The 57,013-nt window shown below is 40.6% G+C and overlaps 2 protein-coding genes across 2 annotated transcripts; both read left to right on the forward strand.

Moving 5' to 3' along the window:
• Positions 1–5,205: 5,205 nt before the first annotated feature.
• Positions 5,206–26,654, forward strand: LOC145440817 (uncharacterized). Its single transcript, XM_080318570.1, has 22 exons — positions 5,206–5,476; positions 5,956–6,104; positions 8,100–8,200; positions 8,896–9,017; positions 9,083–9,208; positions 10,130–10,243; positions 11,124–11,240; positions 11,304–11,384; positions 11,447–11,491; positions 11,556–11,601; positions 14,684–14,841; positions 15,350–15,480; positions 16,050–16,120; positions 16,239–16,321; positions 16,853–16,956; positions 17,026–17,141; positions 17,412–17,504; positions 22,154–22,220; positions 22,557–22,627; positions 22,696–22,838; positions 24,698–24,816; positions 24,880–26,654. The coding sequence occupies exons 1-21, from the start codon at positions 5,422–5,424 to the stop codon at positions 24,808–24,810; spliced, it is 2,106 nt and encodes a 701-aa protein (XP_080174696.1). The 5' UTR covers positions 5,206–5,421; the 3' UTR covers positions 24,811–24,816; positions 24,880–26,654.
• A 260-nt stretch (positions 26,655–26,914) lies between these two features.
• On the forward strand, positions 26,915–56,168 carry LOC145440816 (uncharacterized). Its single transcript, XM_080318568.1, has 20 exons — positions 26,915–27,069; positions 32,055–32,212; positions 32,279–32,379; positions 33,796–33,917; positions 33,981–34,106; positions 34,185–34,298; positions 34,367–34,483; positions 34,547–34,633; positions 34,820–34,925; positions 40,366–40,526; positions 40,583–40,710; positions 41,195–41,283; positions 49,909–49,964; positions 50,123–50,232; positions 50,416–50,543; positions 50,619–50,678; positions 52,500–52,614; positions 52,681–52,766; positions 54,689–54,831; positions 55,085–56,168. Exons 1-20 carry the CDS (start codon positions 27,042–27,044, stop codon positions 55,195–55,197), a joined length of 2,148 nt encoding a protein of 715 aa, XP_080174694.1. The 5' UTR covers positions 26,915–27,041; the 3' UTR covers positions 55,198–56,168.
• The last annotated feature ends 845 nt before the right edge of the window (positions 56,169–57,013 follow it).

Consider the following 57,013-nt stretch of genomic DNA (forward strand, 5'->3'; position numbering starts at 1 on the left):
TAATATATAATACTACAAATCTGAGAGGCTGAATTCTAGCAACACCTCTATTCGAAAAAATGGATTAGGCAAATATATAGGCTAATCATTGGTCCATTGAATATAGATTCAACTGTCAACGCGGACTCTTCGAATTTGGGTTTCCAGGGATTATTCTGGGTCGTGACATAAAAAGTTATTGAACCGCCGCACTATAAAGCAATTGATAGATTCACAATTTTATTTTTCCGCACCCGACCTAGAATTAATGTTATAACGGAATACATTCATTACGCTATGTTGTGAATCAGTGCCGCCGCATGTTACAAAAAGGATCGTAAACGTAGGCATATCGTCAGTCGTCACGCATTCTCAAAAAACACCAGATTGCTTCATGCTTTGCGTGAGAAAGTATTATTAACTACTGTCGGGCTGCTGCATTGGATAATGGATAATGGATATACACGCGCCTGTAGTTGTTCGTGGTATTCATGGTGTTTGTCGACTACAATGGTCTTTTACACCATGCCGATTTCGTTTATTTTCGATTCCGTAGTTGCCAACTAGTAGCACGGCCCATTTCTAGGCTTTTTAAGACACAGTTAAGAGGATGATACGGCGAGGTGAAGTTTAGAAAAACTATAACACTTATTGAGGAATTCTGTCGGACTTGAACCCGCAACCCATTATTATTGTTGTAGCTATGGATTATACCACAACGATATCTCACCATATATGCGCGTGTTATGAAATTCATGATATACATTGATAGAGATTCGAAATTATAACTGGTTCAATAAAGACAGCATTCCGCTTGGACGGCAACAACAAACGTCGTCGTATCGTGATCTCTGTGTCTACAAGACAGGCTGTGACATGTTACGCCAAAGTAATATACATGAAAGAGGTCAGGTCCGTCGGAAAAACGATACGCAGCGAATACGCAACACAACCTACTGGAGTCAGATTACACAATGAAACACATTCATAACATCATTTAAACATTCGTTACGCGTTATAAATGTGCACATTTGACGGACACAATAGACAGGCCGTGTTAGTTTTGGCATTTCAGGAGCCAGATGTCAAAACTGCCAAAAATAAAAATTAGAAAATGCCAAAAATAACACGGCCTGCCAAATAGTGTATTTCGTTCATGGTGTTGTGTCAGCAGGACCGCGTTACAAGCGAGAAGAGCGTTTGTGAAAGGAAGGTTTCTTAATCTGGGTCCAGCCCACCCATTAGGGGTGAAAGCATGGTGTCCTAAATGGTGTAGGCACAGCGAGATTGAACGGCTGACTGCATTTGGTTTACTTCATACTTTCCATTTGTCCAAAGGCAATTTTACAACCATTTTTGACCGGCTTGTCGAGCACTAAATTTGATAAAACGGGTATCAATGCCGCAGTACTGATTATTAAAATCTAAATTATATTCTGCTCATGGAACTGGAACCCCAAAATCAACCACGATTTTTGCATTGTGATCGAGTTGAAAACTGTGACGCAACAAACTGTCTGGTTATTTCTGCATAGTCTCGTTTTGCCAGACAGTCTTGTTGCGTCAATGTTCTTAAACAAGCTAACCTTCCCAGGACTCTTCCATGCGAGTTGGTAATATTAAAGCCACCTGAAGTGACAAAAGTCCTCCGAAAATATATCGGTAGACTGAAGGAGAAATGATAGTCGGGCTACTAAATAGAACGTGTTGAGAGACAACACAGGAAACTCCTGGAAAAGGATGGGGAAGAAAATTCTTTCCGCGATGAGATCGATGGCACTGGCGAAGTGATCTCTTTTCATGATGCATGTAAGCCGGTTCGGCCCTCCAAAGACTTTGAAGCTCTGAAAACCTTTTGTGGATGACTGGCAACATTCCTTCCCTCAACTGCTACTGTTGAAGCCGATATTTCCTAGATTCGCTGGGCGAGAAATGAATTTAGGAGAAACTTAGCTGACCTGAGTTTGGAAGCACTGTTACATTTCAAACGATTTAAATCTATTCAACAGCTGTACCAATCAGCTGTTGAGTGTGTTTGTTAGGCTTTTCTTTCTTTTTTTTTGCTTATTGGCACCGATTCCGATGGATACTGCACATTTTGTGGTTTCGTTTTATATTATTAACCTATGAAATCGTTAGGTTTTTTTTCTTATTATTGTTTGTTGGCACTGATTATACGTGGATGCTGCACATTTTGTGGTGTCTTTTGACAAACTATCCCAAATAAAGCGTTTTTGTGACTAATTCGAGGCTGAAACTATCTATTTAGAGGACGATGCCAAAACTGCCAAAAATAAAAATCGAAAAATGCCAAAATAAGTTATTTTTGGCAGTTTTGGCATATGCCAAAAATAACACGGCCTGCCAATAGACCAAATGGCTTGGTAAGGCCTGAAGCCATTTCAGTCAGATGCTATAGACGTGCCCCCCTTTGAAGGTTCACACTTTCATTACTTTTTTTGTGTGTAATTACCTATACTTTAATTTGCGCTCTTTACTCCTGTACTATCTTATGATTTTATTCTCATCTTCGTAATATAGTATTAAGAAATGACTCCAAAACAAAAAAGGTCGCAACTACTCCTTCGGGTCGTATGCATTACCAGTATTTGCTACAGAAAAGGAGAGGCTAATACGCCCGACCTATATTTTTACCACTCCTGACGACGTGAGCTGCTATGGTAGAGTTGCTTTGGACTGAGTCATATTTTTGATACATTATTACTATCCTCTGCTTTCATACATATATATATATATACAATTGAATATGTAGGGGCTGGTATGACTCCTTTGACGAAACTGATTCCCAACCCTTAACATATAATACGACGATAATGCCCATCTTGGCTCGGTAACGAATATGGTCATGATTACTCAAAATGACGAAATGTCTCCCTAAGTGTCCAAAGTCCACTAAAGTGGTCTATTAGATATTGCAAAAATTGTCAAAAAATTAGGGCGACCGCAGTTGGCGGACATTTCATGTATATTCTAAACGCTGCGATATAAACCGCTAATTTCCAGTGACCACGCGCGGAATCCATATGTCAAAACTAATCTAGAGATTTTGAGCCGTCTAGCTTGTCTCCTTCTGTTGGCGCGTATTGTCGCCCAACTGCTTCGAAAACAGGACTGTCCACCAAAGTAGTCTAATAGGTAAATATATATTAATAGAAGTATACCTATCGTTTCGACTAATACATACATAATAACAACCGAAACCACACAATCCATTTACTTCCGTGGGTAGGGGCAATCCCACCAATGACGTCCTACGGGGACGTGATCTAGTAGTAAAGCATTGGGATTCTTACCTAACCAAATTATGTTTTAATATATTTGACCATAAGAATTCCAAATGGATCCACTACAGGAATCATATACTGCGCCTTAAAATGCGCAGTTTATTTTCTGTTTCGCTGCCTTCGGCAGTTCAACATTGCATTATATTCTTCAAAGGTGTAGCATTCACGTCTACGTCTCTGTGAAAAAGTACCTATGTTGGTACATATTTCCTGAAAACTCTTTTACTGAGTGTGTTACGAACTTATTACTAATGGCAGAATTGCCGTCCGACGAATACAATATGACATATCAGCATGTCCGACATATGCTGTCTTGGAAGATTGGTTAGATTGTCCGATGAGGGGGGGGGGCATGACGTTGTGTTAATGCCGCTGCAGAGATTGTTTACGTGGAAGTTGAATTGAAAATGCCAACTTTTCATAGAAAAGTGCTGGAAAATACAAGCATTTTCCGAGTTACTAAGCTTTGCTTCGCGGGCCGGATGAAATCGTCACCCTGACGCCCCTGCTATATAGTAATGCAGGATTAACTTGATTTTTTTTAAATTATCGTTGATCTCGACCACTGCAAAAGTATATGAGCCGCTTGCGATCTGGCTCAGGAACCGACTACAGGTTGTCGACCACAGCTTGCCGATCAGTGTCCTAAACCGCACGAAACACGTACATTTTCACGACAAACGTGCAGTGCGATTAAAATCCGATTTTGGTAAAATTTGAGGCTAGTCGCCCGTAACATTACCCCCGGAAACGAAATCTGCGGACCCTCTATTCTCTGGATACGCTGGTGCACGCGTATAGGCTACGGAGCACGTAGAAATATGAGACATTGTGTGCTCAGAATAACCGTGATTCTAGATCAGTGGTTCTTAACCTTGTCTCCAGCGCCTCCCAGGGAGTGATTTGGATTTTAAAGGGGGCGGAAACGCCAAGGGGGTGAAATGGAGGGTGCTAGGCTCAGGGGGGCGGTATGGGGGCGCTGAAGAAAGATGGCGTCGCAGAAGATGATGTATAGTAGAGGCTTAGGATTATATAGTAGAACGACATCTCTATATATCCCCAATTTCTCATTACAAATTAACAGTTCACAAAATCTTTCAAATCTCGAAACCTTTCGTCGCGCTCCGCGCGACATTTAGACACCCAATGTTTCCATGAATTCAGTGGTTTATTTTATTTCACGTAAAATGAATTGCGCGTACTTCTTGATCACCAATTCCCGTTAAAACACTCCCGTCACGCTAGCTCGGGATATATTTTCCACAAAATTATTTCGAGCTAGGTATTGTATCCTGCTGTGCATATCGTGTCGAAATCGAAAAGGTACTGCTGTACCACCTATGAGAGTGATGCCCTTTGTACATTAAAGAGGCTTTGAATCTTTCCGGTCAAAATGATTACCGAAATATAATTGTATTCAAGAGCTAAAAAATTGATTCGTCAGAATATTTCTTCATCGTATCCTAAAGGATGATACTGTTTAGCTTTGTGATCCACACGCACATGAACGTTATATGATATGGTTTACTTTGTTCGGAATACATTCTTTTAAAGTTAAGAACTGGGTGCAGTATTAAATTCTAAAATGAGCAAAGATCCCTGCCACATTCTCAGTTGATTTAATGCTAACACAAAACAATATAACAAATACCAATACAATTAACTTTCCCGTATTGCCAACCGCAGAGGCGAATTCGGGACGTAAACATTTGGCTCGAGCCAGACGGTATGAGCTGGTAGGCCTACCCGATGGTTGTTATAAATAACAACCTTGATCCCAAATATCGCACATATACAAGTATTATATAGTTAATTACTCGAGGGATCCTAGGGCGCGATTCAAGCGCGAAACATTTCCAATAGTAAAGTCTCAACCCGAAAAGACCTACCATGCAGACCCAGGCAATTTTTGAAAAGGGGCGTGGAGGAAAAAGGGTTAAGAACCACTGTTCTAGATAAACGAATGAAATGACTGCAGTATACGACATAGATCCATAGCCGTGGAGCAAACAATTCCTATATTTGACCCGGATACCGACACTCGAACGATAATTGCTAAATACTCGTTGAGAGGCACTCGTAGCTAAATTGAATGACATCACAAAATAATCTGAGTTTCCAGATGTAATTTAACAAGATGCGTTGTTTGAGTCAAACTGTAGCAATGATGCCGTTGATTTTACTACTTTTAGGTGAGATATTTTAGTAGAACTTCGTCCTATTCAATATGGTCGCGATAAAGTGATCACCTACAGGGACAGGTCTAATGCATTGGGTATCACAGGTAGCATGCACTTGTACATTGTACAGAGATACAGGAGTCTAGTGTGGCATTCAAGTGACATCTGTGATATTTTGGAGGAATATGCGATGGCGATCGCACGATGTATAGGAATATCATATAGCATCTGTCACATCAGCATGACCTATTGTGAGAGCGGTAGGGTGGTAGAAAAGATACCAATATTTCTACCGGGCGTATATCGGCGCGGTATATTGGTTATATAGGCTCTATTATAGGCCTACATTCTAACACTTTCTTCAAACGAATTAGCTGATACTGTATCATCCAGATATTTCTAATCAAGTAGGCCGTTATGATTATACTGGGAACGCCTATACAATTCCCAGTGAATTTATTATTCCAAAAGCTAATAATTATATGTTGCAGCTCTGAATTGGCCGGCGAAGACTCTGGGACAGGGCTGTAACCACGAATCCTACGATCCTACAGGGACATATGAGACCCCCGGATATCCCGATCCGTACCCCAACGGTGTTGATTGTTCCTTCAAGTTTTTTACCGATAAAATGATAGATGTGAGTTGAAACAATTATGATAAATTGAGACGTATACCATACAGTCATGTAGATTAACCTGTTATTGGTAGTCGATTAGATTTGGGCAATTCCTCGTAAACGCTATCTTCCATACCATGACCGTAAATACTACATGGCACGGCACGTATGTGTAGGACACAAATGAAGCTCGGGGGCAAAAACCCATAATGCCCAAAAGAAATTATATTGTTTACAATAACATCAAACTGTATTATGTAACAGATAAACTGACTAATACACACATATCTATCAATTTCATACAAAGCGGACATGTGATACCGGAAAAATTAGCAACATCCCCTGAGTCTTCGATATTTCAAAATTGTTGCTTTACTATTTTCTTAAATTTCGTCACACAATTCGGGAATCCGGCTACGCCCATGCATTCCTTCATCGACTACTATGATTTGGCAATTTGTCCACACCAATAGAAACATATATAGCCATTAATGTACTTGGGCCTTCATAGCAATAGCAAAATATTTGCAACTGTAGGTTACATAATCCATAACTGATTTTGTCGTAACCATGGTTTCATGATGAAGTGTAGCTTTGGACCGAAAAAGTTATTGAATTCACGAATTCTGGTCCATAATTTTATTGGAACTTTCATGTCGCGCGAATAGTCAACTTCACTATTCATGTTTTGCGGCGAGTTGATGGTTTAGAAATGCAAGTAATGGCGATCCCTCTTTTTGTGGCCAAGGGAGCGACATGATTTGGGCTATCATTTTATTCACGGGTATGAAGTCGGGTCATGCATTTCGACATTGTGCTAACAAAACATCCGTCACGATATCTTTGTCAAATACTGTCGATATCGGAATAGGGTCAATTCACATTTATTTCAAATGCTATGAAGACGAGATGTTTATTTTGGACGATTTGACAGTATAGGATACCTTTTACCTACCAAGTGGTGGCACTACTTCCGGAGGGGTGTTAAATTGCTCTAGCTGGGGACGCGCCCAATCTTGGGGGCGTGAATGCGTCTGAAGGGGGTGCGAAGCGGTCTACTGAACCTTTTTGCGCGCTGCGCGCGACATACCCCAGTTCAAAGTTACTTCCCTGTGTATAGTCCGAATTTCATATTTGAGAATTATCTCATCAACAGTCATGACCTTCCACGCCATCAAGCTATCCGTTGGGATTGCTAGCATTCTTATTGCATGCTGTGCCTTGCCGAAGAAGGGGAGCTAGAAATTTCTCACTATCATAAAGGGGGGGGGTCTAAAAAAGTTTGAGAATCATTCTAGCTCCTGAGCCTTCTTTTGTCATACATTGTTAAATTATTTAAAAAAAGTGAACCAGTCAGCTCATGACTTCATATTGAAGATGTATGGCATGTAGCGTGAAATAATAGAATAGCGATACAACTGCTGCAGGCTAAATAAACCCACACTAATCTGGAAAGCTATCGGCTGACATTAGAAATGACCCAGCACACCACGTCAAGGTTTCAGCCAGGCGCTGGATTAGGTCATGTCTATTTTTACATGGTTGCAAGGATAGACTACATCAAAACTTAGTACCTCTACCGCATGCAGGGACTTGATGATTATCGGGATATGGGACATTTTTAACAAATGCAGAGATTTGATGATTGACCTAAGAGGGGGCTTCGACCATGGCCCCCGCGTGACCGATAACTACCTCGCCCACCCAAAAGCCACCACTGTACCTGCCCGTAAATTATCGTCGCAGCCGCAGTTCTCAAAATCTTTCAAGGATTTGCCAAGATTTATAATGTTATTTCGGCACGGTCACTGATCGTGATCTTAGTGCTAAATGTCCTTGCTAAGCAACAACCGCGAGATTTATGCTAAAGGGTTTTGTTGTTGTTGCTTCTGTCTGATATTCATCGACCTTCGACATCTTGGTCATTTTACACCCGTCCGATAATGATTGGTTCCTGGCCTGCCTGATAGTGCGGCCCTTTACTATAAGATGGATATATCGTTTTGTCTGATACAGGTGCGCTTCGAATCATTTGCTCTTGAAGAATCGGCTGATTGTACCTATGATTACCTCAACGTCATATTTGACGCCCTATCGCAAAATGCAAAACCTGAAAGGTAGTTATTTTAAAGAGTGTGTTTACAAATACATTTATAGCCTTGATTTTAACCATAGTACATTTCTTCTCTACAAGGCTCGAAGGCTGCAAGACGCTTAATTCTCAGAAATTTATCTGACACAAACTGTTTATTTCCATACCGAGTTTACGCCTTGAATTTCGCAAATAGTCAAGCTGTTCCTGATCATGACACCAATTATAGTATATATAATATACAATTAAATAGTATATTCATATTGAAATGAACCCGAATATATGAATATACTATTTAATTGTATATTGAAGTTCTGTACCTCCAAGAAGCTCTTCATATATATAATATGATGCATATAATTATATATATCGTGTGCACAGTGTTATTCATTAGGTAAATATCTATAATCTATTCAAGATATACTAATCGAAGATGTGTACACGAACGTCCGATTTCAAAAAGGACGGGTTATTATTCCCCCCGTCTTTCGAAAACATTTTAGTGATCTTAAGTCTGAGAAAATCGATCGCTTTTCGTTTCTCTCATGAAGATGCTTTGATTTTTTTTTCTTTCGGAATATCGCCGCTATACTGACTTATCTCATATCTTATACCACTATTGACGATGGGCTTGATTGGGACCAAGGATACAATTCACACTAGTCCACCATATTTATCTGCTAATGCAACTTCGTGAATTTTATTCGGGTATATTTACAGATATTGCGGCGACGGCTTGCAAAACGTGAATGATGGACATCTGAGAGGCGTGGGACCGTTGGTTATGATGTTTCGCAGTGACGACGGAACCGCTCTGGGGGGTTTCAAATTCACTTATCAGTGTTAGTGAATTATGTATATTAACGGGATATTTATTCGGTAAGAAACACGTGACTCCTGTTTTCAGTTGAGCTTTTTGGAGAAGATCCATGTTTGTCGGATCCGTGCCAGAATGAGGGCACATGCGAAAGATTAACGAACGATTATCGGTGTCTTTGTGAAGATGGGTACGCTGGAGATCATTGTGAAATAGGTGATTTGTACCTAATATAGGACATGATCTCAAATGAAAGTTGGTAGTGTCACTGTAATTTGAGACCACATCATAGTTGGAACATAAAGCCCCCTTTATTTACCGATATTGCGCTGCCAGACAGCCGCCATGTAGGTTTATAGCACTGATGCTGTAATGCCAAATGCCAAACATTGACGAGCAAATCCATTCCAGGGCCGGCTCTAGTGACAACGGTCAATTATTCTTACTTCAAAGCAATCGCTTCCAAATTAAGCATCTTGTAGGTGTTAAAGTGCGTAGCGGGAGGGCCATTGTTCTGCTCTTATCTATAATGTTTTCTATGCTGCGGACACGGTGTAAAATTTCTAAGAAGGCAACCAACCACAAAACAAACGAATTTTGGTATACTTTCGAAAGTACAGTTCACAGAGATGAAGCTCTTGCTTTTTCCGACCCCGAAACTCCGAATTCATACGAAGTGGAATAACGTGAACCTTATAATATACGCATCATCCTCACAGTGGAGGACTCACATTTCTAGCCACTTCATTAATGGTGAGACTGTAATATACTCGATCCAAGATCGTACCACCATAACTGCACTGCAAATCATCATATCCCCTAGTATGATGATAAGAATGTGTCGAAAGTGATCGTCTTACATAGTATAAGCGTCCAGAGCTGACGACATATTTTCACTATAGAGGACTTAAATATTTATGTTATGTTATGTTATCGTTTCACGTTTAGAACCATATATGGTGATGTGTCACATTGATTAGATTAGTTCGAACCTTATTGTACTGGGAGTCTGGGACTGCCCCATTATATCAAATTTTGCCGAAGTCGTGCGTCACGCTGTTTAGTCAGCAAGTTTCATTGGTTTTTTGTTTGTATTTTTTGAACACTATTCGAAATTTATTCTTCACTCTTCTACAGAGATAGACGAATGCGCGTCACACCCCTGCAGGAACGGTGGGGTGTGCCAGGACGAGCACCTTGGATTCACGTGCGAATGCGTAGATGATTTCACGGGGGACACGTGCGAGACAGGTGGAAGAATAAGCCCAAAAATAATGTTTATCAATATTTATAAATAAGCATATAGCCCATGTAAGCGATATATATATCACACCACCTTTAATATCTTATTGCTTTCAGCAGCAGGATTTATTGCCAGCTTCTTCTGATTAACGTGTTCACTGTACGCAGCTTATATCGGCGAATCATGGAATTAAAATTACCAATAAACGGCTGATATACCGTACAAGCTTAGAATGAGGTTTTCAAAATGTCGGCATAGGCCAACCTTCAATACTAAGCGATATTACTACGACCACGACCCCCTCTTATAATATCATCGCACAAATAACTTTGTTGAGTCAATAGCATCCGAACAATTTTGGTCTAGCCTTTTCACATGCCACTATGTATCATAGATTTTAAAAGTGAGCATCGCACGAGTTGTGAAGATGGTAACACGTTCTTTGTTATTAGCTGGATCCGTTTTCAAAAAATGATTTTACTTATGTGCCGTCACGAGTTCTATACGCTGAACATTTGTCGTGCTTCGATATTCAGTCCTGCGATTGGAGCGCAGCTTTTCTGTCGAAACCAAGATGAATTGTCAGATACGATGATATCGCAGTTTAAGACTTGGACTGCATATCGCTGCACGATCGCGCGAAAAGCATGAAAGTAGTTCTCATGGTGTTAATTCATTTAATTCTATTATAGCCAATCTATATGGCCTATAGGCCAATCGCTAATGTATAGATTCAATGCATAACACACACAATTATGTCCCCGGCGATGCTTTTCTTACGACGCTATTAGTTCGTTTGGTGGATGTAAAAAGGCTAATACAGCACTTCGTGATCTAATTTGCAACCTGATTAAAGATTAATCTTCATCGTGGCATTTTCGTCTACAGCTCCGAGTAGATGCGAATCGAATCCGTGTCTCAACGATGGAATATGCGTGAACAGGATAACGGACTTTGTGTGTTCTTGTCCATTAACTCATTACGGGGATTTCTGCGAGATAGAAGGTATATAAAAAGGAAAACATCGCAAAATCATATATATTAGGCATAATGTCTTGTGTAATGCAGTGACCACAACGCCCGCGCCCACCACGACGACCACCACCATAGCAACAACATTACCAGATGCTACCAGCGATCCAAAAACGGGTTAAGTGCATTGGGTGAAGTTAATTGCAGTTATACGCAACATTCATTTCTTGTTTATATAGACAGCAATGACGACAACGGAGAATCAGGACAAACAAGGAATGGAGGTGACTTATTCAACCGCTTTTCATTATTTTTTACTTTCAATATCATGCAACTATTCTTGTTCAGATCCCAAAAGCAAAGTAGACATGGGAGATGCTCCGGACAATTCCGCGTAAATATATGTTCAGGCTCTTTCATATATTTTCTGGAGGTCATGTTCAAAACGTGATACGAGGTATAGCAAGAAACCGTATTATTGCGATTGCTTGCCAGAATTCACCGATATAGTACCGGCGATTGTCAGTAACGAAGTAGGCCTACTCCTGCTTTTTCGGAGTACTCAAGTAGGTTTTGACTGCTTGTACTAGCTGCTCAAGTAGATTCTACCTACTTGCACTAATGACCGAATTTTCAGATCACTCGTACTTCGCAGTTAATCAGTTAAAAATGGTCGCGAAGATGCACCTTGCAATGCCAAAAATAGTTAACCCGCGACCAAAATTACTTTTTGAAACTCATTACCTGACTACTTTACAGACTTTTATTTTCTGCTTCCATTTGAAGTAATTTTAACATGTTTCGGATATTGCTGCTAGTGCTGGTAATTGAGTAGACATTAGGGCGTTACTTCTACTTCGTTACCAATGGATAGTATAGTGATGCTCATCCCCAATGTTTGCAATCTACATTATAGATCAGGGGTCTCAAACACGCGGCCCGCGAAAACGTTTTGTGCGGCCCGCGTCGGTTATTTGGATTTACAAATATTTGTCTATATTTAGGTGCCACGCATCTTTTTGTATATTTGAAAACTTGAAATTAACTCTGAAACTGCTCCAAAACCCCGAAACTACTCCTCAAATTTCACTATCACGCCACTTACAAACGGTACCATGTGCTATTACGTCACATTACGTATTCATGACCCGTATAGATGTGATTGTTGTTTGTGGTATTCATGGTGATTCTCGACTACAATGGCCCTTATTTTTGATTCTGTATCCGCCGACTTGCAGCATGGCTCACTTCTAGGCTTTTTGTGGGTCACCGCTTCCGCTGATGAAATGGCGTGGAGGAGCCTAGATAAACCTCCAACGCTTAGGTAGGAATTCGGGAGTCGACCTCGGTCGGACTCAAACCCATAACCCATTGGTGTTGTAGCTCTGGATTATGCCACTACGTTATCTCATGGTTATGGGAATGCACTGTGATTTGAGAGCTCTACTTTTTGCTGTATTGATCTCTCATTCACAATTTCATTCAATTTCCAAGTTTTTGCGAATTCATTAATTCTAATTCTATAATCTAATTACGAAATACAAACTGTGTAATAGCTCTAATTCTAATTCTAATCTAATTTGGAAAAAGCTATGTAGCTGTAATTCTAATCTAATTTGAAAAATCACGATGTATATTATATCTGATGTATATCTGATTTTTTTCGTGCCAGTCGTGAATTGCTACAATAGTAGGCTATATCACATTTTCACAATGTGAGTGGAATGTCAGTCTGCGAGGTCCCGTCAAATAAGGCCTACTTTGAAATCCCCCTATTTATTGATGATTGCTACTGCTACGGCGTCATCAAAAACTAGGTAATTGACCCGCGAGCACATTTGAGTTTGATACCCCTGTTTATATAGACCAGTGGTTCTTAACCTTTTTTCTTCCAGCGCCCCCTTTCAAAAATCATCGTGCTCCAGCGCCCCCCAACTTCATATTGTAAGGAATGTAATAAAGACAATGAGTAAGATGGAGGGCCGTAACAGCACTTCGTTAACCCCCCTAAAAACGATTGCCTTGCGCACCCATAGCGTGATAAACCGAACTTCTAAGGGCTTCGCCCCCACGAACCCCATATCGTGATTTTGATGGTCAGCAAAGTTTGTGTGGCCTGGTCGCCCTAAGTGCCAAAATTTTCCATAATGCATGAATGAATAGGTGGTAATTACATATATAAGTCACTATATAAACTTTTTATCCTCTCTGCCCACGTAATCAGATTTACCAGTAGCACTGAGTGAGCTGTTGTATAGGAAAATAAAGGGCACGTAATTAATAATTAAACATATTCGGGCGTGCCCGCAGGTACAATTATTCCTTACCAGGGCCGTAACAGCACTTCGTCAGCCCCACCCCCACGAACTAAAAACTTTGGTCCTGGGCCCCCATCGGGTGATAAACCAAACTTCCGGGGGACTTCACTCTCAGACCCCCATTAGGCTGTCCGCTATTTGCTGATAGCCTATTAGGTATCTACATTGGGTATCCATTTACTGAGGCAGCTATTCTCACCTATTCGCGCGAAGTGCGAAAGAATTCACAAATTAATGATTGAATTGGTCAATATCATCGGGAATTGCATGTAAATTGAGATAAATTTTTATCCTCTCTCTGCTCACGTAAACACATTTAACGGTAGAGCTGAGTGAGGTGCAATGTTCCCTCTAAGCTGCGCACGTGCGCAGTACTGACACGGTCTCTGCACACAGAAAATCTACGTTGCGCACAACAAATCCGGAGTTATTACCTTTTTTAGTCGTTACGCACTGTTGTCCAAGGGTCAGCGCAGTGAGTTGTTGAGTGTGCGCAGACTAATCAAAACTTAAAGCGAACATTGTGAGGTTTCTTGGAAACTGTAGGGCCCGTTACTAATAATCAAACATACTCGGGCGGGCGAACCCGTTGGTATGACTTCGTTGCATGATGTTATTTCGTGACCCCCTGTCTGCAATATCAAAAAATATAGACTCGCTCAACGGGGATATCGCCCAACAGGAATATCCCTGTCGCCCAATCGTACTAAACTAAAAGACGCACACGATTTCAGGTTGATATTTCTTTACTGACGTATAATTTTCCCTGCCAGATGGAATTCGTCTTCTGGGGTTCTGATTGCCAAGACAGGAACATTCGGTGTCAGTCATTTAGGCGACCATGGACAATTAAACCTATATGTATTTTGAAGGCTATATGTAACGACGTTTTCGGTGTTAATTTGCTCTGAATAGTCATTAAGGATATGTCCTATCACCACATCTACTGCGAATCCATTTTTCTCCAGCGCCCCCCATACCGCCCCCCTGAGCCCAGCGCCCCCCATATCGCCCCCTGAGCGTTTCCGCCCCCCTTCAAGATCGCCAGCGCTCCCTGGGGGGCGCTGGTGGCAAGGTTAAAAACCACTGATATAGACGATACTTTTGTTGCATTTTGCTCGCATGCCAATACCATTACGTTCATATCGTGCTATATAGTGGGTCATCTGGCGGAGCTGTCGGAGTGGTCATCATAATTCTGGTGTCGATCGCAGTCGTTGCTCTTATGGTGTGGTGCTGGCTCAAACAACAAAGAAAGCACAGTGACGCAATATCCGAAGATTCCCTAGCTGACGTCAGAAATAAGTCCAACAAACGTATGTTTTATAAATTGATTGGTATATAGCAGGGGTCGTGAAGTCGTGGATTCTGCTTCTCTTTGATGCCTCTGTTGCGGCTTAACGTAGCCTGAAAATGAAACGTCAATATTTTAAGCTGTACAGATATATTATTGTTGCTGTTACGCAATCGTAAAGTTAAATTTGAATCTGAAACTTTCAAGTGATTGTAGCGTGATACAAGATCAACACGTTCTCGGGCATTCGACATGTGAGTAGTTTCATAGAATATAGAGCTGTGGTTCTCAACCTTTTTGTTGGCGCCTTCTTGACCGCCCAGGCCCACGCGCAGACGCTGCAATTTTAGCTCCGATCCAGCTCGATTATGCTTTAACCGTCATTGATCTTGTGCAAATATTAACTTTATAGGCTAGCATAAACTATATATATTCGCGGATTTATTAAAAACGGCTCTTTGTACTGAAGGTTGACGATCGCTGATTTCGATTTTCCATGAGTTGATTGTCGAAATGTCGCTGAATTGTAGGACATAAAGAGAACTCGAAAGAAACCCAGAGGAAATTAACTCATTCAAACGACGATTTGAGATACTTCGATTTGCTGAATGAATTGCAGCGAATATCCCAAGAGGTCGTAACAGATAAAGATTCTGAAACGGTGATATCTGAGTGTTCCTTATCCAGTAGGGCAATTATTTTTACCTGAAAAACGGACGATTTTGCACTAAAAAATCATTATTTTGACATTTTTTTAATATTTAAAAATTAAATTTTGACAAAATTTTGCTGACAAGTATTTGAATTGGCCATTGTTGCACATAACTATAGCTTTGTAGTACATTTCCGGTTGCAACTGTCTGTCCTTACGAGGTATAGCGTGGCAGGAATAGAACATAAGCGTCCAACAGCAGCAATAAATTGCAGTCAGCATTGAATTTCAGTGTATACTGCCGGAATATAAAGTTGTCTACGATGTGTGAAAAAGATCACCGATACTGCAACCTCCGTGATACCATCAAAATGCAGTTTGGAAGAAAATTTTGACTTTGTAAACAATTTTGACATTTTTTTGACCTAACGCTACAATTATGACAACAAATTTTGACTTTTTTACAATGTCAAAAAATAATCGCCCTACTTATAAGGACATTGCGTCAACCTTGAAGTCATCATATTTTTTTCACAATGTCGCCGTAACGTTATAACATATAACAGCGATCTTCCTAGAATGCAACCAAGAAGAAGAAGCGACACAAGGAAGACAACGGAAAAATGAAGGATAAGCGTAAAGACGAAAAGTAAGACGACAATGATCCGATTGAAACATGACATGTTCCGTCTGATGGCAATAGACTTATTCCCATTTATGTCCGAACCGGATACATAGTCATAGTCACTCTCGCTTTGCATTAACAGTCCGAATCGTGTACCTACACCGTACACGGATTCAATTATATCGTATGATGAAGGAAATACCCGCTATTACAACCCAAAGAAAGGTACGTCTAATACGTCTTGGTACATTTATGGAATCTATACAAGGCATAATCACACTATCGACAGAGATGGAAGTAATTCCATGGCTTGACACCATACAAAGCAATTGCCCCATGCTTATTGAGACAGGATTACTTCCTTGTGTAATACCATGCCCACCTGAAACCTCCACTCCAAGCTACAATTCCATGATATACAGGCAACTTGACAGAGCACTGGTTCAGTTGACCTGACATGACACTCTAATGATACTTATTCTCCGAAGTCATATAGCTCCATTGACTTTGATATGATTTTCTTCCAACAATCTGTGTAAAAATTGACTGGCATTGCAAATGTTTGTTTCTTGATCACAATCGAAATACATTCATCTGCACGTGTATGCTGGTTGTTCGGATAGTAGTCCTGCTGGTTTATCGACTACATTGGCCAATTTCACCGCGCCAACATCGTGTACTATTAAGATTCCTTAGATGGCGACATTTTGCAGGGCGTAGCCTATTATACGATCCATATATTTATACCTGATTCAGATTCAAAGACAGTACATGACACTGACATATCACCGGAGAAAGCAGCTCGTATACTCAACCAATTGCTCGGAAGGAAGAGGCCTAGGCATGCATTAACTCCGCAAGTAATGCTAACGCAAATTGCATTCATTGCATATAGAAATCTTCCATAATATAGTCCCATGCATCACCAGGACGCTCATCAGGCAATGCAGCATGTGAAGCAAAAACAAATACACCAGGGCGAATCAATAAACATAGTGAGTTCCGACGGTGATGATCGCGAGAAAGAATTTCGAAGAAAGAAAAAGTAAATAGGAATCAAGATCCATTCCGCCTATAGTCCCCGACGGCAATCTTTTACTATCCTTCACTTAGTTCTCTTGGTAGACTTAGAGTATGCATAGTGTGTTGATTGTGCTCACTATTATTCGTCTAATTAACAATACCAAGTATTAATCAGTGCTAAAACAAAAATCTCTATCTGACAATTAGATTATAGTTTCGAAACAAATAAAAATAAAGTAATTGTTCCGTGTATGTTACAATTGTTACATGCATATGTATTGCACCCATATAGATTGAAAAAACGGCAAGCCAGAAGTATACAAAAAGTTCCAAATGACTCTCCGATTCAAGAAGAATCCAGCATGTCAGAAAGGGGATGTGATGGGTGATTTAAATTAGGACCTATATGGGCTATATGGTATTATGTGGTCGATAGGTCTAACGCGAACAATTATCTTGCAACAGTACGTTCCGTGTAATAGGCTTAATTTCATCTCTGTCCAAACAACATTTTCCTGGAGGTACGAAACTTCAATATACAATTGCATAGTATATTCATATTGAAATGAACCCGAATATTTTCGGCTGACACTCGTCAGCAATGTTCCCTCTAATTTTTGAGGAGTCTGCGCAAACACGCCAACTCACTGCGCAGCCCCATAGACAACAGTACGCAATCAGGCCCCCCATATGGTGATAAGCCTAATTTCTGGGGGGCTTCGCCCCCCAGACCATCCTCGGGCGTTCCGCTTTTTGTCGCTACTTATCATCTATATTGGGTGTCCGTTCAGCAGAGGTGGTCAGTAACGAAGTACTTCTACTTTTTGAAGTACTTGAAGTAGATTTTTCCTACTCACACTACTTTTTAAGTAGTTATGATTTTAGACTACTTCTACTTCTACTTGACAGTTTTCAGTTTTGTAGGCAAAAATAGGCGTAGAATACCTACTTACTTACTTACTTGTGGACCACTACTCCTACTTATACTTGAGTAGAAATTCCGGCGTTACTTCTACTTCTACTTGAGTAGCGACGGTGACTACTTTGACCACCTCTGCCGTTCAGTGGGTGTTTAGCCTGGACGCGCGAAGCGCGAAAAATTTATATAATTCATGATTGAATCGGTCAATATGATCGGGTATTGCATATGTTTTGCTATTAATTTTTATCCTCTCTCTCCTCACGTAACCAGATTTACCGGTAGAGCTGATCGAGTAAGGTGTGTTGGAAAAGGTAGGACACTGCCTCACCTGCCTCATTGGACCCCACGTCACTGGTTGGTAATGACTTCGGTACATGATGCTATCTCGTGTCCTCCTATCTGCTGTGTCAAAAGATATTGAAATCGCCCAAACGTACTAAACTAAGACGTACACGATTTCAAATTGGTATTTCTTCTTTGAAAAAGTTGCATATATTTCCAAAAATTACTCCATGATTTATGTTTATTCACGAAATAATTTTGGTTCCCCTTCGAGCTCGGGCAGTATAATAGGGGGGTTTGGGGTGCGGTAGTTACGGTCTTGTGCGTAACACCAGACGTGCGTGTATCCATTCGAGTCACATGATTCATTGATAGAATCAACATACAGCATTTACATTTAGTTTTATTGCATTACACCAGATAATCACATTATGAGTGAAATGGCGAACTACTCACTAAACATGATGTGGTCTCGACTTGAAGTCATTGGGGGCATTTTTTTCAGAAAGCCGTCGCGTTTGGGGTTCTGCTGAAATATTTTCGGGATATGCACCATAGCACACGTGCGACTCAGTGGTGCCGCAAAGGGCTAAGAAGCATTCACCCGCCATTGCGATAAACCTCGACATCATGGATATCGCACGTGTTCTGTGGTGCATATTTTGAGGGTGTTTTGGCTACAGTTCGAGTGCGGTGGCTTTCTGAAAAAAATGAATGCTATTTTTGCCATATTTTACTTCTCTATACATATTTTGCAGCGCACACCTTTATCGCTCGAAAAAGAAAAACTCTCATCTAATTTTACAGTTTATTCTTCTGTTTTCACATGCCCCGGCAACAGCCATGTTAACCGAATCACACTTTTTTGCTAATTTGGCTTGGTGAGGAGATGAGAAACTACCCATTCGTTTAGCCAATATTAAAAGCGGTCAGTATAAATAGTGCAGAATTATCGAATTTTCACTCAACGTTGGCCACACAGGCAAGCAGCTATAGATAGCCAAAACACTTGTAGCGACACAAATGGACGCCTGTAATCTCAAGTACTATAGACGGCGAATCGGAATTTTGTGCGATCATCTGTGACGTCACAATACATCCGTGTCGTTTAAATGGTGACCTAGTCTACTATAGATTACTAGTAGACATACACGCACGAGAACGCACTTCAAATCAATAAAGCGATCAACGTAGGGCAGGCCTACCGCGTTAAAACACTGATGTGACGTCTTAATACCGGCAATATGCGGTCATTACTATCAAGACAAGAGTCAGATATAATGATACGTATATTCAAGTCTGACTGAAGCAAGAACAATATCAGCGTATGACCTTATCGATGGAAGATTCCCGTTCAAACGAATCGAATAAAACCAAAATTTGTGCTGCTGAGAAGCTGATGTTATTCAACGCCCTTCAGTGCACATCAGTTGTAGCATTTCCCGATCAACGTTGGCAAAGAAATGGATTTTTTAAACAATATTGGTGCTTGTACAGTACTTGCATATTCTGCATATTATCATTTCTCAACGTACGTGATCAGATTCGCCTGATTGGAAATGATGACTTCGAAAATTCACGGCAAGTAATTGCAAAGTAAATCTTACGCAATCCTCATGCCACGCGGAAAAGACTATTCGTTAGTTTCTCACAGATTAACTTCGAGCTAACCCAATGTTCGTTATAACTTTGTCAAACCATGTTATTTCGCCATTCCCAGAAAATTTTGAAATGATTGCTATTGAAATGATAACAGTATCGCTCACGCGTACGGGACCATACTAAAAGAAAAATCTCTTTCGTGAGGCGCACGTGAATGCAAATTCTCACGGAGCGCAATTAGCGTTGGGACCCCGGGAAATCCCGATCTCGATGAGATCCCGGGATTTGTGAACAGCATCTACCAAGGCTTATGTGGCGCCATATCTCATATTTTGGTAATAAAGCAGTGTCACAAACTCGGCTGATTGTCTAGAACAGTGGCCTAAAACACGCGGCCCGCCAGAACTGTTTTTGCGGCCCACGTCAGCGTTTTGACTTTTCAAGCATTCGACAATATTGAACTCGAAAATTTCAGATTTCGGATTTGAGACCTTGAAATTTCATTCTGAAACCACTCCAAAAACCTGAATCGCTATCACACATCAAACGTCCACTAGCTGCTAAATTATAATGCGACAGCTTTTACGATGACACGATGCATTTGTCGTCTCGCATGGTTTCTAACTGTCTATATAACTCTTTATGTCGCCAAATTATGCCAAGCACAACATTATTTTTTTAAAATATTGAAAAATATGACTTTTTCGTGGCAACCGTGAATATTACAATAGTGTATTACATTTTCACAATGTGTATGGAATGCCAATCTGCAAGGTCCGACAAAAAAGGCGTACTGGGAAATACATATTATACCCCTATTTGATGCTGCTGGCCGCCGCGTCATCAAAAACTACGAAATTGGCCCGAGAGCAAATTGGAGTTTGGGACCCCTGATCTAAACGATGATACTCTTTATGCTCATATGTTTTGCGTCAATTCAATATCACAAGGACTAAATGTTATGTGTGTAACTTGTATGTGTATTTTACTACTTTTCTACTCCCGGGAATCCCGGGATTGAGGAGCGAAAATCCCGGGAAATCCCGATCCCGGGATTTCAAATTTGATCCCGAAGTCCCAACCCTAAGCGCAATATCTACCTTTGCGGGCAGCACTTGTACGTCGGTTTCAGACTTGAGCGATAGCAGTATTTGCCCCTGGCAATGTTCCCTATAATTTTTTACAAGTCGGCGTGCCTGCGCGGTCCCTTTGACAAATTTGCGCATCGACTAAAAAAAAAGTCATCACTTCGGATTTTTTGAGCGCAACTTAGATTTTCTGTGCGCAGAGACCGTTTCAGCACTGCGCATTTGCGCACGTGCGCAGCTTAGAGGGAACGTTGTCGTCAGGGTAGTAGAGAATTCGAAAGAACAGCGTATATAAACAATCGTAACACAAACGTCATATTTTGTGTTACGATTGTTGATATACGCTGTTCTTTCGAATTCTCAAGTAGTTGCTGACGATTACCCCTGACGAGTGTCAGCCGAAAATATTCGGGTTCATTTCCACATGAATATACTATCCAAACAACATTCTGCAATATATAGGATCAAATACCTTGCTTTAAACATACTTATGGCAAGTGCATGGTCAGGACCAAAACAGAACTCTGTCGCCCCCGCCCCCCCCCCCCCTTCACCAAAAATAACGGGTCCCCTCATAGGTTATACACGAACAATCAGAAATAGGTAACGGCATACACAGGACTTATCCAACTAATTATAATTATTTCTATGCGCAATTTGTACATCTTGAGCAATGTTGATGCTACTACACCGTCAAGAATAGGCTACACAAGAGCCGAAATGCATGTGTCCCGATCAGCAGGTTACATATCCCAACACTGCCAAGCAATCCTAATATTATACCGTTCTCTGAAATTGAGAACACAGTTAGACTCATTTCTGTAAATTAAGCGATTTTTATTAAAATTTTTATATTTTTCCAGGGGTAACCATATTAGAATCCCAAAATTGAGCGCTCGAAGCGCGAAGAAAAATATTTCATATTGAATAAATCTGCCCAACAATTTTCGACTTTATAAGTTTAGTCATCAAAGTATTTCGGGCCCTCTTCGACTCCCCCCCCCCCAATTCGGAGGTTAGGGGTGTGGCTGTTTTGGACTTGTATACAATGTATACGCATGGTGACCAGAGTTGGTAAAGCAATACTTTCAAGCTCAATATGTTGAATTTATGTGAATTGGTTCAATATTTTCGTAACAGAAACGAATCTCTACGGAGACAGACGGCGTTGATCAAGCGAGCACTACAGCACCAGAAAACCTGGGAGGTATGGCAGGTCACCAAAAACATTCGGTGACACTTCGTATAGAATAGATTGATTGCGAGAACATAAATTTTACAAACACACTGGAATATAGATAGATCCAGTGACGGTGAAAGAAGCTAATCCCTTCCAGATTTTCACCTTGTGACATCAAATGTGTTCCTTACGTTACAATAAACTTGTTACATCACGGCAGTAAAATCATTTGAGCCTCTGAAATCTTGATCCTATAACTATATGGCTACATCGCAGGACCATTGACAGAATAATGTAATGCTTGCGTCATATTTTGAGATGTATATAAACCGTTGGAATGAGTGATAATATATCGCCAAACAGAATTCATGCGGAGCATCCTTGACCATAGAAAGTGACGATGGCAGTGACTCCTCATTATCAGGACCTCGAAGGTGTGATTAGCTTGATAATTACGGCATACGAGAGTACGCAATCATGTCCTTGTGGATATACATTACAGAGGCCGCAAAAAGCCACACGTTATAGAAACCGATGTAACACTGGGCAATTTGGGGATCGACGACGACAAAAGTACAGCCGTTCCAAGCGCGTTCCGACCAATCCATCGCAATCCGTACAACCCACCACCTTTACCGATCACTGGTAAGTTACTCGTAAATGTCATTTAGAGTTATGTGATATATGAAGCGCCCGAGGACGCTATCTATAAGCTGTAAGGTCATGCATGAAATTTTCGAAACCGCTTGTCGGCTGTCGCCTGAGAGCGATGTCAGTGACGCCCATGAAGAGGCAGATTCTCATTTGAAATCAGATTTGCCGACCTGTAAAACCTACTGATTCAGTTGGCATCTCCTTTCATATCACATTAGCAGCACTCTTCTTACGCATGTTACACAACACTATGCGTTGGCTGTCGCTAATTCAAAATTCATGCTACACCATCGGTTCGCGAAGTCTACAATAGCCGATAGCGCACCGTTTCACCTGCGTGTACGACTGTACGTATACACTGAGTGATGAGTAGTTGAGTACATGTTCGATTGTCGGATTGCTAGGCCAACAGTCGACGCGGCAGATTAATTTGTGCCTCGCCTTGGATTGTATCAACTGTACTGTTATTGTACGCAACAAAGCCAAATTTCACACTCCTTGGTGAGGGGGTTCTGCTGCCTAGAGCAGTGGTACCGGTCGCGGACCGGTAAAACTTCAAAAACAAATGTTGCGGACTGGTGGACCTTCAAACATCTAATTCAACCCTAAATTTGATTACGACCTTTTTATATTATATATTTATGTACTTACGACCGATCGGCAAGGCGAGGGTGCGCGAGTTCTGCTCTTGATGTGACTGCTGGGCCTCCTTTGAAAGATATGCAACCCTTGTTGTTTGCTGCGGCGAAAATTATATTGCAAATTGTCGCTTATTTGCAATTTCGGATTTAAACAAAGTATGTTTAAGAGTTTCCGTAGCTTTCACATAAGTACGTCGTACAACTTGACCGAATCGAATAGTCAGCTATACCTTAAACCAATTTCATAGTACACTTGCACAATTGTGACGTACGCTTAAAGTAGACTGTGAAGTCTCTATTAAGATATCATGCCAACAATACGTTCCAAACTTCGAAATCAATTTCGAATTTGAAGTTTTATTGTCGTAGATATTTTGGGTCGGGTCACTATCATAGGCGGGGTTTGACTCGTCTTTGCCTCACCTTTCCTCTCGTCCTATTTGCGAACAATAAATAGGCACATTCTGGGTATGTGAAAATGTTCAACAGTAGTCATTCATGAATATCAGCAGACAAATACCAATAGTAGGGTTGTTGAAAAATAACTCTCTTCCGAATTCCAAGAATTCACTGATTATATTATTAGGTTGCCTAAAAAACGCTGCACACCAAATTCCTACGAGTAGAACGCGAGACATAGCCAATTTTAATTTATTATTTATTTAAAAAAATATTACTGTACACCTCATGAAATTGTTGAGCTGTCTACGAAAACGATGCAAAACAAATTTAACATAATTCCGACCCGTAGAAGCGAAGTTATTTGAGTTTCTCATTAATAATTCTTGGTTTTCCCAGCACAGTCATTGCTATTTTTGCAAATTCAAAACTTTTAACTGCAATAAACTCGCTTTATGCATCGTTCTTTTTGGCAACTCAGCGATTTTGTGGGGTTGACAGTAACTTTTTTCAAATATTTTCTATAAATAATTCAAAAATTTCAATAGGCTCTGCGTTGGCATTCACTGGTTGGAATCGAGCCAAACTTGGTTTGCAGGTTCTTTTTAAGCAACCTAGCAACATAATCATTGAATCCCCGGAATTTGGAAAAAGTTACTTTTGAATAATTCTAACCGATAGTCACGGAAGATTTTCCACTATTTTCTTTTGCGTTATCGCGACGATGAGTGAGGAACTGCTTCGCTTGCTTCCTCTGACCGCAAATTTAGCGAACATCTGAAATAGAATTTAATATTCGTTTTGTTATAGAGAACAAAGCAAAATCACTAGTAGACAAACTTGTTCGAGCACCAGTGCATAGCAACCAAAATTATGTCGGTCCAGCCTTGGGAGTACAACGGGAAAGGGCTTTCATGAGTTGATTACAGGTAACACCATCCAAAATGATGATTAGGGTATGTGGTATTTACCCGTGACAATTTTTATTCCAGATGCGGTATTCGCCTTCCACCCACACCAAACTCATATCTTCGTGCATAAGATGTCTATCGTACGAATGAAAATAGTCCACAGACGAAGACCCGCGCGGAGGCTTGCTAGATATACAGTTCACACTTCAGAAATCCAATTTTAACACCGACTGCCTCGGGGGTTTAAATGCCAGAAAAAATGTTGGTTAGTTTGCAGAAAAGAGGTGATGCTCCAGAGGATTTAAGCATTTCATCCGACCTGGGATGTTTGTGGATGAGCAAGTGATAATATCGGCGGTTCTATTACTTTTATCCGCTCAAGACACACAATGGCCAATACGACACGCAAAAAGCAATGCGATGTTAGGAACAGATCGGCGAATGTCGGAACGGCCAAGTAAACGGCTCACCGATCCAAAATCCCCCTCGGTTGTGTTCATATTTTGGAGTGCTGTTATCAATAGTCCTTCTTTGGGTCTTTCTGTAGGCTGTTTTTAGAACAACGGCGTAAGAAGGTCGAGCCCAGTAAAACTCCGACACTTATAAAAGGGCTACTGTAAATCTCCAGCGTCGATTTACCAATTACGCCAACACCACTAAGCAAGTCTGCATGGATTACAACATACGTTTTTAAAGGAAATGAATTCGAAGATCTTAGTGACTGATTTAAAATCTTAAAATCTGCGCGATTGGATGCGAAGAAGGCCATCCCGGACGATATTTGAATTTGATTATTTGCCCCCTTACTACTTGCATTAGCATTGAACTGTATTGTTTACCTAAACATTTTGTCGCTATTAAGTCCTATTTCATGCAATTGATTTCGCGCATGCCTCATAAAGCACTTGGTCAGGTGACGAAGTACTTGATCCGCCCAACTTGTATCAATATTTGAGTCAATCAACGGTTTCGGTAAGCAAAACCTAGACGCCTTTCGTTACAATATTCCATTCTATCATATTTTTAATTTTAGCCTGATTTCTCAAGGTGTCACATTATTCTATGTACTTTTGGCGTTTTGACTCGAGTCAAGTCGAGTCAATATTCATTCGCTATCGAGTTAAAGTCCGACCCAAGTCAGGGAGCAACAGGTCGAGTCCAAGTCACAGAGTTAACTGTACATTGCCTAGCTCACGTCAGGTTCAACTCACTTCTATGAAACTCTTGGCGATATCGAAAACCTCGAATTTAGAATGTACAGTGTATAGGCCTACACATTTTTTGTCACTCTTAACATGTTATGCTCAAATAGATAAGAGGGTTTCTGGGCCTGCTTTCAAGTATCGGTCCTGGTACGCGAGACATGAATAAAGTCATAAAGAATGTCACGAATCATATGACTCGGTCGGGTGATGAGCAACAACTCGAGAACAAGTCGGTTCAATGCACAAATTGAGTCGAGTCGAGTAGAGTCATTTTATTTTATTTTCAAGAAATAGCTCGTGTCAAGTAGAATCAACGAAAACATTGCGACTAGAGTCATTACAACCCTGCTCTAATCACATTTGGATGCATCTCAGACGAGCTGATGTAGCCTATGCCTATTGCCTATAATATGTCGCACCGGCATAATATATATACTTAACACTGTGATGATGGAAATTTTGACGAATCTGGAGGATGATTAATGAAGACAGAAGATACTTCATGTAGCCAGTAGAATTGTATATTATGACCATAACAGACGAAATACAATATTTTCGATGGAAGTGTATTTCAATTGAATTTATATATTATCATCGCAATTGTAAATGTTTATTTGTAAGAGCTAAAATTAACACGCATATGATGAATAACATATAGGCAGTATGCATTGTTGGTGAAGCCGTAAAAATTGGTATGGAATCATTGGGCTATACCGAAAAAAACATTGTGCTCACTTGAGGTCGAGAATGTTAGAGGAAGCAGTTGAATTGTTTCTAAAATACATTATAACTCAATATCTAAATCGTGAGAGAACGGAGAGGGGCATTTAGCTATATGGAAAGCCCGCCTTGAAAACTACCTCATCGTAAATTAGTTGAGTGCTGATGTACCCGGATGTGTCCATCCATGATACTTATGGTATTACCAGATAAGAGGTACTCCAAAGCGCTTATTTTTGAGATATCGAATTAATTCGCGATTTGATCGCACGAGGCAGACGAGAAAACATGTCGGTTCATGCTAAGGATTGAAAAGTAATGGAATACGTTGTTCTGTTGTACTTGGGTGAGTGACTATCAAACTCGGCGTTCATTTGGAAGGTTATGCATGTAATTGCATGAATGTGCAGTTGTGCATGTGTATTAATGCAATTGAACAATAAGTGCATGTAAACATGCACCACAGTGTTGTTGTTGTCTTGGAATCCATGGTGTCGCGACCGCAGTGGCAATTTTTCACAAAACCTATGTTCTTTATTAACAATCCTGAACTGTGGACTTGTCGCATAGTCCTCTTGTCGCATAGCTCTTGTAAGACACCGCTCATTCGTATCGCGATGTTGATGAAGAGTTTGTCTTTACCATGTACCTCCAACAATTGAATAGGAATTATGGCGTCGACCGGTCAGGCTTGAACTCGCGAGTCGTTAGTTTTGGTACCGCTGTGGGGGATGTATTGTTCAATGTACTTTTCACAATGGACGATGTATCTTGCACACTATGTAGGCCTACAGTGTCATGGCTCGAAAGTCAGTAAAAGAGATAGTATTAATTAGGCTTACCGTAATTTGGAAATGTAAAAAGAGGACACTTTTTCAGAAATTTGCAAGATGCAAAACCGGAGTAGAATTCTCAGAAACCGGTAAATTTTTCCCACTTTGTGATCGGTTGACTAAATAAAAAATAAAAAAGTCATCTCTTCCGATCAGAGCTCAAAATACCGTTTTTCTCTCCACAGCTTCACTTCTGTGCTAATTTGCGGCATATCACTTGCAATTTGCTCTAAATATCACCTAAACTTTCAAAAAAGAGGACTAAATCTCAAAAAAGAGGACAAAAGGGCGTCCTACGAGGACACTTTCAAAAAAGTGGACAAATCCTCTTAAAAGACGACGTATGTTAAGCCTAGTATTAATGGCGAGAAGGGAGTGTTGATTATGCTTGTTTGCCAATTAAAACGCAATTGGTTTTGTTCGCCATATCCAACAATATCTACATTCGTGATGTAGACATCTGGCAGCGAGAGCAAGAATGCAAATCTAGAGACTCAATTTCAGGGTTTCGTCGTACGAAGAAATTCAACGAAACGGATTGCGGCATATATGAGTTTTGAGGCAGTAAAGTGGTCGCATCACGACAGTTAATTTATAATAAGCATAATCAGGCTAATAGACGGTAAATTACTGACCGAGAGCAGCGCATCCAGTGGCCTAGCCAGGTGGCGCACGTCACGAATGCCCGACGCCCGTCCAAATTATCGCCAAGTTACTGACATCGTCGGTTTTCATGTCATGTTTTTGCAAAAAGTGAAACAGAAGTTTTCAAAATGTACTAAGCTCGTAGTAGGCGATCCAAGATTATTTCGTATATCAACATAAAATAGAGTCATTTTGGGCAGATTGCACTTCTGTTGAATTTTTTTCCTCGCTTCGCACGAATTGTTGCTCGCGGTCTGTGTGTGTACCAGTGTTGGGATCAAGTCACTACCTTCGAGTCACGAGTCATTTCGAGTCATTGCACATTTTGACTCGAGTCAAGTCAAGTCAATCGATTTTTGAAGGGGACTCGAGTCAAGTCAAGTCACTCGTTTTTTGGAGGTGACTCGAGTCAAGTCGAGTCAAGTCAAGTCAAGTCACGAGTCAAGTCACAATTCAAGTCAAATTGCTTTTTCGAAGTATGAGTGATGATTCAAAGTCATTACATTTTGCTAGATTTGTGAAAGACAGATGTATTGGTCATATATCTTGCATTAATAACGAGTATAAAGTCTAATATACATGCCAAAGGGCGTTGTATCGCTCACGCAGACGTAGAGCAGCTAATAAAATACTTGAGGCAAAATAGAGGATCGAATACGAAGCGTCGAGAAGTTGAAACATTATTGATATGGTATAATACACTACCCATCTACACATCCGTGAGAATATAAACGCATAAACTACATTCTTTCCATTCAATTCATACAAGGAGGTCGGCTAAGGTGGGCACTGCGCGATGTAAGCCGTCTAAAAACAGAGATACGTTTGCTGTTAGATTATACTTCTGATTTCACATATACGTAAGCTGTCATCAGTTCGTTTTCGGTCAATTTATTTGTGATGTAACAAGGGGGGCCACTGAAAGGTACGATCAGTGAATGACTGGTTGCTCCCACAAGTGACACATGCGTATCGCGAATAATCCGAAAATAAAAAAGATACAGAGATTTATTCGACACCGTTTACTTGATGACTTGAAATTGACTCGTAAATTTTGCTCCGAGTCACGAGTCAATCCACATTTCTGAAGCGCCGAGTCAAGTCAAGTCAAGTCATTTTTTCAAAGTGACTCGAGTCAAGTCAAGTCATACGAAAAAGTTGACTCGAGTCTGACTCGAGTCAAGTCATGACTCGAGTCATCCCAACACTGGTGTGTACCTCAGAAATTTAGAGGTTCACGCTCAGAAACGAACCTTGGCAGGTTCTGCATTGTGAACTTTTTTCATATATTACAATTTTCACGTCATTATGACATCTTTGGTTGAAATTTATTGCATTTCAACTGCGGGCCTCTCTACGCATAGCGCTGGCAGCATAAAAAATCAACACTAAACGAGCACGCACACTGACAATCTCAAAAATTTCACTTGCTTTGTTACAAAAGTTTGCTGGAAATATCCAGCGTTCCGTTTGGGAATATTTAGTGACTCTCTGCTGTTATCTTGACCCGCAATCACACAACATTAAGAGCTAAATACGCTGCATGTAGGTAGTCAGCGAATGATGCTTATTCAACCAATCGATGACATTGATATCGTTGTCTAATGTAGAAAATCTACATGCGTACGGTGTCGATCTCGATTTCATATGTATATTTTATCATAAAAACCAAATCCGTGCGATTGGGGTGTTGGCTACTGCTGTATAATTGTTTATGGGGTAATGTAGGTAGCAAGTATTGAAACCCGTTTACACTCTGCTCAATATCAACGCAGCAACAATCAGACGCCGAATACATTGTCCGATCTGGCCTGGACCGTTAATGCGTAAGCTTATATTCCCTTGAAAGTTCTCGTCGAAATTGCAGGCAAAGCGACGGGAGATATCGATTTTATGGGATTATTATACCATTTGATTGCCCCAGTTATTACATTTGGCGACATTTAAACAGTCAGTATGTACTTCAGCATTGTGGCATTATGTGGCCTGAGCCGTTGCTAGTTATCGTGTACGTTACCGTACAGTCGTGCATTGACATATCACTTCACTGAAATGTAGGGTTAGAATTGACAATATGACGTCATGTGACCTGACTACGCGGACATGCTCGGCGACTGTCGGATAGCGGGCGAGATGCTGTTCCACAGTTGGGGTCCGTCATACTTGATTAAGCAAGGCATTTTCTTGTATACCGCAGGGGCGAGCAATATACGGCTGCCAAGAGATTTGAGCGACCAGCAGACATGTTCTGACATGACAATACAGCCCACGGTTACAGTCTGTCGCAATTCTTCATTACTTGCTTACTGCGTCAAATTATAGTGACTGTATAGGTTATTCTTTCCTTATTTTGGACACAAATAATAGTGATTGTTAGTCAGTATTATGTTTTCTTTGTGTCCGACATGCAGTGTTGGGATGACTCGAGTCATGACTTGACTCGAGTCAGACTCGAGTCACCTTTTCCGTATGACTTGACTTGACTCGAGTCACTTTGCTAAAATGACTTGACTTGACTTGACTCGGCGTATCAGAAATGTGGTTCGACTCGTGACTCGGAGCAAAATTCACGAGTCAATTTCAAGTCATCAAGTAAAAATCACCTTATCTTGCATATGTTTGGATTGTTCGCCAAACACTTGTGCAACCCATGAGAGCGACGAATCATTCAATAATCGTGCGTTTTACTGATCCTCAAATATTCTCTGGCTAATATATGGACCACAAACGAAGTGATCGAAGCTACAGCTTACGTTGTCGTAAACTGGTAGTAAAGTAATTTAATAGTAAAATATCCATTTCTGTTCTTATCTTAACCGAACCTCTTGTTTTATTGAAATTGTAATCGAATATAGTTTATATACTCCCCAGCCATTAGCGCAGATTCGAATTGTATCATACCATATGTATCAATCGGTGATATATTGCATCCTATCTAATCGTTTCCCGATTCTTTATCTTGACTGGTAACTATAAAATGAGGCTTTGCAATTACTTACGTAGTTTAACAGTTCTATGTGAGCGATACAGCCCCTTGCATGTATTTGTATATTTACCTCTATATTCGTTCATCGGTTCCGAATCAATGACCAATCAATCTGTTATTCAGACAACTAGCGAAATGCAGTGACATAATCATGCTTCATACTTCGAAAAGGCGACTTGACTTGAATTTTGACTTGACTCGTGACTTGACTTGACTTGACTCGACTTGACTCGAGTCACCGCCAAAAATCGAGTGACTTGACTTGACTCGAGTCACCTTTGAAAATCGATTGACTTGACTTGACTCGAGTCAAAATGTGCGATGACTCGAAATGACTCGTGACTCGAAGGTAGTGACTTGATCCCAACACTGCCGACATGTAGCTGGAGTTCAAAGAACCTGTCCACAACTTTGATCGACCACAGATGTCTCATTGACTTCAACAGCTTTTACGACAATAAATCCATTGAATACTGTTTTGGTCTCTATGCTCCAAACTTGAAATTTACATTAAATAAGAATAATCCCTGTATTATGTATAAATACGCGTTTAATCTATCGATTAGGGACTCCGGCCCGCCAAGTACTTCATTTTACCATATCCGACCCGTCGACTGGAGAAGTTGTCCGCCCCAGTACTAAAGGATCGCTATGTTTGATGACCCAAAATTATATCCTTCGTGGCCCATCTTTGGGTCGCGACCGATACTTTAAGAACCCCTGGATGTACGGGATCTCTATCATATTTGATTGGCAGAACTTTGCAATATATATATTTTGTTTCCTTCAATTTCGAAATTGGGGACTTATTATTTTAAATTCGCCACGCCATAGCTTTTGCCTTTACTCCGGTAACTTCATTTTCAGTATTCTTCTCATCGTTGATTCCAAGCGCTAACAACCAAGACGACTGCAAACATACAACCTACGACCCCAGAGGGACATTTGAATCCCCCGGATACCCGGACGGTTACCCGAGCCACGCCGACTGCTTGTACAGGATATTCGCTCAGGCATTCGTCAACGTGGGTATTCAAATGAATCCGATATCAGCCTACGGAGTAACTTGCCCGCGGTCTGTAATATTGCAGGTGAACTTCGAAGAATTCTCTTTGGAGGATACAAGAAATTGCGACAAGGACTATTTGCAGGTGATATTTGACGCCACTTCACAAAATCCGGACTCGAAAAGGTGAGCGAAAAACGGCAGTAGAGTTCGACTCTGGATATTCGAGTTCGTGAAACGCCGTGACACTTTCTATGTTATAATGTGAGACATTGTAACCCAATGGGGGTAGCCGAGAGTACCCTAAAGCCGATTTTTATTGTTTAAGTGGACCCGCTGTTGGGGCTTGTGCTTTCGGATTATAGGGTTAACAATGCACAATACCACACAACTGCAACACCAATGAGTTGCGGGTTCGAGTCCGACCAAGGTCGACTCCAGAATTCCTCTAAGTGTTGGAGGTTTATCTAGGCTCCTCCTCATCATCTCATCCGTGTAGGTGATGTCTCATAAAAGCCTAGAAGTGACCGTCCTACAAGTCGGCAGCTATGGAATAAAATGAAGAAAAATGGCCCGGTGTAAATCACCATGGTAGTCGACAAACACCATGAATATCAGTAACCACAACAACAACCCACTCGCGAGGTGTATTTTGAAAGCTACTGGTTGAAAAATGTTTTGCAACATTATGTTTTAAGACACATCCCTCTTTAAAGCCAAACCTGAGCGTCACTTTGGTCCTGCAAATTTTACTAACTGAAAACGATCGGAAAAATATATTTGCTTTATACTGTGAGAGTGTGAGCGTTGGTCAACCAATGTTTGAACTCGAAGCCTGGGATTGTGCACTCATTAGTAGCCTAAAGGACCAAACTGCGATGACTTTGATGTTATTTCTTGGGAAAGTGGCAAAAGCAATAATAGTTTTAGACAACACTAATGCGTTCTTGTCGCACAAGTAACGTGATGTGCGGAAGGGTTGTATAGCGACTTACTGTGTCATGCTTCGAAATAGGCCATGGCGACTCGCGAATCTTTACGCGGCTTGATGTAGCCTCGAAGTCGAAGTTTTTGGATTACGTTTTCAACTCATTTCCAACGTCCAATATACGCTTACGTCCTGTGCCAGCAGTGATCGGACGCCGCTATCCCTGTATGTTCGCTAAATTGAGGAAGGGCATTCCGCCCGGAAGAACTCACAAGCAATGTTCCCTCCAATTTTTCACGAGGCTGCGCGCACTCACCAACTTACTGCGAGGTCCCTTGGACAACAGTGGGTAACGACTTGAAAAAGGTCATCACTTCGGCTTTTTTGTGCGCAGCTTCAATTTTCTGTGTGCAGATACCGTTTCAGCACTGCGCACGCGCGCAGCTTAGAGGGAACAGTGCTCACAAGCCATACAAAAGTCGGCAGATTTTCATGATCAAACCGTATTGTGTTGTCCAAATTTATCCCCGTAGGCCGTAGCGACCTGTGTTTGTATCGCGGCCTATACCTTAAGAACACCTGCTATAACATAAGAGTTTCTTGAGTGCATCATATTTAGTACCATCGGGTGATGCCAATGATATACATCGCTAACGAAGTCGTACATGGCATAGGTATTGCGGCGACGGACTGAATAGAATAGGAGGTGGAAATTTACGGGGTAGGGGACCAGCTATTTTGATATTCAAATCCGACGCAACAACGGCTGGGAGGGGATTCAAGTTCAGCTTCGAGCGTGAGATATTGAATATATCCTGCAGCATTGAGCGTATTAAAACCCTGCATTTGAACGTTGCAGAAGAGTTAACAGGGCCAGATGCGTGTGATTCGAGTCCGTGCCAAAACGACGGCACGTGCGTGAGAATGATAGGACATTTCTTGTGCGAATGTGTCGAAGGATATCGCGGGGAAACGTGTGAAGTCGGTGAGAATATTTATACAATATTCTGTGGGGGCAATTGAATTGGCGACGAAGTCTAATAGAATCGTATTGCAAACACAGATTGGGATGAATGTGCCTCACAGCCGTGCTTGAATGGCGGAAGCTGCGACGACGGTCTGAATAGCTACACCTGTAATTGCTTGAATAATCACACTGGAGATCATTGCGAAATCGGTGACTTGTCTTTCAAACGGAGACAGCAGTTTACATATCTTAAAATGTTGAACTTGATCTTCTATTAGAACCGGATCCGTGTGCTTCTTCGCCTTGTTTGAACGGAGGATTATGCAATAATCGTGTACCCTACTTTATCTGTGAATGTCCGAAGTCATTTTACGGGGAGCTGTGTGAAGAGCCAGGTAAAAATATATCACATTCATCATTAGACTTTAGGTAAGTTTAACACTATGGTTGGTCTGCAGTGCCTACGATACCGCCACCCACAACAACCCCAGCACCTACAACAACTCCTGCTACTACCACAGAAGTAGCCACCACACCTGAGACAGGTAGGATTATAGTGTTCAGCGCTCATTCTGAACTTATACATGTCCATCTCCACGTTCCGCCTATACTTATTCAGCGGACTTCGCTTTCATTCAATTACTCGTAAGATGGGTATTTGGGATTGTTGACAGCCCATATTTCAATGTTTGACAAGTTCGATAGCTTCCCAATTGTTACATTCATTATAGTTGACGAAGACCCTGATGGTTTCGGGAACGGAAATGCGGAAGGCGGGAACGGTCAAGATCCGGGTGGTAATGGCGACGGCTTCGAGAATGTTGGAGATGGCGGAGGGTTGGTACAACAAACAAAATTTTATACGTAAAATAACAAGGTTTCGTTCGTATTCACGTATCAAAAAGGCGCACTAGCGCCGTCAACTTCATGACGTCGATTGCCATGATTGATTGATTACTTGATTAGTTTCAGCCTGCGGTTTTAGAACAAGTGTGTGCCACTGATTCTGAAGAGCTACCATACTGACACTCTAAGTTAAAGATGACCATAGCGGCATAGCCCTAACTGGAAAACGGTTAAAGTGGAGGCATCACCGTTACAGAGGATTCTGGGCAGTATTGTTTTGAAAATGAGGATTAACTTTGGTAATAAAAGATTATTATTAATGCTTCTGTTCTTGGCGATTATGATTTACAGCACTTTTGTATATTAGCGACCTGTAGGCTACTGTATTAATATGATTTAGCATTTTCTAATACTAGTCTTGTTCGGGATTCCAGTTTGAATCCAAATTCAAATTCGAATTCTTGTCTTATTTTCATTTCGCATTTTGTCTATCTTCCAAAGTTGCAATGACATAGTTCTTATCGGACTCAATTTTATCCACATATCATCCAAATACTAATTTTATTCTGCGAAAATCGGAATGTAGGATTGCAAATAAAACAAATGGTGCTTTAAAAAACTAGTGTCATACGATATAGCATGGTTGGAACTTGGAACCCTCGAAATCGTCGTCGGTTCAACAGCTATATATAGCAAGTAGATATAGATCATTGGTATGGAATGGATGTTCTGATGATGATGACCGCCGACCACAAAAATGCTGCATGACGATGTAGTACGGGTTAAAGATATTTTTGGTCCGTTTATGACAGAAGTCCAAATCCTAATTTGTCAAAAGAGATATATTTACCCTACCTCTTCCACGCGCCATTTGCTGATAGTAAAAAAATGTCGTATGCCTTCGTCAAATTAAAAAAATATATAATAGAAAGAGCTGCCAGGGTGTTATCAATTATTTATAATTCCATTACAATTGCATAGTACAGGCTATACCGGTAATTGCAAAAGTTATATTATAAGGGTGGCGAGATAGCGTAATGGTATGTAATCCACAGTTGCAACACCAATGACGTAGTGGGTTGCGGGTTCGAGTCCGACTTATCCGGTTTATCTGGGCTCCTCGCCATTTTATCCGACCAAGCGATGTCTTATAAAAAGCCTAGAAGTGGGCACTGGGCACTATGGGCAGTGCTATAAGTCGGTAGCTACGGAATAAATAGGGAGAAAGTTGGCCTGGTGTAAATGACCATAGTAGGCTAGTCGCCAAACACCATGAATACCACAAGCAACAACAACAGGAGTTATAATTTCCAAATTGCTGTTATTGAGATAGGTACAAACCTATAACAGTACATAAGCCTATGTCACACCTTCCCTGCTCTTGAAAATTAATCAGTCGATTTGTCGCCACTTGATTTACGTCACTCATATGGAGTGGCCTACCCTACAGAGCCTCGCACGCAGCGGACGGTCGCAATGGACCAACTATAGACGCCAATATAGATGTCAATTTGGCTAAACTTTCAAATTGTACAAACAGATCGCCCTTAGGCTTACTATACGCACCGAAATCGCGAGTGCTGATGTTATGAAAAGATGTTGGGATGTTGCAACTTCATGAATAAATTTCATCAATAATATTAGTATAGTTGCACAAATGCACATATTACTATCTATCAATTATTTATGCACCCAAAGCAGACTTGTACAAATTGAATATTTAGTTAGTTGATGGTCAACTAACCAACGATTTTTTGAGTAGTTCTAGTTCTAGTTGTAGTTGCGGATTTTGAAAATTGAGTAGTTCTAGTTCTAGTTGTAGTTGCAGATTTTGAAAATTCGGTAGTTTTAGTTCTAGTTATAGTTGCATATTTAAAAAAAATTAGTTGCCGAACAACAAGAAAACACGTGTCCTGGTTTTGGGCGAATTGAGATGCCGGTGTTCTGTTGAATCATGTTTGTGCAGCCATTGCTCGGTCAGAGCCATCACTGCTAACCGTTGCGTAGCCAGCGGGTGTCTTCTTAGGGTCGTGATCTCTCCCATTTCAAACTCGAAACCCCGTTCTTTTGAAATGCCGATTCAATGTCCGATATTTCCGATAAAATAGAAAGTAATGTTCTGACTAGGAGAATGAAATCCAGTTCTGTACGGTTCTAAACCTTTAATCACTTGGGAACCCCTACCTACGTCACAGATGGGCAACTATTTTCTGAGAATGACAGGCAGGAAATACGTTGGCAAGCTAAGTCAGAAGTTTGCGCTATATTCGGCGGTGTATGTATTTCTAATAATTTATAAATTGGAAGCAATGAATTCCGTGGTTAGATTAACACAAGCTTCTGGTTGGATGTGTTACTGTCAGGCAATTAAGAATTTAGAGTCAAAGTACAAATATAATATTTATTCCACGTAATTATTCAAAACAATGGTAAACAAGAAACATTGTTACCCCCTTTTCAATCACACCAACCTATTGACACGTCTTTCTAAAAGACACTAAAATGTATGGTCACTATCCTGAACAGTGTGTGGCTTATTGGTCAAATCGTCCTGTTGTTTTGGTAATTTAGCTGGCAGGTTTTCCGAATTCGTCTTCTCGCAGCTTCAGCCGAAAGAATGCGTGCTTATTTCATAATCCCGACTAAACTAAACCCATGTTGTATCGACTTTATAATTAATATAGAATACGCCAGGGATCGACTACCCCTGGCACGCGTGCCTGAAGTCGCACGCAAGATGATTTTTCATGGCACGCTGAATGATTTGATGTGAATTATTATAATCATGTTTCTTGCAACAAGCGGAACAAAAGTTTTCAAAACGGAAAAAGCTCGAAGGTGAATCCAAATTACTTCGTAAATCAACGTGAAGTAGGGTCTTTTGGGACAGATTTTATTTTTATTCAAAATTTATCCGCACTTCCCACGTATAGTCCTAATTTGGCCCGCTAACCCTAAAATGCCCAGGTCTGTCCTACGCTAATCTACAAGCCTCGGAGAACCCCTAATTTTCAGTGAGTCACAAAACAAAAGTGCATACCATATGTGTTGTCATTAGGGTTGCATTTAAAGAAAACGGTGTTTAAAACACTTTGTTTTAAACATGGTTTAAACAGTATCTCAAAGGCTTTGAAAAAAATTATGTTTTTTTTCAAGTTGTAAAATTATGCCATAATTGTGTAAATACTTTTCGAAAAACATGTTGTATGAGCCTACGGACGATTACCACCCGATATAGCAGACGTATATCGATATGGGATGGTTGGAAGCCTCAAAATAGTCGGTTCAACAGCAATATAGTACAGATATTTCGTCAAAGGAGCTATATTTACCATATATTTTCAATTGTCAATGTCAATCCACTATAACGTAACAATTGAACATTCGTGACGTCATAGCTTTCAAAAACCATGAAAAAACAATAAAAAACATGGGCATTGTTTTAAACATGTTTGTTTTGAATTGATTTTTGTTTTAAATGCAGCCCTAGTTGTAATCTGTAGGACTACCATTGAAGCTACTCAAGTAGATTTGTACATTGTACAAAGCACCCATTTAGTTAGTTGATGGTCAACTAACTAATGGTTTTTTGAGTAGTTCTAGTTCTAGTTCTAGTTGCTGGTTTTGAAAATTGAGTAGTCGTAGTTCTAGTTGTAATTGCGGATTTTGAAAATTCGGTAGTTCTAGTTCTATAGTTGTAGGTGCGGATTTTGAAAATCGGGTAGTTCTAGTTCTAGTTATAGTTGCGAGTTTTAAAATTTGAGTAGTTCTAGTTATAGTTCTAGTTGCGCTTTTTGAAAATCCAGTAGTTTGTACAAGTCTGACCCAAAGCCTTCGAAGAATCCATCAGCTCTATGGTATCTGATCACGTGGGTTGAGAAAGGATACTAAATAACGACTATGCGTCTTTGAGTTGTTATTAAACACCGAGTGGCATGTTGTTATTTTATGACATGTCATCAGGATTGTCGGTATGGACAACATATATTGGGATCGCTATAACATAGCCTATGTCAGAAAGCCTTCATTCGCAGTGTTGGGATGACTCGAGTCATGACTTGACTCGAGTCAGACTCGAGTCACCTTTTTCGCATGACTTGACTTGACTCGAGTCACTCTGCTGAAATGACTTGACTTGACTTGACTCGGCGTATCAGAAATGTGGATTGACTCGTGACTCGGACCAGAATTCACGAGTCAATTTCAAGTCATCAAGGAATCGGTGTGAATAAAAATCACTGTATCTTGCTATATTCGGATTGTTCGCGAAACACTGGTGTAACCCGTGAGAGCGAATAATCGTTCAAATATTGTGCGTTTCACTGAGTCTCGATTATTCTCTCACAAATAAATTGACCGCAAACGAAGTGATCGAAGCTTACAGCTTACGTTGTCGTAACTCGAGTAGTAAAGTAATAAAATAGCGAAATGTCTATTTCTGTTCTCTGTTCTTACCTTAACCAAACCTCTTGTCTTATTGAAATGGAATATTGTACATATAGCTCTCAACCATTGGCGCAGGCTCGAATTGTATCATCAATTGGTAAATGGGTAACGTGTTGCATCTTATCAATTCGTTTGTCTATTCTCTATTTTGGCTGGTAACTTTAAACTGACGCTATGCAAATACGAGGTTCAACAGTTCTACGTATATGTGAGAGATACAGCGTCTTATTGCGAGTATATTCAACTCTATATTCGTTCATCGGTTAGGAATTGATGACCGCTCAATCTGTATTTCAGACATCTAGCAAATTGCAATGACGTAATCATGCCTCATACTTCGAAAAGGCAACTTGACTTGAAATGTGACTTGACTCGTGACTTGACTTGACTTGACTCGACTTGACTCGAGTCACCTCCAAAAATCGAGTGACTTGACTTGACTCGAGTCACCTTTGAAAATCGATTGACTTGACTTGACTCGAGTCAAAATGTGCAATGACTCGAAATGACTCGAAGGTAGTGACTTGATCCCAACTCTGTTCATTCGTGAGACACACACGATTACAAATTGGTATTTCTTTATGGTGCGGATCCTTTTCTCTTCGGTCTGCGTTTGTAAGGGGGGGGGGTCAGATTGCAAGGACACAACTATGTTAAAAAAGAAAAATTAAGTCACCCTGAATCGCGCGAAGGAAATTTTCAAGTTGAAATGAAATCTCACAAAAACTTGAGCTCCGCTTAGCAAATTCAAATTGCATGTTGAAAGCCGCCGGCACATGCTGATATAGTTGTGTGTAGACAACCGCACAATTATTACAGTTCTTGGCCTCAGGTCGGCCACCCCCGCTATAGATGCTGCATAGCTATCCTATGAGCATTTTAGAATTCCACCGACCTTGACGTGTAAGTTGTGGCAAAAGGTGTTTGTGTTGGACGGATTCAAATATTCAAAACTTTATTCAACGTTATTACATTCCAATTTTAGAGATTCATCGGGCGCGATAGTGGCTGCACTCATTATATGCTTAGTGCTGATAGCGCTGGCTGCTTTGATAATGTGGTATTATTCTCGATCGCAAAACGGTAGTCCTGGCGGAAGTGAAAAAGGATCGGACATCTCTAAATGGAAAGATGGTATTAAAAAAGGTATACACGGTGCATTTAGGACGTTTTGGCGCCTTGGTGGTATTTTTTGATTGCAGCCTTCAATAAAAAGAAGGATCAACTGAAGCAGTTGTCGAAATCAAAACCTCGGACGAAACAGCCTGATGTCCCCAGGAAATCGACAAGGAGACCAAGGGAACTTATCGTAGAAGAAGTTGATTCGGAGGTGATTTTCTGATGGTTTAGTTCCATGTTTTTCGATATGTTTGGATGATTGGTAAAAGATTAGTCCAAATCCCCGAAATCACTTTAGATGACAGTGAAAAATGTATACGGGCTTATAATTTGAGGCGTATCAGACTTCACGCATTTTAAAACCATCGCCAACGTGAATCGAGCCCGTTGGTTTTGACAGCCCAAACCTACCCCGCTAGTTCTTTAGTAATTATATCATCACTTGAATATTGAACAACTGAACAATGAAAATGGGGCATAACGACGTATATAGTTTCTAAGTTACCATAACGAATGAAGAAAGCCTGCTGGCATTGCTTGAAGTTCACTTTTATCGGCTACAAATTTACTCAATTGATATTTGCGACGACTTCCAGATTAGCCGTCCAGATTCGTGCCGTTACGGTCATCAAGCATTCTATGTTGTTTGTGATGAACATAGGTCTCTTTGATAAGAGAATGGCATTATTGTTTAGGATGAAAGGTGCCGAAAAAGAAAGAATATGGAAAGACGTAAAAACATTAAAGATTACGATATTCGTGAGCTGGATGAACCTAGAAAAAGGTTAGTAACATAAAGACGTCGCATACATATTACATCTACAGTGCATGTTATACACTTTGTACATTACTAAAGCTATAGTTAAGCAAATTGTCGAGTTAAGCACTCTGCAGTACAGGAGTAGCCTATATGAAGCGTGTGACGTCTAATGGCTGTATTAGGGATGGTGCGAACCCCTGATAGGTTCAAGTTCGTGCAAACGCAAACCTTTTTGAAAGGCTCTGCGTGAACGCGAACGTGAACCTTGTGACGTCGAGTCATATTGCTAATTGCAACCCTACATTTCAGTGAAGTGATATATCAATGTACGAACAGTACACGGTACCTAGCGACGACTAAGGCCACATTGTACCACAATGCTTAAGTTGTTTCTGCGCGGCACACGAAATGAGCGTATGGCGACTAAGGCGCAGAAGCCTGTCTAATCTCGACGGTAAAATGTAAGGGCGGTGTAAATCAAACAACCTTTTAATCCAAATTAATGCTTGGTAGAACGTAAACAGCTCAAATGGCAGCACGCAGTACGCGGGAATGTAAGGTATAACGTAGGTACAAAAGTAGGATTCACGACGATGCATTATCTCAAGACTCTTCCGACCGTCTGTTCAGGAAAGTAACTGACGAAAAGTTATCTAGCATTGAATATACAGGGAACGAAAACGAGACTAATAATGATGATGATGATCAGACGACGTGGCAATTAAATTGAAATACACAAGGATTCACGAAACAATGCAATGCCGCACGCGCGCGCTAACAGAAGTACATGCTGACTTTTTAGGCGTCACCGAATGTAATACCTGAAGCAATGAAATGCTATAATAATCACATAAAATTAATATCGTCCGTCGCTTTGCCAACAATTTCGACGAGGACTTGCAAAGGAATATAAGATTACGCCATAACGGTCGAGGCCAGACTGGACTGGACATGCTGGACAATGCGCCTGACGATGGCTATATCGATATTGAGCAGGATGTAAAACGCGTTTCTATACTTGCCACCGATATCACCCAATAAACAAGTTATACAGTAGCCAACACCCCAATCACACATGTTTGGTGTTCATGATACAACAAACAAAGCAAATCAAGATGGATCCCATATGCCCGCTGGATGTTTTGCATTAGACAACGACGTATTCTTTATATCAATTTCAATGACAGGTTGAATAAGCATCATACACTAACTACCTACATGTACTGTATTTCGCTCTTGATATTGTGTAATTACAGGTCAAGCTCAAAGCAGAGAGTTAATTAAATGTTCACAATCGGAAAGCTGAATATTTAGAGCAAACCTTTGTAACAAAGCAAGTACAAATTTTGAGATTGACAAGGTGTATGCTCGGTCAGTGTTGTTTTTTAGGCTGCCAACGCCTTGCATAGAGTGGTCCGATGTTGAAATGCAAAGAATTTGAACCATAGATGTCATATTTACGTGGGAAATTGTAAAACATGAAAAAAGGTTCACAGTGCAGAACCTACCAAGGCTCGTTGGTGAAAGTGAACCTCTAAATTTCTGCAGTTCACACACAGAACGCGACCGTGAACCTCGCCTTCACACCATCCCTAGGCCGTATACAGACCAGTGTAACATTTTCGAACCAGAACACTCGGATCCTATATTAACTAGGGATGGTGTGAACGTGAGGTTTACGTTCGCGTTCTGTGTGTTAACCTCGGAAATTTAGAGGTTCGCGTTCACAACAGCACCTTAGCAGGTTCTGCACTGTGAACCCTTTTCATGTATTACAATTTTCACTTCATTATAACATCTTTGGTTCATATTTGCATATTGCATTTCAACTGCGTGGCGCTGACAGCACTAGAAATCAACACTAAACGAGCATGCACCTTGACAATCTCAAAAGTTTTACTTGCTTTGTTACAAAAGTTTGCTCGAAATATTTAGTGACCTACTGCTGTGAGTTTGACCCGCAATCCCACAACATGACGACCGAAATACGTAGTCAGCGAATGATGCTTATTCAACCAACCAATGAGATTGATATCGTTTGCTGATGCAAAAATTGTAGCTGGCTTACGATGTCAATCTTGACTTCATATCTTTACTGCATTATTAAAGCCAAATCCTTGCGATTGAGGTGTTGGCTACTGCTGTATAAGTTGTTAATGGGATAATATCGGCAGCAAGTATGGAGACCTGTTTTCACTCTGCTCAATATCAATGTAGCGATACTCAAACGCCGAATACATAGTCCGATCTGGCCTAGACCATTAAGGCGTAAGCTTATATTCCATGGTAAGTCCCCGTCGAAATTGTAGGCAAAGTGACGCAAGATACTGATTTTATAGGTGTATTATATCATTTGATTACCTCAGTTGATACATTTAGCGACGTTTAAAACGCCAGCATGTATTTCGGCATTGTGCATGATGTGGCCCGAGTCATCGCTAGATAACGTGTACATTAATATAGGGCAGGCCATCACTTCATTGAAAGATAGGGTTGAAATTAGCAATGTGACGTCACGTGACGTCAGAGGTTCACGTTCGTGTTCGCACAAAACCTTTCAAAAAGGTTCGCGTTCACACGAACCTGAGCCTTTCAGAGGTTCACGCCATTCCTACCATTTACAAAAGTGTGCTTTGGTTGTAGTGAGGTTACTTGCATGCATTACCCAGATGTTATTGGGAATATTTGATTAGAATTCCATGGCGCCTGGTGTGAGCCAGGTACATAAATTTCACAATCGTGAGTTCATCACGTAGTCTTCTTATTCACTCGTCCTATTACGCTTTGCATTTGTAAGGAACTTAGCAAATTTTAATCCGCATCATTTGATGGATATTTCAAAGACTGGTTCGTTCATTATACTTTATGATTCAAATTTTATTGATATTACTTTGTTCAATGAATTTTAACAATCAAACAAATTTACGAAACGTTTCAAGTTTTAGAACTGAAAGCGGATCGTAGTGTTGCATCAATAATATCAATAATTAATAATCGTTGGGTTACATTTTTCATCTGAACAAGTCATCTTGTCATATCGGATGATTATTTAGGTTAAGAATAAAAGGCATCCAAAATGAGCAGCAATGGACATTATTCGTTACTATCTATGATAGGATGTGAATATTTCGCATTATAGGCCTAAATTGGTAGCAAATTCGAGACTTCATGATGGTTTATATATGACATCATATAATCTAGTGCAGTGGTTCTCAACCTTTTTGTCTTCGCGGACCCCTTTTGTACCGTGACGGACCCCGCGGACCCCCTCAAGTTTTACTTCAAATTTAGCTTAATTATCGTGCAAATGTCATCTGTCTTGTGAGAATATCAACTCAAGGCTAGTGATAAACAGCAACGAAATGACCGTTCTCGAAAACAATATCATACTATATATACGTAGAAATATGGTTAGCGACTTATATTATTTCCGATGGTCTTCTGCAGCTGTATTTCTTATTTCTTGAAATATGTGGTCGTGTCTTGAAAAATCACGGCCGAATGTAATATTAACGCCTGACGCTTCCGACGACACCTTTGAGCATATATATATGTCAACAAAATTGAGAAACGGATTTTTCAATGAAGTTGTCACTTCCAGACTAGTCATTTCCATATAGCAGCATATATTCAAGATATTCTGAAATAGTGACTATGTATATCACCGCAGAAAATGGATTCCGTGATGAGGTTTTAATCCGTTTTTTGAGAAAGACTAGAAACAACGATTCTTAACAAACCTCAGCAAAATATATTTAAACTGTAATATGTTTGTATCAATAGGCTAATGGCAACTTTCAAATTAAAATGAGTTTACACCAGGGGTGTCAAACATACGTTCCGCCAGACGATTTTATCCGGCCCGCGATGCCATTCCGAGAAGATCGAAAATGTTTGTATTATCCAGTACATTTGTTACAAATGTTGATTTGTTTGGAAGAAAATACTTCCGTTAAATATTCCCGCAAGACAGCAAATGTCGAGTCTGTTCGTAGGCCACATTATAATCACCAGACTACGGTGTTTCGGTTTCACACTTGTTACCAATATAGGAACAAATCAGTGACATTGGCACCCAATATCGAAAAGGTGAAAAAGTGCACACTGAGTTGAGTTTTATGGAATAATGTACCAAGAAGTAGTTATTCACACAAGCGAAAACGACAATGCCGGACCGTGATATGAAGTTTACATGAATAATATATTATTTACACAAAAACTATAATTCAAATGTCAGTGCATGGTCGCGCTGCTGTATCATTTCTGACTCAAAACGTCCCCGGAATCTAGAGAAACCTGAATCGTGATTTAATAAGAATATAACAAATTCAAAAGTCTGCGTTTGCAGTTTAATCTCTTGTATTCCTCACAACGCATACACACACACAGCCAACGCCAGATTAGGACTTAAGCAAAGGGATCATAAAAATAAGTGAACTTGTATCGTCGTTATCGCCACCGTTTTAGCAGCGGTTCATATGTGTATTCAACCAGTCAATCATCATCGTCAATTCTATTGTTCGCGAATAGAGGTGTTGCTACTTGTTTAAATAAAGCCCCTATGATCCGTGATACATTCGTAATATACCATCAAATATATATGCTTATTGGTAATAAGGTGTTCAAGTGGAAAGCAAAGCGTGCGGCCCGCGAGCATTTGGAATGTTTAAATCTGACCCGCGGCGTAATTTGAGTTTGACACCTCTGGTCTTCACAGTAGGATATTTAATCCCATAGGGCAGTGGCGGCTCGTGACAATATCGGGTGGTGGGGCAAGGGCTGCAAGCGACTTTTTATCAAGATGACGTCACAATGACGTTTTCCAACGTAAACAAGTAACTTAATGATGTTACGGTAACATGAATTTCCCGACAACAGTGATTTTAACGTATGTGCCACGAGAGGTCTGCCGGTGAGCTGTGACTTGAAGTGTGGTAACTGCGTAAACGGCGTACGGAACAAAGATTCAACGCGGTTCATGTTCGCACTAGACCTGACTAATTATCTGCAGAAATGGAAATGACTATAACTCGAGAGATTGCGTAAGCCTAATTGGAAAGGTCAACGAGTTCGGACACATACCCAATTGTTATCTCATACATTGGGCCTGACATATTGAATCCAAAACATCATTCTGAAGAACCAAGAATAGTAGTCTCGGAAACTCGGTCTCGGTACAGCATAGGAGATTTTGGCCTTGAAACTGGAGACTGTAACACGACACATATGGTTTTATTACTGTCTATAGGTCTGCTGCGAAATCGCCTTTGGAAAATATATTACCGAATATATACGTGGGTGAAAGCCGTACACTGTTACATGACATCATCGAGAAGTAGCCTCATGGCCCTTTTCGGTATGGTACACTGTCAAAATAATGCAAACAGACCGAATTTTGCGTAAAATTTACTGAGGAATAGGCTGATCATGTGATCAGCTGTTAGCCGACATCGAAAACGAAATAGCTATCGCGCTTGACAGGGGGTTGTAAGCAAATGGCTTGAAGGCCACAATTTCACGGTGAAATTGACATTGGATAATATAATATCAAAGTAAATATTTGAATGCAAATGAGAATGATATCATCATCTCGTCACCTATCTCCGTATGGAACACAGTTAACGTTACCACAGATACACCGGCTTTTGCGTGAAATCCGCAATGCGTTGTAGGCTAAAGTGTCAGATCTGAGCACATCTCTACCATATTCGACCTTGATAACGAAATTACTGCCCTAATCATTGAGTGTCAACCTTGAGACTTGGCACAGCGTTCGATACTAAAATCAAAACACACCGTGCAAAATCTCATGACAGATCTATGTAAGGAGCATCGTTAAAATCAATAGAGACCAATACCGGCTTTGCGTAAAATCTGTTAGCGATAAATGACGAGTCAGCTCTCACTCGACTTAAGGAAACGAAATTACCACTAACATAGTTCAGTGACAAACTTAAAACTTGGTACAGCGTTCGATACTAACATTAAGACTTACCGTGCCAAATGTCATAACCGATCTCAGTATTGAACATCGTCAAAATCAATGGATACCAATACCGGCTTTCGAGTAAAATCTGTTTGCGATACATGACGGATCAGCACACACTCAACTTCGGAAACGGATTTACTACCCTAAACTTTAAGTAGAAACCCTGAAACTTGGGGCAATGTTAAATACCACCATCACGACATGACGTACCAAGTTTCAAGAGTTTTCATGGTGTGAAACACCATCAAAATCGACCTATACCAGCAAAGGTCGACTAAACGCATATGACGGTAACCGAGTTCAGATATACATACGATTGTTACATCACACCTTAGGGGCACAGACCTATTGAGCCCCGGTTGCTCGGTAATTTTATGAATAGGAGAGAGTATATCACCGTTTCTTTATTGTGCGCGGCTTTGAGAGAATAGACAGTCAAAGCTTGTTATGAGCGCAACCGGGGCAAGCCCCGGCTAGGCATTCGCAAAGCGAAAACACAGAAGAGGATTCGATTTTCGCAGAGACTTCGCTATATATGGGCATTTACAAGCGAAAGGACAAGAAGAATACGATTTTCGCTGTGATTTCGGTATATATAGATTGTTGTGCGTCTATAAATGGTAAAGAATTGTTATTGAACAGAATTTTAGGTGGGGCAATGCCCCAGTTGCCCTATAGGACGAGCCGCCACTGCCATAGGGCCATTCCGTTGATGTGCTTACTGAAACATTAGCAGTTTGAAGCGAAACTGCTTCGTGATTTCCCTAATTTAAAAACGTTACAAATTCTTTTCCAATGAATGCGCAGTGTGCACAATTAAGCGATAATTCTTTTGAATTTAAGTTTTCTCGTTTGTTCGGCTTTCTGTGACATGTACAAGTTCCATTTTGCCTAATATATAATATTTTGGCGAAATGGTTATCTACTCCTTCCATATTAATATCGGCCTATGATATCGGTTATCGGCCTTGTGAGTGTGTCGATGAACGGTATCGGTATTGGCCTGCAAAATCAATATCGGTCGACCTCTAATACAAGGGTCGGCAACCTACGGCCCGCGGGCCCGATCCGGCCCGCCAAGCGAAATCGTCCGGCCCGCCACATAATTATTAGTTATCACAAGAATACGGCCCGCCGTTTCATAATGAGTTTCAATCTGCAGTGCAGCACTGCATGAAAAAAATGCGGCATTGCTACGGTATAATAGTAGCCTACGTCGTATTAGTCTATTGTTACGCCATAAAACGAAGGTGGTTGAAGTAGTAGATGGAGATAGACTAGACTGGATCAGTGCTTATCAATCGCGTGTATCTCGCAACCGAAGGTGTTCCATACTTTTTAAAGGGTTTACCACTCTAATGGGGTGTGACAATAAAGGTGTTCTTCCTTTACTTCAAAGACGCTTGGAACATCTCAGACGTAATGACGGAATCTCAAACTGTTCAATTATAGATAATTCCGTATGTTTAGCCTATCTATAGTTTAATTTTCCAGAAGGCATTGTGTGCCAAGACAAAAAACCTGAATAGTGTTTTGGCCACAACGGTGAATGATTTTTGTCTCATTAACTGAATCAGTTACGCCAGATATTACTAGAAGCAGAGAATCAATATGACGATGTCATGTAGGCCTATATCTGTCATGTTCGCGCATTAAGTCGAGCAGCTATGCTTACACGAGTGTATGAACTGAGAAATGAAATAGCAACTTTCCTCGAAAACACAAATATCGCCGACTCATAATCTTGTAATCGAAAATGGGTATCTCATCTTGCTTTCCTGGCACAATTAATGCCCCATCTGAACAAATTGAATTTGCAACTTCAGGGGGAAAACAACTAAATACATGAGATGTTGAGGCGCATTCAAAACAAATCTGGGACTCTGGAAATGTCAACAGTACAAAGAAAATTATGCTCACTTTCCTATACTGGAGGAGAAAAAACCTAGTACCAACACTACATTTGTAACTGTGATACGAAATTTAATTACTGAATATTCACCCGCTTTTCCGACATTCCTTCTCTACGAAATGAATTCTGACTATTCAGTACTCTGTTTAATGTGGACGCCAATACCACTGCCTGAAAATTTCAAATGGGCCTTTCTGAAATGCGATTCAATTGAATTGAATGACAAATTTCATACAAAGAGCATATCGCTGAATGACTTTGACAAAGAGTACGTTCTTGAAATTGGTCTTTATCCCAGCTTGACCAACAATGCAAAAGAAGTTGTATCGATTTTTGGAAGCACGTACGCATGTGAACAATAGTTTTGAACAATGAAATTCACGAAGAGCAAGCTAAGATCACGTATTTCGGACGTCCATTTTGAATAGGGTCTGATTCTTGTTTCATCTGACTTGTTACCAGAAGTTGAAAACCTTTCACAAAGCAAGCTGCGTCAATTGTCACATTTATTCTGTGTTGTTGAAGTGTAAATACATGTGTCTTCTGATTGGTATGATTGAGATTGCAGCAATGTAGGATAATATACCAAAGTGAGCGTAAAATATAGTACTAAGAAAGATTCCGGCCAGCCAAAAAGTTGTACACCCGAAATTTGGCCCGCGACTAGCAAAAGGTTGCCGACCCCTGCTCTAATACATATATGTTGTTGGCATATTCTTCAGAATGATGATAAGTTATTTATATTCAGAAATACTCGTGGACGAGAAAACGACGATGATGATTACCAGAGGGAAGACTTTAAAGGTTGGAAAATACAGTATATTTATTCAGTAAAATTCTGTGGTATCTTGGCGTAGGCATGTCGACAGCTATATACACACCAGCAAGTCAAACATTCGTATGCTAAATGAAACTGATATCAGAATAAAGTTGAACGTTTCAACGAAAAATTCGATTTGTAGGCAAAGCAGATGTATCACTTTCAAAAATGGATTTGTCCCCGGAACAAGCGGTTGCTGTGCTAAATCAATTGCTGGGAAATGGAAAAGGAAAGGCAAAAATTAATTTGAAGGTAAGACGATACCACATAAATTGATGAATTGGACCACTCGCTGCAGTTCGAATACGGTGACTTTCTGAGTAAAATGACTGCGCGAACAATTTTTTTTTGCTCTTTCAACGCTCATTTGACATTATGTTACATGTAGAGCACAGTGCCTATTTCAAATATGATGTTATCAAATACAAAATTTAGAATATAGATCGCCGATATCAGAATGCAGCGATCAGTCATAATGCACGCGGAACGCGAGGCGACAAATCTTTACCGGGGTCGATTTCGGATGATCATGACGACCCACCATTGGAGCAAAAGAAAAAAAGGTAATTGAGCAATCCTGACCAACATAAATTCGATACGTTATCTTATTCCCTGCGCTCATCTATATATTCGCACAGAGAACGTCGGCGAGGGTCCTGGGATCGCAAAGTACCACGTCAAGGACACGGAAGAACTAGGTGCATGAGTTATAATTATACAATAACGCAGCAATGACATATGTGCACTAAATGTAGATACTCTGATATGCGTATTGAACATATACAGAGGTGCCCTGAGTAATCAGCGGCGCAACTCAAGTATAGAAACGGAACTAATGCCGTAAATCTGTATTTCCCAAACTATCTTACACAACGTCCTCTGGGCCGCAAACGAAGTATCGAACGCCCCCCACCCAATCTAACTTCGAAATGTTGTTTGGTTCATTGCGTTGATCTAAGTTATTGACAGCCCGATGTAGATTATGCACGCTACGTGAGAGTCAGGTTTTGTACGGATTCTACGACAGGCACAATCAGTGGGAACAATCTTACAAGACAATTTCTTTTCCCAATCAACGTACTTCGTTTTAGAGCGCTATGTACATTGTACATGCGTTCGAAAGTGTGTTCATTGAATGCACCTGGTATCACTGCAAACAACGTGATCATATATTCATAAATCGGACTCTGTTACACAAAGAGAGATTTTCCGAAACAGTTTGTTAAAGTCCATACCGTCCACATTTATTTTCAGCGCTGCGGTTCTCATCTCTTAGTACCACCTTCTTCTCTTAGTGTCCACTTTAGGAGCCACTGCCGTAAGTTATATGCTCAATTACAAGGATACGCCGAAGCTACTGCAGGTACAAGTAGAAAATGTAATCTTTCTTGAAGTAGTCGTATTAGCAGTCTTTTAACAATAATTCGTGACCGGAGCTAAATAACCTATGATACTGCGAATTTAATGTTTGTAATAACTTTTACCGCGGGGTGTGGAAGATTTCACAAAAAATTTCAACACACTTCGTCTAAGACTATAGTTAATTGGGTGTCTACTTGTGTACTCTGAAATAGTAGAAGTACTTCGTTACTTGCCTCCTCTGCAGATGTATAGAAACTTGGATTAAGCCACAGTCTGTAAAACTATCATTAAAAAGCGAGAGCCACCCGTCTACCGTGTTTGTTTTTACATATTTCATTAAACATAATTCTTGTTATGTTCGCTACAAATTATTTTCCAGATAGACGCAAAACCAGCTCTCTCTCTCTCTCTCTCTCTCTCTCTTATTATAGATAACTAACCTACGGATAGAGACGCAACTCTCGTCGTCACGCTTGCTTGCCCGGAGTTTTCACTGATGGTTAATCTAAAAGCAATATATTTGCTAATCCCGTAACTAGCGACCCGAGCGCTCACCTCAAATGAAATAAAGTTGATCTTATTCGAAAGCTACTGTCGCGCCGATTCCGAAAATATACATGAAAAGATGATCAGGGCAATGTAACCATAACCACCCCGAAATAGCCATCTAAGTCTGAAAATCGGCATTGTTCTGAACAATCGCAGTGACGCAACACAATCACCATAACAATGACGTCTGCATCCTTGTCACTGTTCAGAACACGGCCGATTTTCAGACTTGGAGGGCTGTTTTGGGGTGGTTCCATTGCTCTGATCAGATTTTAATGTACATTTTCAGAATCAGCGCGACAGTAGCTTTCTAATAATATCAACTTTAACTATATTTGGAGCGCTTGGGTCGCCAGCCATAGGATTAGAAACTATGTTGCTTTTAGATTGCTGAGCAGTTAAACCCTCTGGACAAACAAGCGTGACGACGGAAGTTGCGTATCTATCCGTAGTTATGTTAGTTATCTATACTCTTACACCAATTGAGAGCTATGCTGTGCCGTAGGCGTACCTCCATAAATTCACTAGAAATAACTACACGGATGGAAGGGAATGTTGCGACTACAGATCATGAGAGGCTTGCGCGAATTATCTTAAATTGTGTCTAGACGAGTTGCATCCTCGACCGATCTCACTCTCACGTTAACGAGCGTCAAATATGAGAAAACGCAAGATCCCGCTGACAAGGTCAAGGACTGGTTGAAAAAATCCTCAAAATCCAAGGTGACATATTGTAGCGTGTATGATGGATATTCAACTGTTAACTCCATTTTTGTTACCGCTATTTAGAATAAAAACAAAACGGCCCCATCGCCTGACATCGAATCAGTTACCGATTCAATACCGTCGAAAAACTCCGCTTCGTCGACCAGCAAGTAAGAGGGGTTTTCTTAGCCTGGAAGATTACTTTTGTTTTTGTGATAACTAAGGCGTTTTTTTTTTACCTAAAAAAAGGAAAATGTTGACCAAATTTTGACCTAACGTATACAAATTAGTTGTTTTCCCACATAATGTTAAAATTGTACCACTTATCTTCATTTCTGGTTGGAACTGGCTGTCCTAACGAAGTAGTTTAGCCTGAAAGAACGTTTCTGGCTTAGAACCAGGTAACTTTATACACGAAAAAAAAACAATATTTTAACGAAATCTGACCCTATGAAGAATTCCAGTGGTTACAATATGTATTATGGTAGAATTAATTTTAAAAAATTGTAGTACGAGAGATACTTTCCTACATTCTCGGGTAAAAAGTGCATGTCCTTACTAAGAAGCTTGCCAAGGACGTTCAACAGCAGCAGTTGTTGGCCGACAACACTCGAATTGTGCGTACACTGCTGCTGACAACCCGTGTTGCTTCATTCTGACAATGTTGTCTACATCACAATTTTTCATCATGCGCTTCTTAATATAAGAATGATGCAATGCGCAAGAAGTCTTTCTTCGGTTAGGATATTGCGGTACGTTGACCATAACACCAGCGTGTACTCAAAGGTGGTGTGGACACTCGGAAAATCACGTGACTGTCACGCCCAGATACCTTTGACGACTTTGTTATTGTCGATCCGTCTGCAACAGTAATTAAAGGCAAAGTCGCTATAGCTCTTCGCTGATTTTAACTATGTTCCATATCGAGTTGGGTGACATAATTTCGTATGGTATATTCTGATGCTGTCATCTTGCGCTGTACCAAGTTTCAAGAATATGGCTTTATGACTAGCGTAGTAGTTTCGCTGTCGAAGTCGAGTATCGAGTAAATCAGCGCGCACCGATATATTGTCGACTTTCATAACGGAATTACTATGCTAATCATTGAGTGACGATACTAAAACCTACTGCGAAGCTGCATAACACATCCAATAAAATAATAAATTTTCGTATCGTATATCTTGATGAAGGAATCTAACATTGTACCAAGTTTCAAGGGCGTGGCTCTATCATTACAGTAGTAAGTACGTTATCAATTCGATTATTCAGGGTCTGCGTGCGCTGGTTTGGCATTGCGCCTACCGCATAAATGAATTTTCGCAAAATTTGATATTGGTATATGTGAGTTTTGAAAGTGTTCCATACCGAGATGGATGACGAAATTTGGCATGGTATATCTTGGTTGTGTTATGCAGCTTCGCAGTAAGTTTCAGTATCATCACTCAATGATTAGCATAGTAATTCCGTTATCAAAATCGACAATAAATCGGTGAGCGCTGATTTACTACATACTCGACTTCGACAGCGCAATTACTACGCTAGTTATAAAGCCATAGTCTTGAAACTTGGTACAGCGCAAGATGACAGCATCAGAATATACCATACGAAATTATGTCACCCAACTCGATATGGAACACGGATAAAATCAACGAAGAGCAATAGCGACTTTGCCTTTAATTACTGTTGCAGACGGATCGACAATAACAAGGTTGTGAAAGGTATCTGGGCGTGACAGTCACGTGACTTTCCGAGTGTCCGCACCACCTTTGAGTACACGCTGATAACACCATGTTTACCTACTTGTTTTAATTGACCGTTTATGATTCACAATGAGCAGACAACTAGCCGTTTACAACGGTACGCCTATAAAATAGGCTACAAGCTGTAAAATATCAAATGATGAGTTAACCGACAGTGCAAAATCTACGATACAAACGAAATGCAGACGTCAAAAGAATTTCGACTTAGTGAAAAAGTTTGACAAATTTTGACCTAACGCTACAATTTTGACGAAATTTTGACACATTTTGACGTGTGAAAAAACCGCCCTATAGTGATAACCAATATCACGGCTCTCAAATGTTATGTACAGAAACAAAAAGAGCCTGGTTGAAGACGACATATCATTAGAAGACTATGACTACAACGACAGCGGTAGCACTATGCTTTCCTCTCCGGACCCGGGCAAAACAAGGCACCAAAATCCACAGGACAAGCAGGGTTTACCTGTGACGAGTAAGAACTTTAACGCGATTGAAACACATGCCGTTAAGGCATAGAAAATACATATCACATACATCCAGCATACCCATGTTGGCCCAAACATTTCGGATGGAGAACATAAAGTTAACTTACTGGAATAATGATAATCATCTGACTAAAACTGGTAATTCTCAGGTACAAACCTATGCAAATAATTTACACTTTGCATATGAAAGTTTCCGCCTTAACGCAAGGTCTAACTGCATGTTCACTTCAAATTTTACAGGGAATAAGGCAAAATCACTGGTGGACAGACTAACTCGGGCACCGATAAAAAGCAAGCAGAACTTCGTAGGACCGAGGCTTGGCGTTCAACGACAGAATGCGTTCTTAGATTGAACGACGCTGGTCCGTGACTTACCGAAATAGGACCACAATTGACACTCTATGTCTCAGTATCCCCGGGTGGAACATTCAGACATTTCTTAGCTGCAAGTGAGTAAGGAAATACCGGGACGAAGAAGAGCGAACGGCCACGAAAACAGTATAGACACAAATGAGGATTGTTGGTAAACATGAAGTGGCATTCCGACGTTGAGCACAATCGAATAGATAAGTTCAAGTGACGGCGAACATTGTAATTCTAAGTCGCAAACTTTGGCGGTCAAGTACGCGTGAAGAGATTAGTCAATGTATAATTTTCCTTTATGTCATATACATAGGCCGATATACACAGGGCCGTAACAGAAGCACCTCACACTAGGGATGGTGTGAACGTGAGGTTCACGTTCGCGTTCTGTGTGTGAACCTCGGAAATTTAGAGGTTCGTGTTCACAACAGAACCTTGGTAGGTTCTGCACTGTGAACCTTTTGGTAAATTGTAATTTTCACTCCATTATAAGATCTTTGGCTCAAATTTATTGCATTTCGACTGCGGGCCACTCCATGCATGGTGCTGGCAGCATAAAAAATCAACGCTTAACGAGCATGCATATAGCTCAGTGGCATGCACCATGCACCTCGACCACCTTAAAAGTTTTAGTTGCTTTGTTGCAAAAATTTTCTCGGAATAACCAGCTTTCCGTTTGTGAATATTTAGTGACTATCTGCTGTGAGCTTGACCCGCAATCACACAACATCACGAGCGATATACGTAGTCAGCGAATGATGCTTATTCAACCAATCAATGACATTGATATCGTCTTCTGATGTAAAAAATCGAACGGGCGTACGGGGTCAATCTTGACTTCATATCTTTACTGTATCATTAAAACCAAATCCGTGCGATTAAGGTGATTGCTACTGCTGCATAACTTGTTGTTGTTTGTGGTATCGGTAGCGAGTATTGAAACCCGTTGTACACTCTGCTCCATATCAATGTAGCAATACTCAGACACCGAACACATTGTCCGGTCTGGCTAAGACCTTTAAGGCGTAAGCTTATATTCCTTGGTAAGTCCTCGTCGAAATTGTTGGCAAAGCGACGGAATGTATTGATTTTACGCAATTATTATATCCTTTGATTACCGCTCTTGATACACTTAGCGACGTTTAAAACGCCGATATGTACTTCAGCATTGTGGCATTATGTGGACCGAGTCTTCGCTAGGTAGCCTATCGTGTACATTAATATAGGCTATCACTTCATTGGAAGATAGGGTTGGAATTAGCAATATGACATCACGTGACGTCACGAGGTTCACGTTCGTGTTCACACAGAACCTTTCAAAAAGGTTCGCGTTCACACGAACCTGAACCTTTCAGAGGTTCACACCATCCCTACCTCACACCCCAAACATAATTTAGTAACTTCACATCAAAGGCCTATATCCCTAAATCATATTTGAGAAATGTAATCAACTTGGAATTTCTGGACAAGGTGCTGTTTCGTTCCTGTATATATAGGCTTATATACATATATCTCATGTCGTTTTCCTTTCATTCATACATGTCTCGCTAGGGTTTATAGTCATCGGTATATCGACTACCGAGTCAAACGTAAGCTATGTACCGAAAATTATAGCGATCTTTGGGATTTTTTGCAGTGTCCAAGCGATGCGAATAAGTCACATGACTCGTATTTGATAATCTTGTACCTCCCTCAGTTCACAGACTTTACAGTACCGGTAATTATGATTAGCAAGATATAGCCTATATGTGGCATGTGGCATATATTGACACCTATGTTGTGTATTTGGGAACTGCTCCACAAAAT

The sequence above is a fragment of the Botryllus schlosseri genome, chromosome 6 (assembly GCF_051294905.1).
Source record: "Botryllus schlosseri isolate E-star chromosome 6, Bs_hap1, whole genome shotgun sequence".
Lineage (NCBI taxonomy): Eukaryota > Metazoa > Chordata > Ascidiacea > Stolidobranchia > Styelidae > Botryllus > Botryllus schlosseri.

Bases quoted from the DNA above. Each gene is read 5' to 3' on its own strand.
- LOC145440817 (XM_080318570.1), top strand. From the start codon at position 5,422: ATGCGTTGTTTGAGTCAAACTGTAGCAATGATGCCGTTGATTTTACTA. The intron at 5,477-5,955 runs GTGAGATATTTT...TATATGTTGCAG, and splicing joins GTTGATTTTACTACTTTTAG to CTCTGAATTGGCCGGCGAAG. The intron at 16,121-16,238 runs GTAAGACGACAA...TTGCATTAACAG, and splicing joins GATAAGCGTAAAGACGAAAA to TCCGAATCGTGTACCTACAC.
- LOC145440816 (XM_080318568.1), top strand. From the start codon at position 27,042: ATGGAATACGTTGTTCTGTTGTACTTGG. The intron at 27,070-32,054 runs GTGAGTGACTAT...CTTCATTTTCAG, and splicing joins CGTTGTTCTGTTGTACTTGG to TATTCTTCTCATCGTTGATT. The intron at 32,380-33,795 runs GTGAGCGAAAAA...TACATGGCATAG, and splicing joins CAAAATCCGGACTCGAAAAG to GTATTGCGGCGACGGACTGA.